This window comes from Dreissena polymorpha, chromosome 12 (genome assembly GCF_020536995.1).
Source record: "Dreissena polymorpha isolate Duluth1 chromosome 12, UMN_Dpol_1.0, whole genome shotgun sequence".
NCBI lineage: Eukaryota > Metazoa > Mollusca > Bivalvia > Myida > Dreissenidae > Dreissena > Dreissena polymorpha.
This window is the reverse complement of record NC_068366.1, coordinates 25,098,340-25,165,972: the sequence shown is the minus strand read 5'-3', so window position 1 is coordinate 25,165,972 and position 67,633 is coordinate 25,098,340. Positions and strand designations below refer to the sequence as shown.

The 67,633-nt window shown below is 35.7% G+C and overlaps 4 protein-coding genes across 4 annotated transcripts in view; all 4 read left to right on the top strand.

Moving 5' to 3' along the window:
- Positions 1-5,553, top strand: part of LOC127852459 (E-selectin-like) — a 12,484-nt gene extending 6,931 nt beyond the window's left edge. The window contains exons 4-8 of the mRNA XM_052386414.1: positions 167-334; positions 760-936; positions 2,609-2,776; positions 3,733-3,845; positions 5,515-5,553. Coding sequence (XP_052242374.1) covers positions 167-334; positions 760-936; positions 2,609-2,776; positions 3,733-3,845; positions 5,515-5,553 — 665 coding nt within the window. The remainder of the gene's footprint in view (positions 1-166; positions 335-759; positions 937-2,608; positions 2,777-3,732; positions 3,846-5,514) is intronic.
- Positions 5,554-6,930: 1,377 nt separating this feature from the next.
- On the top strand, positions 6,931-25,336 carry LOC127852458 (fibropellin-1-like). The gene is made up of 20 exons (XM_052386413.1): positions 6,931-6,967; positions 7,445-7,612; positions 8,076-8,252; positions 8,576-8,743; positions 10,151-10,327; positions 10,773-10,901; positions 13,175-13,288; positions 13,611-13,724; positions 14,374-14,487; positions 14,965-15,078; positions 15,439-15,552; positions 17,030-17,143; positions 18,394-18,504; positions 21,589-21,702; positions 22,308-22,421; positions 22,833-22,946; positions 23,460-23,591; positions 24,322-24,498; positions 24,837-25,013; positions 25,314-25,336. The coding sequence occupies exons 1-20, from the start codon at positions 6,931-6,933 to the stop codon at positions 25,334-25,336; spliced, it is 2,502 nt and encodes an 833-aa protein (XP_052242373.1).
- Positions 25,337-28,507: 3,171 nt separating this feature from the next.
- Positions 28,508-46,787, top strand: LOC127852457 (CUB and sushi domain-containing protein 1-like). Its single transcript, XM_052386412.1, has 15 exons — positions 28,508-28,544; positions 29,068-29,244; positions 30,445-30,624; positions 32,292-32,468; positions 32,882-33,064; positions 33,947-34,114; positions 34,494-34,664; positions 35,178-35,324; positions 35,799-35,981; positions 40,585-40,758; positions 41,324-41,497; positions 42,325-42,437; positions 43,380-43,475; positions 44,191-44,427; positions 46,135-46,787. The coding sequence occupies exons 1-15, from the start codon at positions 28,508-28,510 to the stop codon at positions 46,213-46,215; spliced, it is 2,298 nt and encodes a 765-aa protein (XP_052242372.1). The 3' UTR covers positions 46,216-46,787.
- A 13,449-nt stretch (positions 46,788-60,236) lies between these two features.
- Positions 60,237-63,191, top strand: LOC127852456 (protein lev-9-like). The gene is made up of 4 exons (XM_052386411.1): positions 60,237-60,381; positions 60,669-60,842; positions 61,134-61,240; positions 62,987-63,191. Exons 1-4 carry the CDS (start codon positions 60,237-60,239, stop codon positions 63,173-63,175), a joined length of 615 nt encoding a protein of 204 aa, XP_052242371.1. The 3' UTR covers positions 63,176-63,191.
- Positions 63,192-67,633: the final 4,442 nt, after the last annotated feature.

Below are 67,633 nucleotides of genomic sequence, written 5' to 3'. Positions count from 1 at the left end.
TACTTTTTTAGAGTTTATATGGATGTAATTTAAAACTAGAATGATGGCTCAAAAAGGTGTGTCCGTCTTGCTGAGCACTGTGACATCGATTGACATCTAAACATGTGTATATATCTCCAGTCTTTTCATTCTCGATATTCATGTTTTGTTCCAAATACACTTTAAGAGTGTGCCGCTCTTACGCCTCCTGAGAACGGGGCAGTTGATAAAGACTCAAGCAACACAGCTATAGGCGGGACAGCAACTTACACATGCAACAATGGATTTGTTGTGACTGGGACCGCTGTCTCTACGTGTAGTGTCACTGGTTGGGATACGGCAGCACCATCTTGCGGTAGGTATTTTTGTCCAATGTGCAGGCCATTTAAGAAAAGTAATGGCTATACAAAAACAAACACACGGATCATTATCAAAAGTCACCCACGGAATGGTCAAAGGGTACTAAAGTTTTACAACATATGTTGGAGACTATATTTGCAAACTTTTATGTATGACTACACGCCATGAATAACAATTAAATATTTAAAATTCCGCCCAGTGTAAAATAACGAACACATGAATTAAAAGTCAAGCTGTATCTTTACGTTATAGTAGCGGTGAAAACACGTGACCAAAATCATCCATTAGTGATGACTGACGAAACCGACATACACAAAAATCATATTTGTGTGAAACCGCTAAATTGAAATAACGTGCATGACTTAACTTAACATATGCGTAGTGTGCTGGATATGATTGGGAACGTGTTTCTTTCTTCAGAATGCCCCACCCTGACAAATATCATTGGTGGCACCGTAAATGAAGAGGTTCGGACCTCTAGCACCGCTCTCAACGGAGTCGCAACCTATGAGTGCACAGGGGACCTGGAGTTGGTTGGTGCCTCTCAGAGAACTTGCGTGTCGGGAACAGGATGGAGCGGAATTGCTCCAGAATGTCGTTAGTGTTTTTGTTTATTTAGAAAAGTTATCGAAGGAGTTCATGAATTGTGTTTAGTTATTGAGCATATTTACCGATGTCCTGAACAGGGAAACACAATGACGGTGTGAACCATTTTTGTAATCAAGTTTGGCTGGCAAAGGGGGGGGGAGCCAGAGACGCCTTCTTGTCATAAGCTGTCATTTGAGGGGTGGGGGGTTCAAATAAAGTATTTTATTGCAAACATATGCATTTAGATCTTATGCCAACAATGCACACTGCTTTTAAATATTAAATACGAGCAACCGTATAAGCTTCTAAAGTTGCATCATCCGTATCATCCTTGTAGGCAGACTAATTTATGTCATTACAAACACTCTTCCGGCTCCGGCACTTTACATCATTCGAAAAATGCATAGTGTGATTGAAAGTTAAATAGTAATTGATACTTTTTTCGGCGTAAGCTGTATTAAGCCAGCTTTTCACCCTGACTTGACCTTTGTAAGTGTCCAATAATACTCAAATAAAATTTCCCGCGGCTAGGTACGAATGAATACACTTCATTTATTCCATTGGCTGATTTGAGTATAACACCATAACATTGGAAACATATCCGCGTCTTTGTAACACTGTTTTACTGCATGAAACAATTTTATCTCTAATGAAAAGGCTCAATAGATAGAACAGTTTTACAATCAATTTTCGACATAAATACAGTTTGTGCGTTCACCTTTTATTTTCAGAGAATTACCAGCGCAAAAGCGTTTATACTAGTAGCTATGTTGTCATATTTAGTACTTACTTGCATTGCATTTCAACCCGCGAGGTTTCGGGTCAACTCGCGGCCATTTGTGAAAGTCAGAGTTTATATACAGTTCATCACCGGAGTTCGCAGAAGGGGTTGCGATCATTGTGTTACACCGGTCTTACTGACAATAACGTACTGACTGTAATGCATTGCATTCCAATCCGCAAGGTATCAAGGTCAGTTTGCGGTCAGTTGCAGAAATCTTTATATAAACGCCGTCTCGTAAACTTTGTGCACTTGAAGTCTGTTTTGATCAGAAAGATACTAAATAAAGATATTCGGCGATATTATTGTGGTATGTCAATCATCGATTTTTAATATGGTTTCAACATTTGCATGATAAGGACCAGTTTTGATAAAAATAATAAGAAATATTTATCCATTTAGACCAGTTTATTAAGCATGAGCACAATAATTCACTATACTATCATTATGCAATTAAATAAGATTCGAGTATTGCCGGCTGACCTATATGCAATCGTTTATTTTCATGTTTCTTGTGTTTTTCTATTCTGTAAATATAAATATCTGAGTAATAATATCACATAAAGCAAAATAAGCCACGAAATCTGGCGCAACACCCCGTAATTGATTTGCTTATGATGTAGCTAAGAACTGCGCAGAAAAAAAGGCATCCGCTACTTTTTATCTCATAGAGATAACTTTTGATCGTTCATAAACATCGACCACAATCAACGCCGTATATCTTTTTAAAAGATATTTCTTGTTAAGTGTATATGGATGTAATTTTAAACTAGAATGATGGCTTGAAAATGTGGGTCCTTCTTGTTTAGCACTGTGATATCGGTTGACATGTTAACATGTGTAGATATCTTCAGTCTTTCCGTTCTAGATATTCATGTATTTTTCCGAATACATTTAAAGATTGCGCCGTTCTAACGCCTCCTGCGGAAGGGGCAGTTGATAGAAACTCCGGCACCACAGTTATAGGCGGGACAGCAACTTACACATGCAACAATGGATTTGTTGTGACTGGGACCGCTGTCTCCACGTGTACAGTCGTTGGCTGGGATACGGCAGCACCATCTTGCGGTAGGTATTGTTGTTCTGTGCACTCCCTTAAAGAAAATAAATGGCTAGACAAAAACAAACTCATGGATCATTATTAAAAATCATCCACGGAATGTTCAAAGGGTACTACAGTTTTACAACACATGGTGGAGACTATATTTGAAAACTTTTATGTATGAATAAACGCCATGAATAACAATAAAATATTAAAAATTCTAACTGTGTTAAATAGCGCACGCATGAGTTTAAAGGGACTGTCAACCACGACGACGAAGAAAAGAATAGTCGTAAAATACCGTATTTTGTACAATTATTAGTTTATATTGATTAAAATATCATGACTGGTTTATTACATTACTTGAAAAAAGTTGTTAAGCTTTCATATTTTCAGTAAATTCGGTAATAAATTTTACTGGGTATGTCTACCAGGTTACTACCAGTTAACTATAAATAACGCAAGTAGATTGATCATCATCGTCACGTGGTAAACCCAGGAATGCAAATTGTGCATGCATAGTGAATTGTATATATTTTATATATAAAATGATCAATCTACTTGCGTTACTTATAGTGTGTATATCGTTATGTCACCTATTTTCGCGATGTACTTTCGATTTCACATCGCGAAACTTTATTACCGAATATACTGAAAATATGAACTTTTTTCAAGTAATTTTATATACCAATCGTGATATTTTAATCGATATAAACTAATAATTGCAAAAAATACGGTTTTTTATAACTTTTCTTTTTTCGTCATTCGTGGTTGACAGTCCTTTTAAAGTCAAGTTGTATCGTTACGTTATATGTAGCAGAGAAAAAACGTTACAAAAGTCATCCATTAGTGATGACTAATAAAACCAAAATGAACAAAAATCATATTTGTGTAAAACTGCTATATTGAAATGACGTGCATGACTAAACTTAACATATGCGTAGTGTGCTGGATATGATTGGGAACGTGTTTCTTTCTTCAGAATGCCCCACCCTGACAAATATCATTGGTGGCACCGTAAATGAAGAGGTTCGGACCTCTAGCACCGCTCTCAACGGAGTCGCAACCTATGAGTGCACAGGGGGCCTGGAGTTGGTTGGTGCCTCTCAGAGAACTTGCGTGTCGGGAACAGGATGGAGCGGACCTGTCCCAGAATGTCGTTAGTTTTTTTTTGTTCATATTGTTTTAAGACGGAATTCGATTCCATGTAAGAAAATATGATTGAACATCTGTTCATTCCTTTTTTTAAAGTTATTGAAGGAGTTCATGAATTGTGTTTTGTTATTGAGCATAATTACAGATGTCCTGAACAGGGACACACGATGACGGTGTGAACCATTTTTGTAATCAGTTTTCTAATTTCAACGAAACATGATGAATCATGAACAATGTTTAGTGACGAAATGTAATTATTGCTATTACGAATTTTCATTTGAATCAACAATATGGCCGACTATTGTCATTAAATGAATATGAAGCCAATTATTTTTACAAATATTATCATACACAATCAAATGCATACTTTGTTTTTCTATTTTTTTCAAAAAAGGCAGTTTATTACAGGTCGTTTGGCGACGTGCAATTCAATGAATAAGAAGTCAACTTAATTCACCAAAACATTATTATAGTCGGAAAGGTTGCAAACACGATATATAAGGAATAGCAAGCGATAATAGCATGTAGTATACAGTATTGCACCGATTCCATTATTTTTATATATGACGATGTTTCATCATATCATATTTCCAATAATATGGGTTTACCATTTAAACAGGTAATGAGAGTAAATCAAGATGAATTTTCATTTAGACAGAGAGCATCATAGTTTAATCTAAACCTAATAAATATTTTGTGAAATCGATTCCAACGCTAATTGTTTCTGAACCATTCAACTTATCCATGTTCGACATTTACAGAACATCATTAAATTGCGCATTGTATTCACTGATGGATATTTACCACTAGCAGAAACATCAAATGAATACATAAATGAATACGTAATAATGCAATTAACACGTTATTGTAAAAATGAAGAATAAAACCTCTTTTCAAAATTCTTTAATCTGTGCCCGTTGAGTTTAAGTCATCACAATGACATTTATTGTCGGCGATGCTACCTTTTTTCTTACAAGTATGGTTATAAAATATTGTTCTTGTTTAAGAATGTGAGCTCATCATGTTCATCGTGAGCTATTAGGAAACCAGGCTCTCCATCTTCCTTCCTTGAGTGCCTTGCGTGTATCAATGAATGTTATATTTAAACGTAATCTCCTCCTGAAGCGATATGAAGAATTTAAAGAAACTTCATAGGGGTTTTCTATTTAAAGTAGTTCAAATCGTTCCGATCCGTTAATTCACGTGTTCTAAATTTTGTTTTAATTTGAAACTTTCAAAACTCTTCTCACGTGAAAATACCAAGCCAAGTGGTTTGGTATTTGCCGTATACAAAGAGTGTGTGTTTGTTTCAAATTAGCTCCGGGGTTCAACTGTTTTTGTGCAGACGTGTATAAGGATACCTTTAAAAATCGTGTTGTCTTCTAACGCAATGCACAATGCTTTCATATTGGGTACGTAACACCATCTAGAGGTCCTCAACAAAGTTGGTTTAAATTATGTCCCAGTGGTCAAAATGGCCATGCTAAGCAATTTTCTACAGATCTTCTTGTACGAAACCAATAAGGCACATGCTTGCATATTGGATATGAAAAATCATCTAGAGCCAATCTACATAAAGAATATATCAGTTTGTATTACATTATCACAGGTTGTACAGCTCTGGCAAGTCCAGTTGATGGTACAGTAGACAAGTCCACGGGTACAATACCTATAGGGGAGACAGCGACATACACTTGCAACGCAAAGTTCGCAAGGAATGGGGCTGAAATCATAACATGTACAACAACTGGTTGGAGTGATGCGGCGCCAACGTGTGGTAAGAAGTAGTATTTCATACAAACTAATACAACCCAGTCATCTTTCAAACTGCAAACTGTCACTTTGTACAATATACGTTTTAATAGTTGCTTAATTTATTGACCTGTAATTATCAGTAGGAACCTAGAAACTCTTATTTACTTATATTTTAGAATGCCCCACACTCTCTGATATCCCGGGTGGAACTGTCACGGAAGCTGCTAAAACCGGAAGCACCGTGCAGGGTGGAGTAGCCCGGTATCAGTGTGCTACTGACCTCGTGATGATAGGGACTGCTGACAGAACATGCTTGACCGAATTCGGCTGGAATGGGACAGCACCCGCGTGTCGTATGTATTTCGATCCGATACAATCATTTTTATGCAACGACATATCTTTGAATCGTATGCATTTATAACTTATAATATTGTTGAAATCATTGTTCCAAGCAAATGTATTTTTTAGAAGTTTAATTTACTTTTATTTAATATTTTTATGATCGAACATCAAATTATAGTATTTCCGATGTGCCATATCAAACTATAAATGTGTGTTACGAATGTTGCTTTCATTATTAAAGGTTAATAATAAACTAGATTTCATATGTTTCATTACATAGATTGTGCTGCCCTGACAAATCCGGTTGATGGCACAGTTGACAGGACCACGGGTACAATACCTATAGGCGACACAGCGACATTCACTTGCAATATCAATTTCGCACGGAAGGGGGCTGAAACCACTACATGTACAACCACTGGTTGGAGTAATCTAGCGCCAACGTGCGGTAATAACTATGACTACAACTTCATAATTTTAACACATACTAGAAACGGAAGTTACACAGAGAACAATACTTAACAGCTACATCTAATTTTCACTACACAACATTCAATGACGCATTATTCATCAAGTGTAATGCCGTAATAAAACATGTGAAGAAAAGTGAATATAAAACTGTACAAAGCAAACGGACTATAACCGCTAAAAATCCGCAAAAAAGCTACGTGATTTAATAACGGTTATTCATTATGTTCTGAGTTTAAAGTATACATATGTAATTTCACATAATTTAGTCAATTTTAGCGTCCTATTCATCAGCTAAATGAATCCATAAACAATTGTATATATTCATCTCCATATCCTTACTGTCTTCGTCAACACCTTGTAGAATGTCCAACACTGTCCGATATCATCGGCGGAACTGTAACCGAGCAGGCTAAAACCGAAAGCACCGTCCTGGGTGGAGTGGCTGTCTACCAATGTAATGCCGGTCTGGTGCTGGCTGGAAACGCAGACAGAATGTGCGTGACCGAAACGGGGTGGAGCGGAATTGTTCCAGAATGTCGTATGTTCATGTATAACTACGTAAAACTCGTATCGAATTTTGCTTACATAGTATACGTTTAAACTGTTTAATTGTTAGCGATGATTTATTTCTCGTTTTAAAGAACGTCATTATGAAACTCGACTTATATGCCTCATTCGTTTAGAAGTACCGTATAACGCATCGTTCAAAACTGTTAAATTTTAATATCGAATACAATAAAAACATTGGTGCAATATACCGTTGAAAGACAGAGAGCTGAAGTTTTTTTAGCACTCAACCAATTATACAGTGCCAAGCAAAGTAAATGGTTTGGTTTTAAAATGCAAATCAATTCACAAAAGGAATTTATCCAATACTTTATCAATCAAGATACATGTTAAGTGTATTTTTTTTTTGTCGTTAAACTTTGACCAATAATTAAGTTCATGCGTTTGGATACACATTTTAACAGGTTGTCCGGCCCTAACACATCCAGTTGATGGTGCAGTAGACAATGACATGGGTCTAATTCCTATAGGGGAGACGGCTACATACAATTGCAGTGCACAGTTCGTGTTGAACGGAGCGAGTACAACTGAATGTACAGCCACTGGATGGAGTATTACAGCGCCGAAATGCGGTAAGAAAGGGCAAACAATATATAAAAACCAAATGAAAGTATTTAAACGAAAAAAAAAGCAGCCTTGATGTAAAATGAAGAAGTAATGTACGTTTTAATGTAACCTAGATTTATGTCGTTTGATCAGTGACGTCATATACAATAAACGTGAATAATATGTCAGTGAAAGGTGTCATCCTTTTAATACTGTAATACACTACTGGTAACTGCTTAATACAGCGCTGAAATGATGTAGAAACGGGCTAACAATATGCAGAGACCCAGACGAAATCGTTTAAAAAACTGTTTTAACAATGAACATGTACAATTAAGTTCTGATATACCTATAAATTATGCCGATGGGTCAGTTACAGTATGAACAATATACATATATAACATGATCAGGGAAACGTGTTGTAATTTCAGAAAATGCGTAACTTCTCTTGTAATTCACTGATTGAAATTAGGATCTTTTCTATTTCAGAATGCCCCGCTTTATCGGATATCCCAGGTGGTACTGTAACCGGGGGTGTTAAAACCGGAAGCACCGTGCTGGGTGGAGTAGCCAGATATCAGTGTGCCGCTAACCTGGTGATGGTGGGAACTGCAGAGAGAACGTGCGTGACCGGAATAGGGTGGAACGAGGCCGTACCCGCATGTCGTATGTGTATTGATGAGATAAACAAAACATTTGTAGCGCGTCACTTGAACAGAAAATTACGTCATGTTTTCATACAATATATTACGTCTCAAACATGAACTATTGTGTATTTGTTTTCTATATTACCATGCGTATTTGAATTAAAACCCAATTATATGATTTACATTATTATTACAAGCATTTCCGTTTCAGCAATTGAATGTCCCTAGATTGAATAAGTTAGCAGGTTATACAAAACGCCTGCACACGGGACGGGCTGTTTGGAGAGTATAACAATTACAATATAATTTATGTTTTACATCCCCTTTAACACATTGTAACAGATTGTGCAGCACTGCCCAATCCAGTGGATGGTAGAGTGGACAAGACCACGGGTACAATACCAATAGGTGATACAGCGATATACACCTGCAACCTCAATTTCGTGAGGAATGGTGAACAAACCACTGCATGCACAGCCAACGGTTGGAGTAAAGAGGCGCCAACGTGCGGTATGCATTGAATTGCAATCTTTCCCGAAAAAATGTAATTCAAGCCTTAAATAGAAATGCGAATGTAATTTATTTGTTTTGTAATTCTACGTATTATAGGAATATACAGTTTGCATACGCTATACCATCCATACGTGAAGTGGTAATTAATTTAAAAATAAAAAAATGTTCGCGTTGTCATGCCTTAACATAGAAAGTTGATATTTGAAATGAACATAGCGCAATTGCAATTTAGAATGCCCGTCGCTACCTGCGCTTGACAACGGCCAAGTGACGCAACCAGCAAATTCGTCACCTCTAGGTACAGAAGCTTCGTACACATGTGATAACAAATATAAGTTGTCAGGAACACAGAATCGCACCTGCACGTCAGTAATAGGATGGAGTGGTATCGCGCCGACATGTGTGGAAGGTACAACTGGTTGTCTGTATTTTTGATAAAGTAATAGTGTGAGTATGCCATTTTTGCTGCGTGACTAAAATGGGGCGCACATGGCGCAAATCCAAAGAGCATATTCTGAACCCAATAGCTTTCCTTGGCCTGCAGGGTATCAATAAATTGACATATTCTAATTAAATAACGATAAACTGATTTCTTTTAAAATATTATGACTATGCGTTTATTCTTAGTGTACATGATTTATGAAATGATGCTCAACTATTTTGTATAGTATCTTTTACGCTATTGTACTAAGAAAACATTTTCTACTTTTTATATAAAATAGAGTGTGGTCCGTTGAGTCCTCCAGCGAATGGCGATGTCAGTTACACGGACACCGTTGTGACCTCGACGGCCAGGTACTCATGTGACGCACACTTCAAACTCGTGGGAGACGTAACAAGAACATGTGGGCCGGGGCACACGTGGAGTGGGAACCTACCGACCTGCATTGGCGGTAGACATCGCTTAGTTAATTGATGACGTTTATCTTAAATTCTTGTTTTATACTACAAGTAATATGTTATGCTTGTCATGATAGTACTGGCAGTGATATTTGAAACGTTACGTATATATTTTGTTGCTTATAACTCGGTCAAATATTCCTTTTTCAACAATACAGATATATTTTCAACCAAGTTATAAGATTGCAAACAAATTGTATTACCGTAATAATTCTACTTTTCTATTTCGTAAGTATAAAAATATTAGCTGCTTTGTAAAACATTCTGAAATTACAAAATTTGATTGAATTATATGTATTTTGCGTTGTGAAATAACCTAATGTGGATTATCTTAAGTTTGGACTATGACAAACAAAAGTTTATTTTAATGTGACTGTTATTTAAAATTTGTTTATTTTCCTGGGCATTGCTTCCCTATGGATTTTGGTCATTCGATTAACTTTTTTGTTAAAGTATATTCAAATCTTTTTATTTAGTCTTATTTCTCATCCTCCTGTTTTCAAGACTGTGGCAGCTTGGTCAACCCCGTCAATGGTGAAGTTACATATACAGACACTGTCATTAACAACGTTGCAACCTACACATGCGCAGATGGCTACCGTCTGCAGGGCAGCGCATTACGCACGTGTGTCAGTGGTTCGCCTGCAATCTGGTCACCAACGGCACCCATATGCGAAGCTGGTATTCTATAATATATCCGTATTCTATACAGTTGACTACTTGCATCTTCAAAAACAAAGAATATCTTAATTGGTTGTGTATTTTAATAATAGTATTGTCAAATAAATTGGTTGGCAACTGGTCATTTTACGCGTCTACAAATTTAAGTGATATATTCAACTTACGGGTTTGATCTGCCAACCTCGTCGCCAAAAACAAAATTATGGTTATAATTATGAATAAGTTTACAAATTTAATAGCGATGATACTTAACAACTTAAAGACCTATAAATATGCACAAACAATAATAGTAAAATTCACTTTCAGTATTTATTTACGGAAAGAAACGCATATACTATATGCATCATGCAGCAGTGGCTATTAGTGTTGTTGTAATGTATTCATTCTTGCTAAATGCGAGGATGAGTTCAAATGTGCAATCTAACTGTTATGCAATCAACTTCAGGGAAGCTAAACGATGATTGCTCCGTACGAACTCTACTTTGCAAGGACATCCAGTTTGCTGAATGTCGAGGGGGTCTCTGTAGATGCCTACCCGGGTATAATTCAGACGGCACGGGATACAATTGTACAGGTATATACCGCTTTAAAACTGAAAATTCAACAACTGTAACGTTGTTGAGGACGAATTTCATGTTTTACCTGAATGCCCAATGTGTATTTATTTACGTAAGAAGTATAAAAATACATATTATTTGAAGAACACAAACATGATCAAGTTTATTTACTTCTTACAGACTGACAATGAAAAAATGTACAAAATATATCCATTTTTGTTGTTCAAGCGTTTAAATTGAGAGCCGACTTATAAAAGCAATAGTTTCGCTCAATGTACTTTCATGCACAGGTGGAAGTAACGTACCCTGGATAGTATTTTTTTGTTATTTATTTTTTTAAGAGCCCAATATATTCAAATTAATACATAAAATCATGTTTAATGAGAAAAAAATTGACAAAGAGCCGTGAAAAAAAATTCCCCACCCTCTGATATTGGAATCATAACAAGGTCATTAACTAGAATTTATCATAGACCTGTCTCCGCGGGCCGCAAAAATGTCAAAAGTAGCTTTAATCAAAAGCATCCATTGATCCTCCTATAAGCAATTGGACAACCTTTCAAAAAAAGTTCACTTTAAAAAAATCTGTCCAGCCGTTAACTCACAGTCGGTCGAAAACCGAGCAATATTTCGAGTCCGTTTGTCAACCCGAATAAATCTTCTACAGACTTTCAATCAATATTTTTGAGTTTTTGCCCCTTAATCGATAGCTCGCGTCCTATTCCTTTAAAACAACGAGGCGTGTCAAATAATGCATGCACATGCAACCACTTACCCCTAAACACTTATTCCAATACAATCAGAGCGATAAGTATTTTCCATTTATTTACATTTATTAAAACATCGTTGTTGTTGCTGATTGGATATTTATGTGCCTGGCTCTGTCAGTGTAATTCACTGCTAAGCCGGGTTCAAGAGCGATGGCTACTTTCGTTTTCAAGTAAATCAAATTTAGAGTTATAACAGTTGTTGCAAAGAAAATATAACATTTTGGCATAAGTTTTTAGGGCTAAGTGGTTGCATATGCATGCATTATTTGACACGCTTCGTTGTTTCAAAGGAATAGGACGCGAGCTATCGATTAAGGGGCGAAAACTCAAAAATATTGTTTGAAAGTCTGTAGAAGATTTATTCGGGTTGACAAACGGACTCGAAATATTGCTCGGTTTTCGACCGACTGTGAGTTAACGGCTGGACAGATATTTTTGAAGTTAACTTTTTTTGAAAGGTTGTCCAATGGTCCATAGGAGGATCAAGGGATGCTTTGGATTAAAGCTATTTTTGACATTTCTGCGGCCCGCGAAGACAGGTCTATAATAAAGTCTAGTTAATGACCTTGTTATGATTCCAATATCAGAGGGTGGGGATTTTTTTTTCATGGCTCTTTGTCAATTTTTTCTCATTAAACATGATTTTATATATTTATTTTAATATGTTGGGCTCCTAAAAAATATATATATGAAAAATACTATCCTGGGTACGTTACTTCCACCTGTGCTTTCATGTACTTATCTTTTTAATCTAAAAATACAAAATACGAAAGTGTATACTAATTTGTTCCATTAAGATTTTGATCTAGGTTCTGTTCAAACATATATACGCCATTTGTCATCTGTTAATATATTGTGTTGTTATATGCGTGTACTCATGGGCTTAAAGCCTAATGTATGTTGAAATAAACTCTATATGCAAGCATGAAAGTGTGGAGATAAATGCTATGAAAAACAAAAACAATTCGAGCATTGAGACGAATGAAGACATGTTTTTCACAAATGTAACTAATATATTATTAATAATTACCCATGATATGGTTCTTGCATCGCGATCTAGGTATATTTATATATTTTTCTTTACGCCTCATGACCATAATCATTGCATCGGTATCATACAACTATCGTTCTAAAAGTTTGTGATATGTATTTAGCACTTGTATTTCTGAGTATGACCCTTTTTCGGCAACAAAAGTACGGTAACTTTTCGGAATTTAAACTTACACTATATTGTTAATACTCATATGGTTTCCAAGGTTATGAGGGTATGGCATTTAATTTTTGCTTAAGATCAAACCGGTATTACACAGTCGCCAGAACGTTATCAAAACCAAATGGACACATCTACCCATGAATATTATAATGATAATATTTGATCGCGATTATTTTGTATTTATATTGCGCATGTTTCTAAGAAGAATGAAACACAATTATTGACAGTTTTTAACTATGTATGCCCTTAATTGGCATGTGCTGTAAACATATATGCCTTACAATAAGTTCAGAATATTCCTTTATAGAAATCGACGAATGCCAGTCCAGCCCATGTCTAAATGGAGGGTCGTGCAATAATGAGGTCGACAGATTCACGTGCACCTGTGATGCCGGTTGGAATGGAACACACTGTCAGCAAAGTAATTTAAAGTGTTTATTCTTTGGAGACTTGTCTGATTAGTCAAATTGATAAATGAAATGTTGTAGTCCGGTTTGAAAAAGAAAAAAATACTAGTAAAGGAATTGTGCACGGTATTATTCGTGGAGTGTCAAAACGAAATAGCGTGAATGATTGCATGATATGAATTATGACAGGATACCCAATATTGTACGTTTACGGTTTAACCGGTTACCTTAAACAGCATTTCTCTGTGTTTTTGTTTTTAAAAAAAAGCTGTACTTGTGTCAATTCCTGTACAAAAAATAAAACTCGAATTTTGTAATACTATGTTTATTTTTTAGACATTAACGATTGTCTGCCTAGCCCTTGCTTAAACGGGGCCACGTGTCAAGATGGCGTGAACACATTCACGTGCAATTGTACAGCCGGATACAAAGGTCCCCTCTGTGCCACAGGTAAATACAGTTTCGTTATTTGTGACACTCGCAAATCATGCAATGGCTCAATTGTTTTTAATAATCGAATATATTGTGTATATGATAATCACAGACTTCCCGAAAATCCTCGGTCCGACGGACAAACCGACAAATTTTTATTTAGGCCTATATTTATTTACAAACATTCCGTCCGACGAAATTCTGGATTCTGAATTATTCGTTTTATTAAATAACAAATTATATGAACGTTAATAAGTAAAACTCCGATTTATGTTTTCATGTTCTTCTATAGCTTTACCTTATAAAGGATTTTAAAAGATAACAGTTTGATTTCAACTGCGCGTATCATGTCAACAGCGTTCTTTCACCGAATTCTCTCCAATTTCACGTCCAATATTTAAGAGCTATGAGTCATTAAAACATGCTGAACGTGATGGTGTTGACAATACTAACCATAGTTACTTTGAAAGTTAAGCAAAAGAATCGTAATACAAATTACTGCAATATGTCACTTTTTGGAACTTTCGGGTTTATGTCGAAGATTTCCATTGGTATAGAACAACTTTATATGTTCGGTTATGTACAATTTATTATACATGCTTCTATATTGTCGTTTTAATGCAAGTTATTGTGTTTGTGTAATCGGGTTTTTGTTTTGTTTATACAGATATCAACGAATGCCTTTCAAGCGAATGCAAAAATGGCTCTACCTGTGTAGATTTGGTTAATGCATACAAGTGCGTGTGCCCCACTGGATACACCGGGGGTTTATGCGAAACAGGCAAGACTATATTTTAATGTATATCTTTATTTACAAGTTTTATTTTTTCATCCAATGTCATGCAACTAATCTTTATATACCTCTCTGTTCTCATTAAATACGAGTACCTATATCATCTTATTATAGTTATGTTTGATACCACTTTGTTTAATCACATATAGTGTTATCCAAATGTGCGAATGAAAGAGTCAGTGCCATCATAGTGTTACGTTACTGTTTATAAGAAACTACACTACAAACAGTTACTATGACAAATACCGTGTACATCGCCTGACAACTTTTATTTTTAACAAAATATAGTTGATTCATTACCTTTAATTAAAAGCAAATAAATAGTCCTGCAAGTAGATATTTTACAATAGTTTGAGACAAATACGAATCGAGGACATGCATAATTAATGATTAAAACGCAACATGTAAAATTATTTCATTTTATAACAATTAAAGTTTAAAATGTATTTGCTACATCGGCTTCAGATATAAACGAGTGTGCGGGAATCGTGTGTAAGAACGGGGGCACGTGCGTGGACCAAGTAGCGGCACACGTCTGCAACTGCGTATCTGGATTCACGGGAACCGCGTGCGAGACAAGTACGTTGCAGGCTGTCATATATTGTAATTGATGCGAAAATCATTGTGTATCTGCCTGTTATTAAATAGTAAATGACAATTAACTTCCTCATGTGTTGACATTACATGCATCAATTGTTAAAATGTGGTAAGACGGGATTATTGTATTTTTTTAATTATGCGTTATGTACCGTGTCGTAAATGTCATAATTATCTGTCTTCGATTCGGCCGCGTGTAAGTGATAAATAATACAAAGAGTGGTGCCCGGTATACATTGTTTTCATAAACAAATGACCGCATGATGGTATGCGGATAAGATGCTTTTTCTCCAGCTAGTAAATAGTGGCGTATGTGTGTATGTTTGTATATTTGTATTGCAGATATTGACAATTGTGAGGGAATTACTTGCAACAACACGGGCGTATGCTTGGACGGAATAAATACATTTTCATGCGCATGTGATCCCGGCTGGGAAGGGACTTTGTGTCAAATAGGCGAGTTTAACACGTAATGTTTGTAAAATGCAATTCATTATAAACTTTGTACAATAATCTTCATTGTTCATTTCGTTGTTACAATAAATGGTGTGTTTATTTGTGTCATTTTAATGCAACAAATCAATTAAGGTAAAACATGCTATTTTTGTGTTCTGAATGATCAATATAAACCATAGGAAATTAATGTCAAAATAAGACATGCCTCTACAACTGAAACCATTAAATGATGTTCGTGATTAACTAAGGGACACAACTGCCAAAGTAAGACATTATTCAAACAAAAACTGTTCAACTTTATTGTAAATTTGAGTGCTTATTAATGATAAGCCTACGGAACGCAGTCGTTAAATAAAAACATTCTTCCGCTAGTAAAATCATTTGTACAGTTGATTTAAAGTTTAAATAAACGATGACAGTGATCGAAAAGAGACACTTATATTCAAACAACACATTATTTCACAAGTAAAATGAAATGTACAAACGTTAAATAACACATACTTTAATGAGAAAAAGGATTTCAAAAATCCACTGCGAGTGTGAGAAAACGACTTTACAGAAAGTGATAGAAACAATTTATATGATGCTTAACAGTAACGCCTATGTAAAAACAAAGCATTACCTATTGTTTAAAATCAGTATAATCAAGCGAAAAAACAACAGCAAGATACAGGATATGCCATTAGTAGTTATTCCGTTCCATTTCAAAAGAGTTCAGGAATTTGGAAGAGTTTGATAAATAATGGAATGAATAATACAACATCGAGTGTACGATCTGTTTTTGCCATTTCTTTTAAATAAGCAAAAAATCATCGTTACGTACACACAATGATTATACCGGAAATATGTTTAGATGGCGTGACGCTGCAACGTCATTTTAGTAAAATAACGTACGCGATGTGTCAGTCAAACAACAAGTACCTAATGAAAACACTCAGTGAGCTATATAAAACATGTTAAAGACAAAAACAATTCGTAATGGTTGTATGCTATAGAAAACAAGGTCTAACAACTGATACTTCTGTTCCACAATATGTTCGTGTTCCAGATAAGAATGATTGTGTTGACCACAGCTGTGCTAACGGAGCTACATGCCAAGACGGTGTAAACTCCTATAGTTGCGTTTGTCCGGATGGTTATATTGGGGATTTTTGCCAATCTGGTACATTATTTATTTGAATGGTCTATTTATTATAAATAAAAAACAACACGTGCTATTTGTTTACAGATATTTGTTTAATAAAATGTTTTGTTTAATTGAGAACAATTGTCGATCAATGTGTCGAATGATATATTATACGTATTTGACTGCATGAAAAACGTGTTTTTAATATGTAATTGTCAGTAAGATGCTCGTTAAAAGTAAATATGTTGTGCATTTGCAATAAATATTGTTCTTATGACATCGTCTCTTGAAACTGCGGCCGTTACTGTTTTGTTATATATTGCAGCACAGCAGATTGCTTACATGTTTCAGAGATCAATGAATGTAACAGCAACCCTTGCAAGAATGGAGGAGCATGCACGAACCTTGTCAACAAGTACAACTGTACATGTCTAGCAGGCTACATCGGCAACAATTGTGAAACAAGTAGGTTGCAATGCTCATGTTACTTAAAGTGTTATTGTTTAAGTTGAAGCTGTTTTATCTGTCTACACCAATTGTTTCAATGGCGGAGTTCTTATTCATAGCCATTCAAAAAATCCGAAAAGCTTATTTTGCCGAAATGCGTTTTGTGTGGTGAGCTTTAACATTAATGATAAAAATATATCTCAAAGTCTTGATTGCAAGTCTCGTATTAAACATAACTTCAGCTAGTCAGTTTTATTAAAACAGATGTGTTACCTTTATTCGTGCATAGTGTGTTCATATTTCCCTTAAAGCGTTTCATATGACGGGCACTGAAACGTGGACTAGATTGCATTTACTTATCTTATTATCTACTTATAAGCTTATTATTTAGATTGCTGAACTATTTCTAATAAAACCATAATCAATCGTCTTCGTACCTGTAGTGTTTTTTCATCTAGTTTGATACAAAGTTTATAATATGTTATGTGTTTTGCATTGTTGATGAAACATCTTATTTTCAATGTGTAGTGAAGTAACGCACACAAATCTTCCCTTTTCCACTTGAGCAGCACTCTAAGACAATTTTCGTTGAAAACGATGGATGTTCCCCTTGCTTGACCTTGAGAAAATCTATTATTAGCCTCGGTTACCTTGACCTTGACCCCAGTGAACTCAAACCTCATCAAAAGGTAGATGTCCATGCAAGGTACCTTCATGCCAAATATGTAAGAGATCGGTAAAATATTGAAGGCGCTATGAGAAAATGTAACAAAAGTGTGACGGAAAATCTATTATTAGCCTCGGTTACCTTGCCCCAGTGACCTCAAACCTCATCAAAAGGCCGAGGTCCATGCAAGGTACCTTCATTCCAAGTATGTAAGAGATCGGTCGAATATTGTAGGCGCTGTGAGAAACTGTAACAAAAGTGTGACGGTAGGAAGGTTGTAAGAAAGGTAGTAAGGAAGGACCAACTGGCAACTATATGTTTCCCGAACATTTTCGGGTTTCATAAAAACCGGTCTTAATGCTTATGCATTAATGTGGCATCCCCAATAGCCTGTGCAGTCCACAAAGGCTAATCATGAACGAATCTTTCAGATTATAATGTATTTTTCGTATAACGAAGACCTTTCTTAGTCCAGATTGGGCGCAAGTAGGCGTCTGTGAAAAGCCTGTGCGAACTACACAGGCTAGTCGGTACGATTCTCCACGTACATAAACTAAGCCATTTTCAACGAGTGCTTCTAATTTATTTTATTTCCAATCAGACAAAGACGAATGTGCGCCCGATCCGTGCATCCACGGGACCTGTGAGGACAGGGTCAACGACTACCTTTGTACTTGTGAGCAGGGATATACCGGCAAGAATTGTGATAATGGTAACTCTCATCGAAAAATCTGATGTATACATAATATAACCATTAAATTAACTGAAGTGAATTATGGAGCATAAATAATGTTAATGCCTAATGTAGTAGTAAAATCACTTTAGTTTTAATGTTCAATCGGAAAATACAAAACAATCGCTATATTTTAGGTTACATGTGAATTTTATCTAAATGTGTATCGAGCTAAAACAAAACTTACTATTAAAATTTGCCAAATAGTTATTATTTCTGTTTGGTTTGTTTTTCTTTGGAAAGATATGCATTACAAACAATATTTGCAGAAGCATGCACAAATTAAGACTGGAGATTTCAAATAACTTAACTCCGCAATGTTTTTTTAAACAATAATTTATTGGTTTGTGTAAAAGACATACATGGAGTGAATGCAAATTTATATTGTTTTCTGTAGAAGACATTTGTATGCGGCAACATAAAACTATTACATAGCATTAATGTTTAGTAACTATACTCCACGCATTACGTTCAAGTTCGTAACATTTCAACCAGACATTTATAAAAACGTAAAAGCAAATTTTAGAAGATCATAAAAACAAACAATACCAGACGTAGAGTGTGCACCGTTCTGAAAGTGTAATTGCTTATTTCAAGTATATTTGTTCAGATCATATCTTTTTCAGATATCAACGAATGCTCCAGCCACCCCTGTAAGCATGGTGCAACATGTAATAATCTGGTAAAAGAGTTCACGTGTACCTGTACCCCGGGTTACACGGGACCTTTGTGTGCATCAGGTACAGTCAAATTGTTTTCATATTATTATAAGGTGGACATTTTCATGTCCCCCACCACTATAGTGGGGGACATATTGTTGTTGTCCTGTCTGTTGGTCTGTTGGTCTGTTGGCTTGGTCAAACTTTAACATTTGCTATAACTTTTGCAATATTGAAGATAGCAACTTCATATTTGGCATGCATGTGTATCCCATGGAGCTGCACATTTTGAGTGGTGGAAGGTCAAGGTCAAGGTCATCCTTCAAGGTCAAAGGTAAAAAAAAGTCAAAGCGGCGCAGAAGTGGACATAGTGTTTTTGACAAACACATTTCTTGTTGAAATAAATCCTTTTGGTACGAAATAACCTGTATTGAAGCTTTATTGAGACATTAGTTTAGTGGCGTTAGTTTTTTACCTTCGCGCCAAGAAAAAGAGGACTGATACATACGAGTAAAGTGTCATCAGGTACGACACTTTCCGCCTTCATTTGAATTTCGTTTAAAATATACTTCCTTCAAACGAACCACTGCTTAAAAGCAGAAAGTGTGGGAGCTGATTAGCTGACACTTTATCCACATGCATTTAATCATATTTTTTTCAGAACCAACGCACGGCCGTTAAACACGCGCGCCACCTCTTTTTGAGATGCATTAATACATGAGCCAATGCAACTTCCGAGGTGGCGCTCAGGCCCGGATGTTTTGAAATTTCATGGATAATTTTACATGGTGATTATGTCTTATATCTTTTCCAACATATTTTCTTTAGTTTAAAAAAAGATTAATTCATCCAAAAATGTACAAAACATACATTCTCAACCCGTTTAAAAACGTCAGAACCTTTATAGTTTGCGGCATGGGGAAGTTTAAAAAAAGCATTTCGATGAGTTTTTCCCGTGCGACGATAACATTCAAACCCAATTAAATCGCTTACGGCATGAAACGATTGCGTACAATATACTTTAGATGCTGCATGCACACAAATATTGGTTTCTTGCCGACATAGTAGATAATTTTTCATTTTTCCAAAAGAGATGGAGACAATACTTAGGAGATGGCGCTAATGCTTTGAGGTGGCGCCAATGCAGGATGTATCAATTACCAATCGCACGCAATGACATAATCACATGACGTAAATTTGATAGATAATTTTATTTGTTATATTTAATTTATTTTTCAAAGTTAATAATAAATAAGTTGTAGTTTTTTAAATATATAAGTAATCAACTCAGTTAAGAAGTCACCAACATGAATCAAACATATTGTAAGATATATTCCAAAAATGATAATACTCAATAAAGCCAATAACTTGATGTTTAGCATTATCAAAATAATTCATCGACATAATTATTTGTATACAGTATGATAATTCACGAAATAAATATAAGATAATCATTTTACTTTAAACGATGATATGTGTCCTTTAATATAAATGCTTAATTTACTAAAAGGCCAAGGTCATGGAATCTAAATTAGGCTCATATATATTGTTTTTCCCACTTTCAAAAAATGAAGTAAGCTTTGTCTTGTCCGTTAACTTTTTTGTATAATACATGTTAAATGTTCTTATCTTATAAAGACGAACGTTTAAATATATCAAGACATTTTTGGAAAACTACTTTTTCTAATTAAAAACGCACGCGACTCAAAAAAACTAAAGTAGTCAACTTACAAAAATAATGTTAGTCCTTTAAACATATTTGAACTATAACATAAAATATTTCACTTTGGAATAGCTATAAATGTGCATTGTCGCCACCTCCTAATCTGAGCGCCACCTCCTTGGCATTGCCTCCATCTCTTTTTGAAAAATGCAAATTCGTCCATAAGATCGGCTAGAAGTCGATGTTTTTGTGCACGAATTAACTTGTACAGGTTCAAAGCAATCGTTTTATTTAATGAGCGATTTCATTGGCTTTGAATTACTATATTAGCCGATTAAAAAAAATGCGAAACATGTTGAAAAAAAAACATATAAAACCTAATCATCCTGTAAAATTATCCGTTAAATTTCAAAACATCCAGGCTGAGCGCCACCTCGGAAGTAGCATTGGCTCACTTATTATTGCATCTCAAAAAAGAGGTGGCGCGCATGATTAACGGCCGTGCAGCGTCTCTTTATTTTAATAACGCAATTGAATATGTTTATGGTTAACCATTCTAACGTTTAAGATGACATTATAATATTGTGAATATGTGTGTTATTTACATTTTGTCATGGTAGTTCTCCCCTTATCAGTGCATTAATATAACCGGTATTTTACTTAGCGCATGGGGAAGCAGCAACCACTTAAACCCTCATTACTGATTTGATTTAAGAGTTATGACAAAATATTTATGCGCAGAAATCGATGAATGCCTTCCCAACATGTGCCAGAATGCTGCAACCTGTGTGGATCTGCTGAATGCTTACGAATGTCAGTGCCCTGCAGGCTACAGTGGCACCAATTGTGAATACGGTGTGTGTCTGTTGTATATGCTCGTAGCTGAGATTGCAATAAAATGCTGTGATGAATGGGTTTTGTAATCTTCGAAACAAAGTTTCCGTGTCTTTCCATCAAATTGTACGTGCATGCAACGGCCTGAAATAATAAATAACCTTTTAAAAATCGCAATTGTTTATTCATACATGTCAGCAAAGATGAACACGTTTGTTAAAATGTTTTGCTTTTTATAATAAAATCACATATTTAAATTTAATATTATTGCTTTAATTTGTCAAAACAACCATAATTTAAAAAAAAAAACGTTTGTTTATGTACCAAAACACGAACGTGTTTATATTATACATATGAGTCGCGTTCTGAGAAAACTGGGCATAATTCATGTGCGTAAAGTGTCGTCCCTGATTGGCCTGTGCAGTCCACACAGGCTTATCAGGAACGACACTTTACGCTGAATTGGATTTTGCTAAGAAGAGACTTCATTTTAACGAAAAAAGTCATAAAAGCGAAAAGTGTCGTCCCTGATTAGCCTATGCGGACTGCACAGGCTAATCTTGGAAGATACTTTACGCACATTCATTAAGCCCAGTTTTCTCAGAACGAGACTCATATTATTTCAGAAAAAAATGAGTGCCTTCCAAACCCCTGTCAGAATGGCGCCTCGTGTCAGGATGGAGTGAACAGTTACACGTGCACGTGCGTCACTGGATTTACTGGAAAGACGTGTGAGACAAGTAAGAATATTTCCCGCTGGAAAACAATGTATGACAAACATTGTCGTACATCACGCATACAAGCAAAAAATCGGGGTGTTATGTTGTCTTTATTCAATTGCGTTTGCTGTCAGCATTGTTCAATAAATCCAAGAAAAAAAATTGATTCGGTAACTTTGTTATTGCAGACGTATATTCAATTTAGAGTAAACATATATTTGCTTGCCTAAAATTAAATGAGAAGTATAATTACTCGTTTTATGTACGCTCGTGTCCATACAAACCTATTGTAAACAAATTAGGAGTTAATTTCGTATGTGCTTTGTTCATACTTCAGTATTATTATCTATATTTAAGTAGTATTACATTAAAAGATTTGCCGTCAGGGCTCTTGTTAATCTAGGTCGTTCTAGTTTTTTTAATGTATTGTAGATATCAACGAATGTGCATCGAGTCCCTGTTTAAATGGAGGAACATGTACAGACCTCGTGAACGGTTTTGAATGCGCATGTAAAGATGGTTACACTGGAGTTAACTGCAGACCAGGTGATATTTAAATATAAACCCTATTCACAATCATATCACAGTCTTAGTATATTAAAATTAAAACGCTTCGATGTACATGATTAAAATTGCCCCTCTTATATAATGTAAACAATGTTAAAATGTTTAAGACTGGGAGATGTTATGCTGTTAAATCATCATCTAACAGCAAATGCCCGGCTACAACTAAGTATTGTTGTTCCAAAAATGACTTACGATGACCAGTCATTGTTCTTGCCCAAAAATGCTAAAAAGAATGGTACTCAAAAAAGATGTCGAATATTGTTGTTAAGAATCGGTTTGAAGGTGCACCTTTACAAATTATTTTTCACTTGAATGTTAAACTTTTGGCTGTATATGTTTTCAATTGATCCTTAATCAAAAATTTATGTTACTCTAAGTGTACACGTTTTTGTTTCGCGCAATCAAGTTAATAAAATTAATCAAGTTGCAATCGAATATAATAAATATTTAAAAAAAATAATATGACGTAAATTATGAACACATTCATTACAGCTGTGCTTGGGGACGACTGTAGCATCCGGCCTGTCGTGTGTTCAAACATCCTCAACTCCCAATGCACGAGCGACACGTGTCAGTGTATGTCAGGCTTCGAGAAGACTGCAGAGGCAGCTTGCAGCAAAAAAAGTTTGTTTATTTGTTTATTGTGTTTGTGTTAATTCGTGTTTTGCCCTGTGCGTGTGTTTTTTTCATAAATAAAAAATTACATGATCGTCTTTATAGGTTTCTCCCTGGTAACCCAATTTGCGTTTCCCTGCGTTTAATGTATTGCTACATCTTATAAATGACTTTTGAGTTTACCCACTTGCATTTCCAGACATTAAAATGATGTTAACTATCGATTGATCAGTCATCACAAACGCGTAACACTCTTTGCACAAGGAGAACGTAGTACTTTATAAAACGCAGTAATAAATTAGACATCAGTATAACCAATAGGAGTGGAAATACGGATGTACTATTATAACGACAGTTCTACCACTTAAACATGATATTTGCTTCAAGAACATTTCAATTTAGCACTTTATTTTCATAAAATTATATTTATATCATATTTTCATTTTTTTATATAGGGTTATTAATTCAATTACAGATTTTGTGAAATGGATTTTTATATTAATATCGTATTGCGATCTAGTAAATCAAACGAATTTTTATTCGAGCTGTTGTTAAATTCTTTACTATCAATTGACATTCCTCTCTAGTAAAATCCAGCAAGTCACACATCGCATCGCAGAATACTAGTATTCTAATCCATAGAAGGTTATATCTGTTTTGATATGCACATGAATGTTATACTTTATTTTCTAAACCAATATGTATGCTTTAAATAACTGTTGCTGGTTACGTTGTGTAGACTGTGGCAACTTGGCATATCTCGACCACGGCAGAGTGGATTCCTCAGCCGGCACGCTCTACGCCGCGGTCGCGAGCTTCACGTGCAACACGGGGTACGTGAGGAGTGGCACCGCCTCTGTCACGTGCACCAGTGCTGGCACGTGGAGTGACGCTGTACCCACGTGCACTATCAGAAGTGAGCATTTTTTCTTTAACTGAATGGTCCTTGCTAGATAGATTGTGATTTGAAACGTACTATTGAAATAAGTAAACTTTTTAAAAAGTGTATTGTTGGAATTGAAAAAGGTAATCAAGATGAATGTGCTAATATATGTATGCATTCGTTAACGACTTAACTTGATTCGCATTATTGGACTGCAAAATGCGATTTTCTTAATTGTTCGTGAGAAGTCTTGCACAGGACCTTTTCAAATAAAGGAATTTAAGCAATCTTGCTCGTGTGGATGTAATTAAACAATATTTGTATACCATTATTTGTGAATGCCAGTTTTAAAACCCATTCTAATTGCACAGCGTGTCAAACCATCGCAAAGCCACCGAATGGTGACGTTGTATATTCTCCCAATCGAGACTACCTGAGCAGAGTAGATTTCACGTGCAGTCCAGGCTACATATTGACTGGTTCCACTTCTAGAACCTGCCAGGCCAACGGCGCATGGGACGGTACTAGTCCAACGTGTGTCATTAAAGGTACCTCTTTTTTTAAAGACCTAGTTGTATCCCCTATTTACAATCCGCACTTTAGTTGTATCTTTGTCTAAAGGCCCTGTAACTGTATAGTGTGGATACATGATTACTAATGCCGATTGCTTCTATAAACCGATGGCTTTGTACTCAGTCGAGCTAAAATAAAAAGATTTCAACTAAATAAGACTCAATCCGTTTTTTTTTAAAGTGAACTTTTCAAGTTCTGACAGATTGACAAAATTGAAAAACAAATGTTTCAGATTTGCAAATATTCGTTGTTGTTGGGTTGTGTATTTTTACAAGGAAACATCAATACAACATATTAACCGTGTTCTAAAATGTCCAATATTTTTGTTACATTACGATGATTGCTTTTATGAAGTATAACATACCAACCATGCCAAGACTTTTACTTCAAAGGTTAGTGGTTCGAGCCCAGGTGGGGACTACTTTTTTTTTTTAATTTTATTTTAGTTTTATACTGAACTGTTTAGTTCCGCTTTTTACATTTATCAATTTAAAGCATTTTATGACCAACTTCAAAACATGCCAAAATCTGTGAAACGATCACATATGTTAATAATTTACAATTTGGTTTCAGTGTGCAGTGTTTTGGATGCACCGGACGATGGCATTGTTGATCAACACTCCGGAAATGTGTACGGCAGCACGGCGACGTACGCGTGTAACACCGGATATGCGCTGATTGGTCACAACTCTACCACGTGCACTGACACATCCATTTGGAATAATCCGAAACCAGTATGCCAGATCAAAGGTACCCATGCACATCGTATAGTTTGGATAATAATAAAGCTCGAAAACGGATTCGTGATTAGTGTAATTTTCTCAGTCGTATTTGACACTTGTAATGGAGTGATCCCAATTTAATATCACATATTATAAGCATCGTGTTCACTTTAAAGGGGCCTTTTCACAGATTTTGGCATGTATTGAAGCTTGTCATTAAATCCTTTATATTGATAAATTAAAACATAGGACCTAAATATTTCCAGTAAAAAAACAAGAATACAATTTAAAAATGGAAAAAGTAACCCGAAACTGGGCTCGAACCACTGACCCCTGGAGTCCTGGAGTAAAAAGTCTGCCGCATAGACCACTCGACCAGCCGTGCTCATGTTATGAGAATATATATTTTTCGGCGTCAGCTGAATACGCCAGCTTTTCACCTTAGCCTGACCTTTGTTAGCGTCCAATAGAATTCAAATAAAACTTCCCGCGGCCAAGTACAGATGAATACACTTCATTGACTGCATTGGCTGATTTGATAATACCACTAGAACATTGGAAACATGTCCGCGTCTTTGTAACACTGTTTTACTGCGTGTTCAGCATGAAACAGTTTTATCTCTAATAAAAAGGCTTTATAGATAGAACAGTTTTACACTCAATCTCGACATCAATACAGTTTGTGCGTACATCTTTTATTTTCAGAGGATTTTCAGCGCGAGAACGTTGTGTACTTAAAGGCCATGTTCTCATATTTAGTACTGACTTCCATATTCCTGTCAACATGTTATATGTAAAAGTATAAAGAGCAGTGGAAGCGATGCCTCACTTTAATGTGTTGCATTTCAACCCGCGAGGTATAAGGGGTCAGTTCGCGGTTAGTGTGTTTGAATGTCAGAGTTTATATACAGGTCAGACCTTCTGTGCTGTTCGGAGTTCGCGGTCAGTTATATAATAGTTATATAATAAAGACGCTATAGCGTGAACTAGGTGAACCAGAATTTTCTTTACCACCAGAAAGATGTGAAATGAAGATATCCAGCGATATTATTTTATGGCAATAATAGATTCTTAATGTGTTTTCAACAATACTATGATAAATATTATTTTTAATTAATTAACAAGAATTATTCCATCATATTTACTAATGTATTATTGCAGCATATTGACTAATGTATTAAGTATGAGCGCGATGATTCTCGATACTGTTAATAATCGAATCAAATACACGTAGCAATTCCCGATAAACCACTCAAACAGGTTTGTTCGAAGAACGCGCGTATACATATTTAAAATATGTACGGAGACTTCGCGTGTGGCCGGTTGACTTTGGTTTTCTTTTTTGTATCTATAGGTTTATGACCAGCAATATGTAATAATGTAAAATAAGCCGCGAAAACTCCGCGTAACATCCCGTACTGCGTTTGATGCAGCTAAAAACTGCACAGAAAAAGATATTAGCTATCCTTGATCTCATTCATTTAAATCTTTACCTTCCATAAACTCCAACCACAATCAACGCCGTATATCTTTTTAAAAGATATTTCTTGTTTACTTTATATAAGCAATCCTCGTAGTTTCCAAAAATATAACGACAACAACAGAACTTTCCAAATTATTCAATTGTTTCGCGTTGCAACGCTTTATAATTTTCAGGTTTTCAAATCTTCAAAAGATGCATATACTGAATATTTTAGAGCATGGTAAATGCTCAGTATTACTATTTCCTCACAAATATCATAACTAAAATGAACATTTGCGAATCTGAAACAACTTTTTAAATTTTGTCAATTTACCAAAACGTGAAAATGCCCCTTTAAGATACTGTAACAAACGCACATCCTGTTTTGTGTAAGATAATTAGGTTTATAAACAAATTTTGTTCAAGTGCGTTGGATAGATGAAACGGCAGACTAATCTATTTATGATTGACAGTTGTGGAGCTCGTTTATGAATTGGACACAACACCTACAAATGACTGTTTTCATCAGCAGACGATATATTGCATAAATCAACATATTGCGGATGGTTCCGGAGATAGTCGATGTATTACGGTTGCTCTCTTGCGGATGGTTCCGGAGATAGTCGATGTGTTACGATTGCTTCTTAGGATGAACTGCAGAATTAGTCATCACGGAGACTGATATGCATACAATAGCGATTACAATTAAGGAACAAAAAAGAAATAAGTAAAAAAAAACACTTGACGCAAACTTAAAACCAAGCCTTTTTATTGTTTTTCTCACTAGTTTGCATTGAACTTATTTGATTATGCAGGCACGTGATTTTATTAACCACCACAAATATAATGACTAGTCTACTGAGACATTGATTGACTCTATTCCGTCTAGTCGATTTATTCTGTGGAAAATGACAGAATTTCAATTTAAGTCGCTGGAGTGGAATGCATTGTACTTTGGCTCAGTGCACCCGTCTTCAGCAATGGTTTATTTTTCAATTTTCTTTGTCGGTCAACACTTTCGAGCGTCTTCCGTTTACCTCATAGCCTAAAGGAGAGTCAACAAGAGCGTTTTCTGCATGTAAGCCATTTTTTCCATTTATGTACGTATCTTTTCCGTTTCCCGTTAATAGAGTTACCATGCCCTCATCTTTTTAATTTCAGATTGTGGTCAACTTTCGTCGCCATCTAACGGAGATGCTGATGTCTCCATGGGCACGAAGTACGGCGCCGTGGTTGTATTCTCTTGTAACACCGGATATGAAAGGATAGGCGTGGCCTCTGTCAAATGTCTGGATACAGGGGTGTGGAGCGCCAAGCCGCCTGTTTGTCAGATAAAAGGTATGTTTGAAACAAATTAATGATCTAAATTTATTTCAGGACTTGACACTACTGAATTCAGTTCAACTAACTAATTAATTTAACAAGCAAATTCGTTAATTCATATACCCCGCCAAATATCTTCATTTACATATGAACACTCATAAAGTTTGATGTTTATATCTTATGAAGTTTTTGAGATATAACCCTCACAAGGTTGTGACAGACGGACAGACATACGGGCTGACATACGAAAAGACTGAAGGGGCAATTCGTGCAAGCTCATCAGGGATGACACTTTTGATTGATGGTTTCGTTTATAGGAATTCTCTTCTAAACGAAAATCTTGTCGAAGCGTAAAACGTTCCCTGATTAGCCTCTGTGGACTGCACATGTTAGTCTGGGACGACCCTTTACGCGCATGCACTATTCCCGGTTTTCGCAAAGCGCGGCTTATATAGAAGTACTAAAACACATGTTCGGTACGTCATTCTTTGAAATTGGTTACTTTCATGAACTTTTCTTCAGACTGTGGCGCCCCACCTGCTCCCACAAACGGTATAGTAGACACCTCTGAAGACACCACGTACCAATCGGTGGTGTCCTACTCGTGCAAAGCGGGCTTCGTACTCAATGGTATCATAGAACGCACTTGTCTGGCGGATAGAACGTGGACGAATGAGGCGCCAACATGCGACAGAATCAGTAAGTGTTTCGGAGCTGTGTCCTTGTTGTTGAGCAACGATTTCAAAAGTGTTAATTGGCTTTTAAAATACACCAAATATTAAGCATGGTCTTGAATGCAAACTTTATTGTACTATTTCGAGCTGTTAATTAATAATGCATCATCGCGCGATTAAAATTACACAATTAACCTTTAAAGAAGTATTGTAAACTTCATCATTACGAATCTGAGTAGTGGTAGTAGTAGTAGTAGTAGTAGTAGTAGTAGTAGTAGTAGTAGTAGAAGTAGTAGTAGTAGTAGTAGTAGTAGTAGTAGTAGTAGTAGTAGTAGTAGTAGTAGTAGTAGGAGTAGTAGTAGTAGTAGTAGTAGTAGTAGAAGTAGTAGTAGTAGTAGAAGTAGTAGTAATAATAGTAGTAGTAGTAGTAGTAGAAGTAGTACATGTAGTTGTAGTAGTAGTGGTAGAAGTAGTAGTGGTATTGGTAGTGGTCGTGGAGGTGGTGGTGGTTGTTGTGGTGGCAGTAGTAGTAGTAGTAGTAGTAGTTGTTGTTGTTGTTGTTGTTGTTGTTCTTGTTGAAGTAGTAGTTGTAGAATTAGTAGTAGTAGTAGTAGAAGTGATAGTAGTAGTAGTAGAAGTAGGTCGTGGAGGTGGTGGTGGTTGTTGTGGTGGCAGTAGTAGTAGTAGTAGTAGTAGTAGTAGTAGTAGTAGTAGTAGTAGTAGTAGTAGTAGTAGTAGTAGTAGTTGTTGTTGTTGAAGTAGTAGTTGTAGAAGTAGTAGTAGTAGTAGAAATAGTAGTAATAGTAGTAGTAGTAGTTGTTGTTGTTGTTTTTAGTGTAGTAGTAGAAGTAGTATTAATAGTAGTAGTAGTAGTAGTAGTAGTAGTAGTAGTAGTAGTAGTAGTAGTAGTAGTAGTAGTAGTAGTAGTAGTAGAAGTAGTAGTAGTAGTAGTAGTGGTAGAAGTAGTAGTAGTAGTAGTAGAAGTAGTAGTAGTAGTAGTAGTAGTAGTAGTAGTAGTAGTAGTAGTAGTAGTAGTAGTAATCGTCGTCGTCGTCGTCGTCGTCGTCGTCGTCGTCGTCGTCGTAGTAGTAGTAGTAGTAGTAGTAGTAGTAGTAGTATTAGTAGTAGTAGTAGTAGTTGTTGTTGTTGTTGTAGTAGTAGCTTATATATAATTTTCATCATTATCATTATTTATAGTATAATTATTATAACGTCCACCCGACAGGCTGCGGGACATTAGTTGAACCAGCTCACGGTGGCGTGGACCTCTCAGACGGGGTCATGTTTGAAGATGTAGCCTTCTTCTCGTGCGATCCCGGATATCGGGTCACTAGTGGGGACCTCGAGCGAGTGTGCCTCGCAACTGAGCTATGGAGTGGAAACACCCCCGTCTGCACAATCAATGGTACCGTATGTGTGAACACAATTTGGCTCCCCGCCCCTTCGTAGAAGTAACATATACCTCAACAACTAACTTTTAATTGACTTGTTTGCATAGTTAAGTTTACATGTACAATCTTTGGTAAGATAATTACGCATCGTTTACAAGAACAAAAGTCCGCTCTTGTAGTCATTACCATTATCAGAGATGTGTAATGTTATTGATTATTTGTTGGCACATCAATATTATGAGAACAAGACTATTACTACCTCAAGCTAGTTCGCGGGGGCGAAGCTACATGTAAGCTTTCTACTCACGGGCTAATGCATTTTCCAAAACAATGTCCCAATGACTCAGTTCAAGGCATTGATGTTCGAATAATTCATTATTTTAAGTATATTGATTAAATAAATATCAATTAAACCGACAGTGACTTCATAATTTAAAACATTATACTTAAACTTATTGGTTTATACTTTGCCTCTCCAACAGATTAATTTATATTTCAAATACGAGAATTGTATTTATGGTTGTTTATGATATACATCTTATTGAATACCGGTCGTACAACTAGTAAATGGTCTCACTACGGCACTGGCTAGTTGAATGTCACGGCTACTTCGTATAACACAATTTCATTTTTTTATCGGAATTCGTTCTGGGTGGAATATAATGATTTCTTGTACGCCCGTCCATCTCACCGTTCGTCCGTTCATATTTTACCCGTCACTATTCCCATTTTACATTGCTCCAATCATGAGCAATCGTGTTCCACAGCTGGTTGTTTTCACTGCAGTTTATTTATCTGATTTCATCTGTTATATTCTTAATAATTCGCCTTCTAAAAGACGTTTTGCAAACGTAAGAAAAGTCCAATGATATGATACTAAGTGGAGGGTGAAAAGTAATCAATGCATCTCAAAAAGAAATCTGTGATTGAATGGTTGATGTAGGTGAATACTTACCTCTCTGATATGATAATATTAAATAATAATTTCATTGTTGTATTGACCATTACATACGGCAATTTAAAGGGGTCTTTTCACGTTTTGGTAAAATGACAAAATTGACAAATGTTGTTTCATATTTGCAAATTTTCGTGTTAGTTATGATATTTGTGAGGAAACCGTAATACTGAACATTTACCATGCTCTAAAATAGCCTTTAATTGCATCTTTTGAAGATTTTAAAACCTGAAAATTATAAATCGTTGCAACGCGAAACGATTGAATAATTTGGAGAGTTCTGTTGTTGTCGTTATATTTTGTGAAACTACGAGGATCGCTTATATGAAGTATAAAGTACATCTGTCATAGTATAAGGAAGGATGGCCGAGTGGTTTAATGCGTAGACTTTTTACTCCAGGACTCCAGGGGTCAGTGGTTCGAGTCCTGCTGAGGGTTTCTTTTTTATTTTAATCTTGATTTTTTTACTGGAGCTTTTTAGATCCAATGTTTACATTTATCAATATAAAGCATTTAATGACGAATTTCAAAACATGCCAAAATCTGTGAAAAGGCCCCTTTAATGAGGCGGTGGTATTATATGTGTTCATAAACAATCAAATCATGACTATTTGTGTTGAAGTTTCAAAAATAGATTAACATTCAGGATAAACATGTTTTTTCGGTCTTCAGCAAGCTATTTAATTGCTCCACAATATATACATGTACCTGTGTATGTATTCCCAGTATGCGCAACGCTACAGCATCCCAAACACGGTTTGGTCGCCACTCCTATGGGGAACACTTCCGGTGCGGTAGCGGAGTACTCGTGTGACGTCGGCTTCTCGATCCTCGGGGTCAACAACCGAACGTGTGACCACGACGGGGTCTGGACAGGGGTCGCTCCGACCTGTGTGATAACTGGTAACTCTCTGGAACGGCTCTTTTGAGGCGAAGAACTATGTTTGTTGCCCTGATACTTGACCAAGATTGGGAAACGTACTTTGTCGTTTATTTCCTTTCAGTATTTTTATCTTATAAATGGTCGTCTTGAATATTTTCTTATTGAAAGAATATCTGAAATAACCTTAAATATTAGTTTTAAATACACTATTAAGTCAGCAAACGCATTTAATAAGAGTTTCTTGATTGACGAAATTGTTGAAAAAAAAATCTTGGTTATATAGTTAAAGGTCGGGATACTTAAGGGTATATTGTTTAACCGGAAACAAAGATGCGCCACACAATTGAATTCCATTTAAATAACATTTAAGTGTAGCACGATAAGCATGCAAATATCATATCCTAACACCAATAGCATCATCATTCAAATCTAGACTGTGGCCCCGTGCCCCAGGTTCCGCACGGCAATGTGACGTACTCTCCCGGCACTGTTTACCGTTCAACCGTGATGTTCACTTGTGACGACGGTGCTGGGTACGAGCTTGTGGGCGTGGCTAGTAGGATTTGCCAACCGTCGGGACTCTGGAGTGACATGCAGCCGTCGTGTGAACTGAAGGGTAACATATTTTTCATTCTGAATGAAGCGTAAATCATGTAAACTTACATAATAGTAAACAATATAATTATTTTCACCAATCCCGAACCTTTTAAGAAATATATTTACCAACATATTATACAACTATACATATATTATTCATAAGATATGATAAAGATCCATCGAGATATGTCTCGAAAAACTGAATGCAAATCATATTTATGTTTTTATTTACAAAACTCATCGCATATTTAAGAAGCATTCGGTCGTTGTTTGTTATATTGAGTTCTAATAAAAACTAACGTACAATATATTTTCCGCAAACCACTATAAAAAATATTTGACACTGTGCTTCAATGGAGACCACTAATGTAGTACTCGATAAAAGGTACTCAAACACACCCACATCAAAATATGAAACGATTTGTGAATGTGACTTTAATATTATTGAAAAGTGTTAGTTGAGTGTCCAATTCCCTACATGTAACAAAGATGGCATGGCATGTAATTGCTGGGAGAATACCGTACCAAACTGTCGGGGGTTTTCTCGCGCTCTTGATCCCAATCTCGCATCAACAGGATACCTCAAGCACTGTAACAGAAGTAGATTAAGTCCAATACAGTACAACGAACATTCAAGATCAATCCTTTATACATTTTATAGAATACATGTCAATTTTTGTAAATTGCAAATGATATGGTTTGCAATAAATAAAAAGAATCAACATAACACATAATTCAAAGCATGTGCGCTTTTACAAGAAAGGTAACGTAACCGATAATTTCGTATGTCTAGACGTTCAAAACTTATTGATAAATCATGGGGTATTGTTTGAAAGCAACATATTGATTGGTTCCCATTCAATAAGATTCATAGCACTATAGCACTATGTTCTTTTTATAGATTGTGGACTCCCTAAAGCTGTCGCAAACGGTTTCTTCACTTACACATCCACCGATGTCCACTCCGTATCGACCTACGCATGTAACTATGGATACGGACTCGTGGGGTCAGCTGCTGTAACCTGTATGACATCCGGCTTCTGGGGACCGCTTCCGGTTTGTAGCTTAGGTAAGAATGTCGTAAGGATACACGTTGTATATATACACACATGAACATTTCGTACGTGTTAACATGCAAGTTGTGAGGTAGACATACGTGTTTTTCTGCATTAACACCGGTTGAATTTGCGTTTATTTTAATGCTTATTTGAACATCATCTTTGAATAATTGCAAAAGGCTGTATTTACTGGGTAGACTTTATGAACGAAAACATAATTACATAGATATTTTTAAAACAACAAACTTGTCACAAAGTATAATCTGTTTGGAAAGTTACATGTTACCAATACCAAATAATTAAACTACCAAAAGGCGACGATTTGAGAAAAAATTTCTAAGTGGCACAACGGTTAAACTTTCCCTCTTGTTTCTATTCATCGCGGCATAGATTGCGGCGACCCGCCTGTAGTCGCGCATAGTACCGTACACATACCCACGAGGACTCTGGTGGGGGATAAAGCGACCTACACGTGCAGCAACGGTTACGTTGTAAGCGGAAGTGCCTCCATTCAATGCCAGACAAGTGGTGCGTGGTCCAAAACGCCCATATGTTACATAGGTACGTATAATGTGCACCATAAAGGCTCATTAAAAAATATGTGCATATCATAACACTTTGCCACGTTGTCTTAAGCGATATTTAGAATTCTCAATTTGTAGCAATTCACCATGCTTAAATATCTTAAGATTTTTTTGTGCGAAATTTCATAAAACCTTTGTTAAACGACTTTATTTTTGGACTGCGTGTGTTTTAGGCTTTTTTCAATTAAAGGATTAAAATAAGTATTTGTTTTGTTAATGCACTGTGTTAATGTTCTTTTAAAAGTGTACAATATAAGCGTGGTATTTATTTTAATGAGGCTATGTTAAGTGACGATGTGCATGATGCGTTTCCATATTTGACCAAGCCTAGCGATGGAACTGTAATACAAATGTTGGCGATTCGTTATAGAAAGCATTTGATAAATTGGCACAATGTGAGTGTCTACTAACTTAGGACGTGTAAATAATTTCTGTCTGGAGTCATCGGTGTTTGGCAGTTTAATATTTATTGATTTCCTTTTTATTTCAGTAACTATGGGTTACGGCGAGGCATGCGTTTCCACGTCTCAGTGTGACACCGACCAGGCTACATGCCGGACAGACCGCGGTCAAAACATGTGTCTGTGCGCGGCTAGCGGGGAGCTGTACGACGTACAGACGAACGTTTGTCTCAAAAGTAAGTATACGTGCATCAGCGTTTATGCGACCAATTTACAACAAATTTAATGCACAAAAAACAAGTTCATTCAAATTTATGTCTGACACATTTTTATAATAATTATATCAAAAATCAAACCTAACACCTCTTCCTTTTGGTGAATACAGTTGAGATGCAAAGATGCTGCAATAACGATTGTACAACAAGATAGTGGATAAATCTAAATATATTCTTTTACTGCATTATCAAAACCATATATTTTAGATTATACCTGAAATATATACTTATTCACAAAAATTGTTCGGGCAATACTGCCAGTACTATGATTTTCATGAGAGAAACAAAAACAGATGTTAGAAAGGTAATTATTCTAATTAATGCACGAACTCAGTTGAAACGCATCCCTTTCACTAAATACATCAGGTCTATTTGGTAAAATTGTCATTCGTATATATTGATACTATATGATGTTGTCATTTTCTCCTTCCTTAGAATGCAATGACCTCCCGGAAGCCCAAACATTCCCGTACGGCTGGGTGGTCCTGCCGGAAGTCCCGTCGGCCGGTCAGATCGCCGTATATTCATGCGCAGCCGGATATGCTCTGCACGGGCACTCTGTGCGCATGTGCCAGTCGGATGGGCGTTGGAGCGGCGTGGAACCCAAGTGCTCATTCGGTAGTTTTTATAGCATTCGTGTGATGAAATTTTATTAAACTAACTTCCACACGCCGGGTATGCGAATACTTCTTTGACGGATGGCACTTCACTAACAGAGAACAACAAACGCCACGCGCGAGAAGTAAGTTCCTCTGTTTTATTTAAAGTTATATCCTAAAGATTAGTTTTTAAGACAAGACACATGGTCGAGTTGATAACTGGTGTATCCTTTTGTATTGGGAATACACAATTTTACGGAAGAATGGTACAGTTTTGCCCAAAAAATAGAAAATTCGATCGGAAAACAGCATAAACTGGATGAACAGTAAACATTTTAACAAAATAAAACTAAAGAAATTGTTTGCTATTCCAGCATGTAGAGTAATCACTGTGCTTCAAATACTGAAATTTTGATAGTATTCAATGAAATATAAACAAAGATATTGCATGTTGTAATAGGTGGCATACATAAAGTTGCAGGCACTTTGTTTACCGATAAAGGGCACTTCAGATCACGGAGACTTCCAACAAAGCGGGCACTCTAATAACTGAGTTTTATCTTCTACCTTAAATGCATTTATTTATATTATGGCTATTCATACGAAACATTTTGAAAATATATTTTTCAAAAATCACATTACTATTAATTTATACTATGGTTATTATAATTGCAATTTTCAAATAAGATAATATTTATTATTAAATAAATGTGTACATAACGAACTTGTTTTTTTTTATTGTTAACTTGAGATTCAGAGAAATGAAAATACAACGGATAATGTTTAATTTTACTTAAAGCAGGGCTCTAGATAACGGTAGTGAATGGGTCTTTATGAGGCAAATACACATTTGTTCTTCATAAAATCCTATGTCGGTTGTGCTTATTTGAATCGCATCATCAAGACGATACTTATGCGTAGCAACACAATTAAAAAGAGAATGGTAAAACTCCCTTAATTTTGAGTCCTGCTTATAGGGAGCACTTCCCTTTACGCAACGCTAACGTTTGCTCGAAGTGCGATTCACCTGACCCTAAATCACTGTATAGGTTGAGTTTAAAGAAACACGGGTAAAATTAAATCGTAAAAACAACTGATTCTGGAAAAAAGGAATGCGTACATAAAATGTTTAAATGTTATATAATGGAGTCAGTACTTAGTATATCCCCACAAACTAAGTTTAGGGTGCTATATAGGATAGAACTTGTCTTCCTCAGTCTTAAAGAACTGAGTGCACACTGAGCACTTTATGCATCCATCCTCATGTGTCTTCAAATGACGCTTCAAGTAGGCTTTCCTAGCATAACTGGCCTCACAAATTCCACACGAGAACCGTTCGCTTGTACACAATTCTTCTTCTAAACTAATGTCCATCAACGAACCGTCGGCGGCATTCATAAGCTCCGATTCATTCATCCTGTAATAAATAATTGTGTCACTTATATGCAACTTCATATGCAGCATGCAGTGCCCCAGATAATTATTTCGGAAATAGGGTTTTCACCCACTGATTTTGAAAAATAGGGTGATTTCATTCTTGAAATAGGGTGAAATGAGTTATAAGATGCATACAGTAAAACCATTGCTGCTTTACTTCTGTTGAAGCTGCACACACTTGTATTGATTCAATAAAACTGTAAACTAATATAATTAACTTTAATAAACTGATGTTTCATAACATCTTTAATCCTTTATAAACTTTAAACTTAAAAAAAATATGATAACATGAATGATTCGGCACTTATTGGCTCTTGCTTTCTTGGTTCGAAAAAGTTAGCGATCGACTGATATTTTGGCGCAACAATTGCGGACGTCTTTCTCTTAGACATTTTTATTACGCATCGTATTAGAAACTGAAAGCACAGACACTTAACAAATACATGCACAATGAACGACGGATTAAGTCAGATTGAAAACGCATGTATGTCGTCGTAAATAATTTGGTCAGCCGCTCTATTTAACTATGAAATCTAGTCCGCAGAGCATTAGAATAGCTTTGACTGTTTTATTGCTCCGTCATCCAGGCGCTTGCTGAATAAAAGCGTCGCCTCGTAACGAAAATAATCACAAAAATACCGAAAATGAGCAAAGTATTTTCGATCAAAGCTATTGTATCGTACGCATCAAATAAGACGAATGTGCGTAAAAGGCAAATCGGGTGCGTTTTCAATACGCATGATATTGTATTTCTTTGCGTTTTTAAACATTTTAATAGGGTGAAAGACGCAGATACGCAGCTTATCTGGGGCACTGAGCATGTGTTGTGTTTATATTAAAAACAAAGACGGATATGCATAACTTTTTACACCACTGTCGTGTGATTAAATCGACCCCGCTCGTTCTTTTATTGCTATTTTCGTTTATTGGCATTGAGCCAAAAAGTTCCAATAGAATTTCAAACCTGCATCGCTGCTGATATTAATCTCTGAGTGGCAGTTTAAGCAGAGTGATTATTCATGACATGCTATCTAATAGATAAGTAAATAACCTTAGTACCTTCATTTGGACATAAAGATAAATGCTTTAGATCAACCGTTTAGAACGTAATTTAAAATATATGGTCATATAGATTTTACTCATTAGACCAAAGACCTATAGAATACATGTTATCTATAGGTCTTTGATTAGACATATCCAATTTGTTTAACATTTATCTTTCACATTTATTACAAATCATAATCATATTTCAAAGGGATAAGAACATGCTTCGGTAATTCGTTTTTTATTTGCGTACTAAGTACATACATTTTTTATTTATTGACTGCTTACTTTAACAGTATTCCACAGCGAATTCTGTATTTTTGATTCACAGAAAAAAACGAGTGTGTTATATCTGGAAAAAAGTGTCTAGATGTCGGGAAACGAAGTGCCATTGTTTTTTAGATGATCGGTAAACGAAGTGCAGATGAAAAATGTGCATGCGACTCTTAAAACATTTGAATTTTCTCAAATACATTAGTAATATAAAATGTAACATGTTGTAACATTACTGGATATATTGATCTTTTATTTCGAATAGTAAGCACGTTCTTGATTTATTTCCAAGTATGTTTATTTTGTTAAAATATGTACTGATCATTCAATTCATGCTGATTATCGATGGAATTTTGTCGTTTTTTTTAATAACTCACCGTTTATCGCGAATTTCTTTCTTCGCAATACGAAGTGCTATACCATTAATCACCCAAACAATGTTCTGTGTCTAAAAACCAAATAAACAGAACATAAATACAAAAAAGCTGAAGAACTCACCTCTCGCGCGTGGCTTTTGTTGTTCTCTGTTAGTGAAGTGCCATCCGTCAACGAAGTATTCGCATACCCGACGTGTTCCATGCCGATTTCAAGAAAGTGACTTATTTTATGCTTTCCGATGGTTTATAGAGAAATATAAGTGAATTAAAACTGAGATTTAACTGTTTCAAACCGGGAAAAATAACAGTGAATATCAATAATTTTTATAGTTTTACCGAAACTATTTTTAGATATCTTTGGTTTCCACATTGTGACCCCCAATTATGACCAAGGGCGACTACTGTGCATTGATGTTTATAAAAACATATGGATGAGCATCCTTATAAAATACATAGGGGCGCCCAACGGGGAATTATATTGTCCGGAATGGCAAAAATACAAAAATAATCATTTGAAAGCATAAAAGAAAAAGAAAATTTGTTGGATTTGGTGGAAAATCGATTTTAATTCACTCGTGATCATAGAAAGAAATGTTATACTCGCGGCTGCGCCACTCGTGAAATTATCATTTTCTATCACGCTCGTGAATTAAAATCGATATTCCACCAAATCCAACAAATTGTGGTAAAGGTTTGCTAATGAACGAATGGTATAGTGTTATTTTTAGGTATTTTACGTGAAAACCCATGCCAGCATCTGAATATGTAATACCACAAAGAGACAAAACTAGATGAAATATGGTAGCGAACATTTAAGCCCCATGCTGGAAAAAGTGGGTTTAATGCATTTTCGTGAAGTGTCATTCCAGACTAGCCTGTGAAATTCGCAATGGTTAGTCAGGTATGCCACTTTACGCTTTTATGGAAGCTTTTGTGTCCAGGAAGTCCCTTATAAACAAAAATTCAGTTTAAGGGGGAGTATCGTTCCTGACAGGCATATGCGGACTGCACAGTCCTATCTACGACGACATTCCATTTTACGCATGTGCCTTAAGCCCAGTTTAATGTAATCGAGGCTAATTTAAACGTCTTTTTATATATGTTCATGTTGTCATATACATTTATCAATATGTTCAAAATATAAATAATTCATGCTTAAGTTTGTCGAAAGATATGTATTGATTACAGCAAAGAAATGGCGAAATAATAACAGGTGCTGAAAATATTTAATCATTCCAATCGTTAATGTCACGTTGCAATCTTAATAAAAAAAATGGCGACTATTAAAACGAGCACAGTGCATAGATATTTGCGAATTCTTATGCATTTTACGATCCGTTTACAAAGATAGATAACTCGGAGTAAAGATAGATAACTCGGAGTAAAGCGTTTGCAAAAGAAATATTAATTTATCATGAAGCGGTATTTGCTATGTGCATGTCTATTTCGTAGTAAGTCAATGACTATCATTATCCACTATAACTATCCCAGGCTGTCCGTTCCCGACGAACCCCCTGAACGGTTACGTTAACACTTCGGAAGGCCTAGTAGCCGGCAACCGTATTCAGTACTACTGCAAGCCCGGTTATGCGTTGAGAGGCGAGGAGTTCCGAGTGTGCCTTCAAGACTCCACGTGGAGCGGCTCGGAGCCGACATGCGCTATTGGTGAGATAAAATTTACCTTTTTTGATCGTTGTGTATTTTAGCTCGATATGATCAAAGTCGCAAGGCTTATTTAAAAAAAAAACTATCGACTCCGTTTCATTGACAGAACGCTTCCGAATGGTCTTGACGACACTACCTGCGAGTGGATAGCATCCTAAACCTCCTGATCATTAGGAAAAGTCCAAATCCAAGTCCCCTACACGCCACAAGCAAATGGATCTTGAAGAATAATTTAAAAGATCAATAGCAATTGTGCATATACGCGTGCATAATTAACACAATTAAATCGTATTTATATTAACACATGTCATGTCGATGGCAAGCGACAATAATTAACACAGGCTCTATTTATATAATTGTTATGCGCTACCGCTTTTCAGTAAGTTTCTTCCACTGGTCGTTTTTTAAATAATTCACTTACTTATATTAATTTACATAAAAAAGACTTCCCACTAACATTTATTCCAGGAATATTATCCCCATATTCGTTTTCTCAATGTCTAGTGTACCGTATTTATCAACTTTCGTGTTTTTACTCTAAAAATGCAAATAAATAACGTTACAGAATGTGAGACGTTACCGGAAATCAAGAACGGTTACATCGACATGTCTGACGGCCGTTGGGAGGGGGCCCACGTGATATATGTATGCCACAACAACTATGCATTGGCCGGGGACTCCATACGGAAGTGCGAATACACCGGCAGATGGAGTGGCTTAGAACCAACCTGCGGCTTTGGTAATATGAACACGTGTATACGTGTCGGTCATTTAAATCTGGTGCAACGATATTATCTTAACATGTCAACACCCATTTCCCCCGCATAAAACGTGTTAGTTGGTAAACAGTTTTTGAGTACTTACAATTTTGAGTTCTCCCGTCACATACGTGCCCTATTTTAAACATGAAGTACACTGCTGATCGGTGTACGTCCCATATGGACAAGTAAGTAGGTTAATGCTTAGCTAGAGACCGAACTTCTGCTACCATTGATGGCATCATGCGCCAGTGTGACCTCGCTTACGTTCTAATCTGCTCAAGTTGTCTGTTAGATTTAAAGGGCCGCATTCTGGAAAAACAGGGCTTAATGCATGTGTGTGCCATCCAAGATAAGCATGTACAGTCCGCATAAAGCATAATTTTCCCAGAATAACGTTTGACCTTTGAGTACATTAGCTCGACCTTATTAATCAGCAAGTTGATTATAGGTTGATAGCCTAGATGATCAAATGAAAACTCCACCGATACAGCTTATAAATGTTTACTTGATTCAGAACAAGATTGGCTCGTTCAATGGCAATTGTTCATGTGTGTTGGTCATTTGCTCGCTCGATCTGTCGCTAAATGTAGTTAGTGACCTTACATTGTTTAATCAAGACTACGATGACAATCTGCTTTTGATATTAGTGATATATAATTGCACATTTTTATATAATTCAATATATTCCCTTTAAATGTCTGTACTTACAACTTTGCACAAACATAAAAGGCGAAGCAAGGTTTATTGAGGCCACTGGCTGCTGTATGGTTTACTCAATTAACAGGCTGTTTCCTGTTTGTTTCAGCGATGTTCCCGGACATTGTCTTGGCCCTTGGCGGTGTATTGTTATTTATCATTCTCGTGGACGTTTTCGTCATCATCTTCTTCCTCATTTACAAGTTCCACAAGAAACCAGAGGTGAGGACTATACACCCAATACAAAACTTACCACGAGCTGTATATTCTCTAAAAAAAAGAGAGTTGTGTTTAGCAGTTTGTGCAATGCTATATCGCTAAATGGGCGGATCCAAATAATGCTATTTTAAAAACGTGCGTTTATATGTTATCTTTATTTCTATGTTTACTATACCTGGTCGCGTGGTCTCTTATTATTAATGCTATTGTTACGTAATTCCATGCTGCTACTAAAACGTACATATAACTTTAACATAACCCCTTCTAATAATATTTACTGAACGGCCATGTTTGTTGCACAGTCGTCATCGACATGTGATTTTTGTTTTACACACGAAGCGGTTAAGAATTTCTTTATATTATTTACCAAACCATCTTATCGACATATCGGATACCTTTTTCAACGTTCGGTAATATTTTGTTATCGCTAAATTGTTCAATGTTAAATTGGTGTGTTTGTTTACATTTTTACAATTGTGTTTGTGTCTGTAACCAAATGTTTAGGATTGTGTTGTAAAAATATTATTATTATATAATATTTCACGAATGTTTGAAAACAAAGTTATTGTTATTGCAACCAACGAGTTGTTAGCGTGCTTGAAACCCAGCGCTCTTTAGTTAAAAACCTCGTTTGAATTGAGCTCATCTTTATCTAATACTCATCGCATATCTGTGTTTTGTTCTGTCAAAATTGGGCAAAATGCATGTGCGTTAAGTGTCGTCCCAGATTAGCCTGTGCAGTCCGCACAGGCTAATCAGGGACGACACTTTCCGCTTAAACTTGATTTTCGGCAAGGAGGGACTTCCTTTAAACGAAAAATGTCATAAAAGCAGCGGAAGTGTCGTCCCTGATAAGCCTGTGCGGACTGCACAGGCTAATCTGGGACGGCACTTTACGCACATGCACTAAGCCCAGTTTTCTCAGAACACGACTCATACATTCAGGTCAAGTTCGATGATATATCTAAGGAGGACGTTAATAACACGACTGAGATTGAAGACTTTGGAGATAACCCGATGGTCAAACCACAGGCATTTTCGGTTCGTATTGTATGCTCATAATGAAAAAATACAAATAAACATGTGTATTATTTACCGTTTCATATGTTTCGAAAACGTATACAATTGTGAAAACAAAAGTCAACAATTATGAAAAAAATCCCCTAGTCAAAGTCAAAACGAATAATTCTTAGTTTTCCAGATGAACCAGTGTTTACCTAGTTTTCACTAAATATGTATAATGTGTTTTAAAATGAGATGTTTTAACGGTCACCTGTTAAGATGAATTAATATTTGAAAGGCATACAAATGGAAGGTTAAAACATCTTCTGGCCGTTACGTTATTTAAGCGGCGATTACAAAATTGTAATTCATATCTGATTTTCACAATTTTTTTCTTCGCTTTGCAATCTGGCGCCGTAATTTATCATGAATAAAAATCTTCAACAAGCACTGTCCATACCCGTGCTTTATAAGTAATTTAGTCGCGTTCTGAGAAAACTGGGCTTAATGCATGTGCTTAAAGTGTCGTCCCAGATTAGCCTGTGCAGTCCGCCTAAATTGGATTTTTTGTTAAGAAGAGACTTTATTTAATCGAAAAATGTCATAAAAGCGGACAGTGTCGTCCCTGATTAGCCTGTGCGGACTGCACAGGCTAATCTGGGACGTCACTTTACGCACATGCATTATGCCCAGTTTTCTCAGAACTCGACTCAATTGGTTTGCATAGTTCTCAAAACATCCTATCACTGAACAGATCTACGGCAAGAACTATAAAGTACCAACGATAAGTCACAACGACGATCCCGCTACACCCCACCCACCGCCGCAACCCAATCCTGCCTCGAAGATTATATCCCTCTCCTTGTTCGACAAACCAAGCGCCGCGTGGAAAAAAATATTCAGGAAGGACCGGAAGTACGAACCGGGAGTTGAGGAAAGGTCGAAAGACGATGAAGTCTACGCTTCTCGCCATGCCTTGCATGGATTTCCGGTATGTGAATATTATTGTTCAGATTACAATCAATCCTGTGAATTTAGTGTCTAAATAAGACGGAGTAAAAACCTTTTCTGTGAATGTTCTATATGAAATATTTAATATGTAAATATATAACAATAGTACGACGTTAAAAATAACATAGATGGAATGAAAACTGACAACCGTGAGTAAGAGAGAATAGCATAAGCTGTTGATATTTGTAAATATGTGTTTGACACATTTAAATAGCTCTGTATAGTATTTAAGATAGCCGTGTATATACCACAGGTGATAAGCGTGTGGCTATGATATTAATTAGTGACAACATCATTTTGAATGATAAATAATCATATTATAACGAAAAATCAACTTTTCTGAAAACAAATTTCACTATCAAATATATATATAACAAGGTATTCAACTCGAATTCACCCGAAAACAGGGTGCATCGCTTTGAACAGCCATTACTTCATCAAATTTGCAGCGATTATCACGCTCTCGGTCTTATTCAACGCATAAATGAATTTCCTTTCTGGAAATGTACATCTCTTGCAATATTTTTACAAATTCGGGGTCAACTTTTAAGAAATAACACGATACACAACTCGCGTGACCCACTTAATACCGATCAGATAGGATTTCAGACTGAAATCTTCACGGAGTAAAGGGCATTTTCCCTTCAAAGTTCACGGAATTCGATACCATAATTCAACAAGCTAATTCGTTGAATTGATATCCCCGCCAATATGCTTCTGGACACACAAGTACTATATTTGTCACTTAAAAAAGCATGTTTTCAAGATACAAAGGGCCATAACTCCATTATTAACAGATGGTGAACAATGTCATTTGGCGTGCATCATCCTCTTATCCATATATATACTGATGCCAAGTTTCAATGAAATCCGTCAAAGCACTTCCAAGATATGGCTCCGGACGGACGGACGAAAAGACGGACGGAAAGACGGACGGAAGGAAGACGGACAACGCCCAAAACAATATCCCTCCGCCTATGGCGGGGGATAATAAAACGTATGAAAAAAACATTTTTACCGTACTTGCCGTTGCATTATGCATCAAAACTAACTGTCCAGCGCCGTTTGAAACCTTTGTTTACATACATTTCAACTAACTGACATTTTAAACACACGAGTGATTTCATTGGTCCAATGCGAAGGTGTGTCTTTACAACTGGAGATTTCATTCATGAATACTGTCAGATCGTCTTCAAGTAGGTCAAGTTAATTGTGTATCGTTTTATTTCTTAAAATGTGACCCAGCATGTATAGAAATATAACAAGATATATACATTTCCAGAAAGGAAATTCATTTGAATAAGACCGGGTTCGTGAACATCGCTGCAAAATTGATGAAGTAATGGCTGTTCAAAACGATGCACCCCGTTTTCGGGTGATTTCGAGTTGAATACCTTGTTATATATATATTTGATAGTGTTATATATATATATTTGATAGTGAATTTCTTTTCGGAAAAGTTGATTTTTCTTTATAATATGATTATTTATCATTCAAAAAGATGTTTTCACTAATTAATATCATAGCCACACGCTAATCACCTGTGGTATATACCAACAACGTTGCTTTAATTTTTTTTTCTCGTTTCTGGATAAGTTTGCTACAGTAAACTTTAATATCGTATTTGCTTATTTTTCATTTTATAAGACGAATTCACTTGGAAAATAAAATTTTAATTTGTTTACAGACGGGCCCAAGTCGAGATGGTGAATACCAGAACAGCGATGAGCTCGATCTGTCCTTTGACTCTCAAGAAAGCACAGCGTGACCTTTAGCTGAAAGACTATCAGACTCCTTGTTTAATTCTTGTTGAATATTGCTGAACTCCAAACAAGACACTCAGCTATTTAATTGATGCTTATTGAAGCCTCTCAGACGAGACGTTAACATATGAGTCGCGTTCTGAGAAAACTGGGTTTAATGCATGTGCGCAAAGTGTCATCCCAGATTAGCCTGTGCAGTCCGCACAGGCTAATCAGGGACGACACTTTCCGCCTAAATTTGATTTTTGCTAAGAAGAGATTTCATTTAAACGAAATATGTCATAAAAGCGGAAAGTGTCGTCCCTGATTAGCCTCTGCGGACTGCACAGGCTTATCTGGGACGACGCTTTACGCACATACATTATGCCCAGTTCTCTCAGAACGCGACACATATTATCAACTATGCACGATGAACATATTTGTGTTTATCCGCTATCACACATGACACTCGCACATATTGCAGACACTCCCATACAAGACTCTCGGGTATTATTTATTTACATGACGGAGTTATGTAACTATTAAACAAACTGTATACGTGTACACAATTGTATTTAATAAATGTTATTTGAACTCACATCTGTGTAACAATTAACACGCAATACTATTGCACCTGTCAATCAGATTCTTACCTAAATATCGATCGACCAATCAGCGCTCGATAAATCGGGCGCGCCGGTTGCAGGCTGTCAAGTGACCTTTTTTCAAAAAGTAGGAAAAAATAGGAACTACTTTTGCAAGTAAAGTAGGAAAAAAGTAGGAAAAAGTAGGAACTTTTCCCTCAAAAGTAGGAATACATAATACTTATTTTTTAGACACAGGTCCAGGAAACATAGCTTGAAACAGAGCAGGAGTGCCATCACATGTTCTGTATGGATAACCACTTGAAGCTACCTTAAGGGCCCAGAAGATTTCAGCCTTTTGTACCTGTTCCTTGTGTGATGGATGTACTTGCATACAGATAGATTTATCCCCACAACCCTGAGAGCTGCTTTGCTTTTGGGCACTTCCAAACAAACGCTTTTGTGAATTATCATGCATGTATTTCATGTTTTCCTTGTGTTTTTATCCACCTGTATGACTTATAAGTTGATTAGCACCAGAATTACTACAAGATGGACTTCATTCAGACAGTACAATATCTTGCAAACTCATTGCCGGTATCTCTCTTGCACCATGATCCCAGTGTTTTTTCCACTGTTGTCCAACTTCTCCATCCATGAAGGGTTAAACTTTGTTTTCCCACTAGGAATTTTAGCACTTATAGTGTATCTATGATAATTAAGTTTCAAGCAAAGCTACCCTGATAAAGAAGTATACATGTTATTAGACGCTGTTCATTTTGGTGTATCATCAAATAAGTGGTTAGAGGTCTTCTGTGTATCGATATAAAAATGGTAATTATATTGTGCATGTTATATCCTTAAGCAGAAGACCAAATTTATTTAGTGATACACCAACTTGTTGTACAAGATTAATACTAGTATATAAAGCAGTGTAAATGCTCTGCTACAGCTACATTGTGAAACCTTTAAATTGACAATAGGGTGCAGTTATAATGACTTAAGTTACATTCAAAATGACTGGTCATTGCAGAGCAGATTATGCAACTGGAGATAGGACCTTATCACCTGACATCTTTTATGACAGCATTGATTGGGCAATGAAACAGTTGCACTACATTGTTTATTCCAGTTTCAAATAATGGCTTTTACATTATTGATGACTTTGCGGGAGTGTAATAATGCCGTTTAATAATTTTAATACTTCGCTTTAACACCTTAAAGTTACCTCACTAGCTATGGCATCATTAGACAAGAATTGTGTTTGTCCGAAACACAATGCCCACTATTGCGCAGCTTTGAAAGAAAATTTCAATATATCATTTGGCAGGTTTAGAAATTATCTCCCTTTTAAAGCTTATTACTTCCATTGGATTGTATTTTTTAACTTTTGACCTTGAAGGATGACCTTCACCTTTCCCCACTCAAAATGTGCAGCTTCATGAGATACACATGCATGCCAAATATCAAGTTGCTATCTTCAATATTGCAAAAGTTATGGCCCATATTAAAGTTTTCGGACGGACACACACACACAGACAGACAGACAAACGGACTGACAGTACAACTGCAATATGCCACCCTACCGGGAGCATAAAAATGTATCAGGGCATTTAGGCTCTGTGCATTTATCTTTAATTACTAAACATGATGTACCTATGATATCAATAGAACATCATATCCGTTGTCATGTTATACAGAATTTATTACATTATATTTGTAAATGATGAAAACTCGGCAAAGCATCAGTTTTATCTTTTTTCCAATAACTTGTGTAATAAATTCCATATTACATAAACACTCATACAATACATGTATCTCTATATCTCTACATTCCAAACAGCAATATCATGTAAACATGCATAAGGTTTGGTCAAATTGTTGTCAATGGAAACAAAATAAAACTGGAATAAACAATGGGTTCCCTCAGCTCTTGCATCACTGGGAACTGTGTAAGGTAGTGAAGTCTGCAGTGTACAAATGCTAAGGAAGTAAACAAGGCACTATTGTTACTTAAAAAAAAACTTGTCAATAATTTTAAAAGTTACATAAGAAATGAATATTTATGCTCCTGAAGAGGTGCTAGCAGACAGTCAGCATGGGTTGTCAGGTCTCATCTAGATGAATGCACATTAACAGGGATACAGTCATGCCATAGACTCATTCATCCTGCAAGTTTACTAAATAAACTCTTTAAAAAAAATCTCCATTGAAAATGAAAAAGTAGGAATAGTAGGAAGATTTGGTAAAAAAATAGGAAAAAGTAGGATCCTGATGAAAAAGTAGGAAATAGTAGGAAAAAGTAGGAAAAAGTATGACCGCTTGACAGCCTGCGGTTGGTAACGACCAGTCCGCCTTTTTCCAGACAAGCCGAATGCCTAGTTCTCTTCTTTCAACGAGTTTCGTTTGGGTTTTTTTAGTAAAAAATGGAATTGAAATATGGTTTAACGTGTAAATAGGGTTTATGCAACTCGAACAGTCGTTATCCAGAAAAATAAGTGAGATGAATTGAATTTATGCCTTTTCCGACGAATACATGTCGTATTGAAAAGTGCGATTGGAAGCTTCAATGTGTAGTATTACCGAAATCCCCCTTATAGAACAATCAACTATTACTTTTACTAAAAACTGACAATGTCATTTAAGCAATAATAGTAAGATGTATATCAATTGTGTAGATAAAATAAAAAGGAATATTGGTACCCACTTTGCATCACTTAACGAAATCCCCGTTATACATCGCTTTTTGTGTCAGGAACAAGTGAAAACAGTTTTATGTCACTTTTATTAAAAACGTATTAATAAATGCCATTGTATAAGAGTTATTTATCACTTATATCACCAATACACGCGGTAACTTGGGGGAAGTCGGTACCTGCGCGAGCGTCTGATACTGGTAGCTGTATTCAGTAGCCTGACCGACATCCTCTTCATGGAACACTAATTTATATCAGAAAATTACCACACTGATTTTTTTCGTTTTGCACTGTAACTTAGAATGATTTATTAATGTCCTAAAAGCAATGTTTTATATAAATAATATCATTTTTATACGGATTTCGGTACCCGATCGGCGTCAGAAAAGAATGTACCACTTAACCGAAATCACAGTTATAAAGCGCTATCTCATTTCAAATATACGTTGAAAAAATGTTTCGCTAATATTTCCGTAACTCACATGGGTAAATAGTAAATACCAGTGTAAAAGTGTTAATTTGTTACCAATAACACTATTACACGTAGGAAAAGGTTAGATTTCGGTAAGCGCGCAGGCGTGTGAGGGTGTGTTAAACGTACCGAAATACCCGTTATAGATAGCTTATGTTCTTTATAATCTAATATTTTGTACATTAATTTTGCACAATTAAACCATGGCACGACCCTCTTTTACCAATGTTTTATGGTTTGTCAAAAGAACATAAAAAATCATCCAAATATCGCGGTAATAGGCAATCTATAGGCAATGAAGCCACTTTGGTGTTATCTTGTCTATGTTTTCTAACCGCTAAGCCATGTAATTAAGTGGGCGGAGCGATCATCGTCCTGGCCATGTGTGAATTGCGTTGCACGAATAACTTATATTTGTGTGAAGTTAATCAAACAAGAAAGTGGGCATTTATTTATGATGAATGTTGACAGGATAACCACTAGCGTTTGATACACGCAGACTTTATTGACTTTAAATTACGCGTTGAATATATCTCATTTGAAACCGCTCTCAAACAATCCAATCGGACTTGATTTACAAGTTGAAACCATTTCGTTGGAAATGATATCATAAACGCCCATCAGTCTTAAAAATAAATGTGCACATATGTTTGAACTTTCTAAAATGCGTAAGCAATTTAATATTGCGGGATTTCTATACTTGTAGAATGACTTGATGTAATTTTAAATTGTATTTCATTTAACGTATGTGATCACTTTTGCCTTAGGTGCAGTATTATAATGTTATTATGTTATTACTTTCAAAACAAAAAGTCCTGTTAATCAATCAGCATGCGCATTCGTTATGAAATGTTATGTTGCATATTTTGTTTCGTCAATAGTCATCAGGCCCGTACGCAGGTCATAGGCCCGCCCCCCCCCCCCCAGCTGACCTTCAACTTAGGAATGTTATTTTAATGATGGGCCTACTGCAATTTTTCTCTAATAAAATGGTCCACTGTACACTTTTCCTCAATACAAAATAGCAGATGTGTTTTATGTGTAAATATACTTAAACGTACCCGGTCGATATTAGACTGTACCCGAGATGTATTACCGCCTAAAATCCGATGTCGTAAAGCGCGCTACCGATTACGGTCAAACGATATTGTTTATCTTAAACAAACTTCTATTGAAATAAAAACTGCATCAACATGCTTTTTGAGTATGAGTGGCCATAATATAGAGGCCATTTAACAGAAAATTGACATGAATGTGAACATAATTAATATATAAAAAAACGACAACGACCGATTTAGCGTTAAAATTCCCGGGTACGTTGAAGTATATTTACCGTACCCGGGGTACATGTAAGTATACTTAAGAGTACCCGTGGTATATGTAAGTAGTACCCGAACCGACAATGACCATTCGAGCTTTCTTTGTGCTTTCTGCATCAAGGTAGTACCACGGTGATGTGTCTGGGGCGTAACGAGGGCGTTTATGCCAACTAGAGGCACTGTGAACGCAGATGTTGTGGTTTAAAGGGGCCTTTTCACGTTTTGGTAAATTGACAAAATTTAAAAAAGTTGTTTCAGATTCGCTAATTTTGGATTTAGTTATGATATTTGTGAGGAAACAGTAACACTGTGCATTTGCCATGCTCTAGAATCTTTTGACGATTTAAAAACCTGAAAAGTATAAAGCGTTGCAACGCGAAACGATTTAATAATTTTGAGAGTTCTGTTGTTGTCGTTATATTTTGTGAAACTACGAGGATTGCTTTTATATAGTATAAAATACATCATTCATGCGGATAGTATAAAATACATCATTCATGCGGAAGGACGGTCGAGAGGTCAAATGGGGAGACTTTTTACGCCAGGACTCCAGGGGTCAGTGGTTCGAGCCTTGATGAGGGTTACTTTTTTTTATATTATTGATTTTTTTACATGAGCTTTTTAGAGCAAATGTTTACATTTATCAATAGAAAGCAATTAATGACAAACTTCAAAACATGCCAAAATATGTGAAAAGGCACCTTTAATAACTAACATGTTTTGTTAATATTGAAACGTCTTCGATGTTGGATGTGGATGGCCAACGCACAAACGTCTTCATTAAACGCTGTTCGCCGTGTACAGAAGCGGGCGGTTCCTCCTTGCCTACCACCACTCAGTTATCGGTTGAGCAATCGTCTTCATATACATGTCCGTTTTGCAAATGCATGGTAGAAGGCATATACAATGCTTGAACTCAAAATATGCTTAAATTAAAAATGGCAGTTAATAACAGTTTCAAAATAAGACAAATATTTGTTTACGAAGTTATATAAGTGAATATGTGTTACACTGATATACTTTCATGATGGGTATATAAAAATGCACGAAGAATTATACGGCGATAAATTTGTTAACATTTGTAACAGCCAACTAATCTTTAAACCTGTGAATTGAACATTGATAAAAGCGTGTTTTGAAAGATACATAATTTTATCAATGTCAATTGGCAGCAAGTTGTATGTGTTAACCATCCTTTGTTCGTTCAATTCTAAAAAATATTAAAACCAATGCTTCATAAAATAATCCATTGTTGCAATCAGCGAACACATTGTCTCGAGTTGAATACATAACACAATACAGCGGCGGGTGCCTTATTTGAAATTAATATTCAGTGTGAAAAGAGTTATCTGGATTGGCTGTCATGAAAGATTTTATGACAATACCATACTGCAAAATATCTGTATAAATTGTTTAAATTTAGTACAAACTCTTATTAAGGATGTGAGTTTACCATAATTTAAAAACTTATCATTGCCTAATATATAGTTTCTACTTACGATATAGGTAGCTCCCTGTAAAAGAGTTGTATATTTTAAAGTGATATCATGTGCATTTTGCACTGTTGAATTGAGCTGAAAAGAATTAACAGGTCAAAAGAGTTAATTAAAGTGTGGTTACTGATCAATTATCTGCTCTACTCATCTTGCTACAAGTTGTTTATAAAAATATATTTTATATTCGATATTCTTACGTGACCCACCCAGTCCTGTAAGCCGAAATGATCAGTAAAACAAAATTGTGTCTTTGTGTCGTATGCACGAATCTGCACTTAAACTAAATTTAGTATCACAACGTACATGCATGATTAGTTGTCAAACGTAAGTACGGTTGATATTCTTAACTATATGCATTATTTTGCTCTTTCCGGGATACTGTTTTAGTATGTTGATGCTGCATTAATAAATATAAGTGTATATGAAGTGAAAACACCAAAAATTAACAACGGTTGCGATAGACACCTATAAACTGTTAGATGCCCATAATATCACTTTAATTAAATAAAAAGTAAAATCATGTATTTTATTATATATTCTATATACACATTTAATATGACAATTAGTATTCACTTTACCGTTGATACTACAAAAACAGATTGTACGTGTTATCGGAAATGTTAATACAAAGGGCAGACATTAAATAAAGAAATGTTCATCGACGTTGTTTAGCTTAACATTATTAAATTGTATATTATTCAATCAATTGCCATCATTTTTACCACGCTACCGTCCAATAGTTTACCTGGCATGGACACGCAGGCGTCTTATATATATTCGGTCTGGAATATACGTAGAACGCAATATTGATATATGACTGAGCTCCTTTAAACCCGCTAGGATATCTGCATTGTACATCTAAACAATGATACATACGTAAATACCGGCCTCATTATTGAGTGTTAACACTCTACTTAAGTCTCCTATAGCTGGGAATTACATAACGATGGACAATCTAACAGTGTTTGCATTCGTTTTGATAATTGGATTTCTTAGTCCACAAGTGTATTCTCAGGTAGACCTAACAGGTAACGGACACCCATGTGTTCTTATATTAACATAGCTTTTTGCTTCCAATTTATGTTTTGTATCGTAAAATAACGCTGTAGAGACTATAATAACGCATTAACTTGATTAAACGTAAATACCTCATAACCATTGAGTTGTGTTAAAATTACATTTTTCAGAGAAAACTGTGTGCAACAGTTTGAAAATGCACATACAAAAACGTGAATACAATGCTGATCTTGTACGCGTTGTTGTATATATTCATACAAGACTTTAACGAACTGTTTTAAACAACCAATATCAGTCTTATCCTACCAGGCTTATCTTTCAAAACATTTTCATATTAAGTTGTTCTGACAACGATTATTTTTTCCACAAGCATCGGACTAAGATATTTTAAAATAGTCGAATCTACAATTAATGCATATAGTTATGAACAATTTAAGGAAAATGTACCGCTTGATTGAACAAAGTCAACAAACCGCGTCATCTTCACTACATAGAGATCGAAATAACGCACAACAAACGTTGACACCCATATTTAAACAAATATATATTATAAATGACTAAATAATAAAGCTACTATGAGACATAAATACAATATTTGCTATTTTCGGTGTAAGTCTTTAAGCACTAAACCAAAAGTACAGCCACAAACGACGCATGTCTAAATAAATATTTAGTTTTTAAGGTTTACGGATATTTCAGTCTGCACGGCCGGTGGAACAGAATGTACAACACTACCGAACTCAATCTGTGACCAGTTCAACACACTGACATGTGTGTGCTCTTCCGCCCAAAAGTACCAGGCAAAACCCGATAATAGCGGATGTGATTACAGTAAGTAAACGTAAAATATTCGTCGTGTTTCCGTAATATTGACTTGTATTGATTATGCTGTACGGCACATGCACAGCGACAATTAAGTAATACGTTGACAATATTATAAGTAAGATATAAGCCTCAAACTGCCCTTTATGTAAAATATTTAACTATCTTCGGTTTTTGCGCGACTCATATTGCCACAATCGGTCCATATCTATTACATAGTATTAAATTTCTTGGCTTTCGTAGATAGCATTATCTAAGTGCGAAACATACGTATAATTTGTAAAACACACACTATATGCTTTTAATGTATTATTGAAATACCATTTATTTCCGAAAATAAAATTGTTCCATTCAACAAGTATTGAACTTGTACTTATAGCAAACTCGAAAAGGAATGAAAATGTATACCACACATGTGTATCACTTGGTTGTAGACTGTGGTACTCTCACTAACCCCACCAATGGAGCAGTTTCTACTACTGGTACTCTGCAGACCTCAGTTGCTACATACACATGCAGTGCAGGGTTCAGGTTGACTGGAGTGAGCACCAGAACGTGTCCTTGGATCAGGATGGTCAGACGTAGCTCCGACATGTGTTTCAGGTAATTTAGGCACAACATTATTGTAAGCTGTAAATATTATTCAATTTACATTGGAGCCATAATCGTTCATAAATATATTAAATAATATTCGATAATTGAACACACGTCATGTTTAGCTATAATTTATTTCATCAAATTGCCGTGTTTTTCATATTTGACAAATCAAAGTGGATTTGTAATGCCGTTTAATGGCAGTGACTCCAGCTTTGAACAAACATTTTACGGACAGTGATATGCTGTACGAGTTGTCTTGTATGTTAACGGTAAATGTTCCCTTGCCTTCAATAAACGACTGGCGAAGAATGAGACAATATTGCCTCCTGGTAATGTTTCTGAACTGTAATTTTCCCCTCCTTTACTCAATTTAAATATTGAACATACAAACATGATTGTCTTCGAAAAATACAAAGTGGAAATGTTTGTATCTGTTTTCTAGGCAAGGTAGGAGATTCTTGTGCCACAGTTACCAACCTATGTGAGAACCTGATCAACGCACCTTGTACCGGAGGCACCTGCACCTGTCTCACTGGATACACACAGAGCACTGACTCTGAATGCGTGGGTGAGTTCGGCCTTATATTTCTTACTTTGATTTATTATTTTTCATTTGTGTTTCAAAAAGCAAAATGTATGTATATAGATTGAGAACATTCGTTTTACTCTTCAGAAATAAACGAATGTGGTTCTTCTCCCTGCAAGAACGGAGCGACATGCATCAACGGGATAGCAAAATTTACGTGCACGTGTGCTACTGGATATAATGGAACTCAATGTGAAATAAGTAAGATCACTCACATGTTTGGATTGTTTTCAGATAGCCCTTAACATATCTTAATCTGACGACCGTCTATTCTGAAACACACATGTGTTTGCAGACAACGCAGCTCCTAGTCAAATTAATTACTTTGAATACAATGCATGTACACGTCATCGTAATTCAGTGAATGCATTTCATTTCGTTTAAATAATATTTTGTGAATTCGTTAAAACGGGCATATTCGGACAGGCTCGTTGGGTTTTAAATTTGTTGATTCTTCTGCAATGTGTTTTAAAATACTTTGGCGAACTCATTCGTTGAACAGTTGATTATGTATGTGAGCTTACACACAAAAATCAATGAAAATTAGCTCCAACTAATAATATTGTTTCCTTGATATAGCTCGTGTACGTTTGTAGACAACGAATCGTGTTGTTGCATGTTCATGAAACTGTGAAATTCGTAAAGGTAATAGCTGATTTGAAATGATGGTTTTTGAACGCGAAATAGCGACACTACAATTAAGAAAACGCGACAATAAGTTTCCCAGACCGATGATAATAATGCAATTCATTTATATGTCTGGTATTATATTCATCGTTCGATGATACCCATATTAATCTTATACAGATAAAATAAATATAAGACTCAAGAGGCAAAAACCTCTAAACCAGTTCACAAATTCCTGGAAAGAACTCGAATACGAACAACAAAATGCGTACACTGCGTCGAAACATATTATTCGACTACTTAACTGTGGTTACACTGATTTTATAACTGGCTTGTTTAACAACTACTTTTCTGATTGTACCATTCTATTAACTATCAAATTGCAAGCCAAATTTAACCCAAGTATGGTTCAAAAATAGAATTGCTTCACATATTTACTGATTTTCATAAAACATTATTTAATTTTAAAACATTGTTCATATTAGAATTCGCCTCCTTAGTGCCTCACGAATGAGTGTTTTACTAAACCTATCAACGTTCAGATTATTTTGGGCACTTATGACTATTAGTTTCAATCTTAAGCAGACTAAAACACAATTATATGGGAAAACTATGAAGAAACTACCCAAACATAAGTTCATGTTTACGAACTATCAACATTACACTAGTTGTGTATTGTTGACATAACTATACCAAGCATGAATTAACTGTTCATTTCGTTCAATTTTAGTTGATGTTGAAAATATTTAAGCTATGGACACTCTGTGAATCAATAATAAAACGACGCGGTCATTCAATTTATTTCAAACAAAAGTAATCCAAGCGAATTTAATAAACATCTAGAATTTTGAACAAATTTAAACTGATTGTTCTACACTACATTCATTAAATTCCAGTATTTATGAAGTCCACAATTGGCCTGTTATTTCCCATAATTTATGCAGAATGAAGTTGTACCTGTTTGCAATGGCTCAAACGGAATTCATCTTATATACTGAGCTTGATACATTAGTTGAATACATTAAATGTGATTGAACATGCAATTATTAAGTTAGCGAAACTTTTCAAAACCAATGACATAGTATTTCGAGCATGTTTTAAAAAAACTGTTCCTTGTTTTGGCAAGTGTACGATTTGTACACTGAGATATTCCCAAACAGCATACACAAGTATGTTTGGTATATGCAGAATCGTATTCGTTCCATATTTATACATATTTAAAATTTATTATAGACCCAAACGACTGTCAATCTGCGCCGTGTCAGAATGGAGGCGCGTGCACTGACGGACTTGCCACCTTCACGTGCAGCTGTGCGGCCGGTTACACGGGAGCTACCTGCGCTACAAGTGAGCAAACTTTGTAATTTTTCAACAGCTAAAACACACAACTACCACAAGTTTATGTCATTTATAAATTTACTTAAAACATTAAGGAGTGGCGATTCTTTTAGTTCGAGCGGCGAATTTTTGGTATTATGAAATTGAGTAATATTTGTGTTGTGGCTCATTTATCTGGATCACACTTAACGTTGGAATTTTTTTTACAAATGCCAAACATTCTTTAAAAGTCATGCGCTTGCAGACATCTACGAGTGTTCTTCCAATCCGTGTAAGAATATGGCCTCTTGTAACGATGGTGTCAACGGATACACGTGTTCGTGTGTTGCTGGGTATACTGGTATCCACTGTGAGACAAGTAAGCATTTGTATTGCTGGATATTATATAGGGCGTGCCATAGCAGTACTAGGAAATGAACCAAATACCACAGGTTCCGATCTTACCAAACCATTCGTGTTTATATTATGACTTTTAGTAAAGCTATTGCACACTGTTTATTGCATTTGAATTGACATGAAATCATTGTTAAAGCGCTGTATTAAAAAAAAACAACAATTATTAATGGCATATATTGTACTTGAATCACTGTTGTCTATTAAGTCGAAGTAAACTATTACGTAACGAATGTGTAAAAAATTGCGAACTGTTGTATCAGCACACCGCTGGTATCTTCTATAATTATTTATAGAAACTCTATATTTAAACTCTTTTGCAATGTAAATAAACGGTTAAAAAGCATAAAACTAAAAGAAAACGTGTTGGATTCGGTGGAATATCGATTTTGTTTCACTCGTGATCATAGAAAAAATATAAACAAGGACATAAACAAAGGAAGTACATCTTGATATGATAATCTAAAAATAGAAAAAGGAATTCCGAAAATTTGTTCTTTTCATCGGTGAAAAGCGCTCCAAAACCGGTTTAAACACCCAATGCTTTGCATTGACCGTTCCAAGGCGGTGACCCCAGCTTTATTCTTATTTGTGTTTATGTTGTTTTGTATTGTGCTGTATTGTGCTGTTTTGTACTGTTTGGGCAATCGATCACTTGCTTTAAATAAAGGACATACTAATTATTTATAATAATAATTCAATACTACTCCAGCAGCTGGAGTTTCACTTCTTTATATTGACATATGTCTTGTGTTTGTATATTTATGTAGCCTAGCGTTTTTCTACTTCATTATGATTACTTATAAACTATTTCCGTAACTTTAACCTTCATGTTAAATAATTGCAATTATATCAAAGTGAATACTTATTATATACTTAATTTATATTTTGTGATATAGAGCATTGTTAATGTATTTAAGGATGGTGAACGTGTAGATATTGGGGAAGACTGATGCATTCGTTAGGTCAACTATAATATTAATTGTATTTCATTGTATGGTTCTCTGAATCAACTGGACTTCTACTAACGTATGCTAGTCATTTTTTACTTTTCAAGATAGCATCGAATACAGTTACAAGAAAACTTTCCCAAGTAAACTAAGCTGTGTAAAGTGAACAGAACTTGTCTACCTTTTTATTTCCTATATGGGTTAACCACTTAATGTTCTGGTACAAAGCTAAATATAATCTTAGCGTTTAAAACTGCAATCCGGTGTCAACAATGCATGGGGTTGTATCATCATTTGACCGCAATACAATTGTTCAATTCTATCCAATAAAGGATATGCGAATCATTTATCTTAAATAAAACATTCACTTTCAAGCTATGTAACTTGGCCTCTTACTAATTACTTTAACCCGGATTAACAGGTATTTAAAGTCAGCAAAATAGTAAGCCTGTTCCACGGGAGAACAACACGAGATATTTAAACTTGTCAATAATGTCTTATTAGTTTTATATGTATTTCGCTGATTTGAGAAAACCTTATTATAATTTGTACTCGGGACCTTCAGGTCTAAATTCCTGTGTTTAAAACAATGCGCTATTGAGGCTTTCGGAATATTAACAAAAAGATTCACATTCGTAGTATAATGGTCCTATAAAGGACGAAAATCTAAAGATAAAGCCTAAGTTTAATTATAAAAAAAACACGCGTCAAATCAGCGTTTTAGTGACAATTCTATAAAATTGAAAAATAAAATGTTTTATGCTAGATTATTGCTTACATATTTTATGTATTCCTTAAAATGGATTGTTGTTTGGCATTTTGCAAAGCTTACTTAAGATAGCATCACGTGTTTGCCTTTTTATTTGAGTTATATATATCTTAGTTTTTAAATGAACGCAATGTTAATGCCGTAGTAAAAGTCATTTGGGTATCTGATTTATACATAACATTTGATTTCTTCAGAAATATTAAACACAGTTCACATACCTTATTATATAGTGTTTTCAGAGGTAAGGTATGCGTGGGTCAGTCCTTAAAAGTAATCAAACATTGTTGTACAGACTGAATAATATAATGATGCGCTTGCGTCCGATCTTGCATAATGGGCGTAAAAACCATTGAACATAAACTATTTATTTTTCCAGTAAGGATGGCCTACGACCAGGAGTGTTCGGTGACGGCCGAGTGCGGCACTACGGGGGCCACGTGTCGCAACGACGGACTTGGATCATTTAGATGCCTGTGTACACCGAGTGGGGAAATATACGTTCCCTCCAGCGAGACATGTTTAAAAGGTATATAGTGATATGTTTGTGAACTGACCAGGTTAATCCATGATGCAAACTACCAGGGAAATGTATACTCCAGTAGTAGATTTATGTCCTATTGGTAGGATAGTTTAGATTAAACTGACTTCACAAATATACGGGACAAGTTATGCTTGTGTAAATATACCTTGCAAATCAATGACCCGAGTGTCAACAGATTTTGTAAATATAAGATCTCTTAGATGACTGAATTAACTGTACACATACTTAGTTAGCTGTTATCACAAAACATAAACGAGTATAAACTCCTTCAGAATGCGGTGACCTAAAGAACCCCACAAACGGCGAGGTGACACTTCCGACGAACACCACAGAGGGCCAGATGGCTTCCTATTGGTGTATGGTGGGATATGTACTCTCCGGGCCTAAGTTACGTACGCGTCAGTCAAACGGGAAGTGGAGCGACGCCGAACCAGCATGCATCTTTGGTAAATAACATAATTATTCATTACTAGTATATAGCATATACATTCCAGTATACTTCCAATTATAATGTTATACATAAGTAATCTTGTTATCTATCGGGCTGATTTGCAATAAACCAGTGAACACAGTTTTAAAGGATATTATTAATTTTACAATAATAAACTAAAGCTGTTTAAATTATTGATTTAAAAAGATTAACAGCAAATGAATTCAAAATTAATATGTTTCGAATAAAAAGTTTATAAGAACGTATAATAGTGTTATATCAATATTCTAAGCCTTCTTATTTTCAGATAGCCGCCCAGATACCACCGTACCGTTCGGTGTTATGATAGCAATTCTAGGTCTGTTTGACCTTGTTGTGGTTGCAGTTTACATCAAACACAGATGCCGAGGACAGGTATAACTTTTTTAAATAGCTTAAATTGTATATTCGAATTTGTAATGATTTTCTTTTGCAATCTTGTTAAATGTTTGAAGGCCTTACCATTGACTGTGGTATATTTCAAGAATCAATTCATTTTAATGAATCGTCGTAATCGATAGTCTTAGACCTTTACAAAAACTGTCCTTTGCATTTGTTTTGCATTTTGGAAAGATCAAAACGCTTCAAGAGTGGGGATTTAAGCTGTACAATCTGTAATAACTGGATTTTTTACGTTAAATAACTATGTTACAACAATGTATTCAAAACCGTGAGTACCCTAATAGGCATGCAACAGTGTCTGTATGAGAATGACATCAAATAATCAATATACTAAAGACTCTTGTTTGAGGTGTACCAAACAATTATGTCAATTGCTTTCAATCTCTGAGTACAGCTACCGGATTGATGTCCATTTAATACAGACGCTTGTGCTCAAAGTTGTGTTTATGTAACAGATAATTGTTAATAAAAACAATCACAAAAATGTATGGTAGCACAGATGTGGCAACAGTGTAAATTTATCTACGTCGTTCCAACATTAAAAAAACTACATGACTAACTCTTGGAAACTTCGTTGGTTCTGTTAAGGACTTAGAAACGCATGGAAAACAAGTAGCTAACTCTCAAGGACGACTCAGCATGACGAGGGAACGTTTTTGTTTCACTTGGAAACGATATAAGTATCTCGTGGCAACGACATTTTAAACTCTTGGGTACGACAAACTAAGTTGTGTCGCCGACAAATTGTGTTACTCGAAAGACGTTTTGTTTAACAGTGTTTATAAATCAATGTTACGATAAATTAATCTTTTATTTTCAAATGCGAAAGTTTTTCAAAATACACGCATTTAACGGTTTATTCTGTTGCTACATGATTTATCAATTGCGTTCCCAGGAGTCACTAAGTCGTTTCCATGACATGCGAAGTCGTAACCACGTGTTCAGAAGTCGTTTGTCCTAAGATTTTCACAGTCGTTGACATATATTTCTTGATTAAGACGTAATAAGGATTTAACTGAACATTTAAAATATGGCATTTCACACATATGACCTCAATGAAATTATCTGCTGCCTTTACAGTAACTGAAAATTACTGAGGAAAATGCATTGAGTCAGTGCAGTTCACTCACAGGTTCGGACGGGTTTGGACATACATGTGGCTTAAATAATTATTTACGTGCAAATATTAATTAAAACTAAAACCACAGAAGTACAAGTAAAAGTGGTTGATTTTGAATCGACTTGTGATTTTTTCTTATCAGGAATGAGCCCGGAAGATCTGCTCGTAACCAGTCGAAAGCTCGGATCGGCTGATTATGTGACTCGAATGCAATTTCCTTTGTTGGTATCTTTTATTTAGAGCTGGATTGTTGGTTTTTTTTCCTTAAATATCTTCAGTCAATACACTGTCGTTTGCTTTATGTAATTGTACTAAGAAGATGGTTAAATATGATGTAATGCTTACAAAAGTAAAAGAGTTTGAGGTCGCAGCATCCGTGGTGTTCCGAATTCGATCCCCACTATGTTAGCGTTTTATTCTTTTATTTTGACAATGGTACTGGATTAACCTCAAAAACAAACTCGATTTTATCGCAAGAACACTTAGTCGTGCTAATCTGAAAAGGTAAACTGAATAGGTTTTAGCGAAACTAATAAATACATTACTAATAAGCTACATATGATTCTTGTTCTTACAATTTAACATCTGTGTTTTTTCAGTGTATGCATCGGATTTATACAAATAGACCTACACAGCATTCCAATTTCGACTCTGAATTGTCCGTAACCAATTCAATGCAATACTCTGCGAAACATCGAGAAGCCGAGAAAGCTAAACGGGGCTCTGTGCGAAGTCCTCGAACGGGCTCTGCAAAATCCATCCATTTATCAAATTATATTGGAAATTGATTACTGCCACTTGTTATTTGAAGTGGATATGCTCATAATTGTGTTAGCTAAATGTAGTGTGTACTTCTAAAATGCATACCGGTAAAAATGTTCTATTAATTTGGGTGAACTACTTTGTTCGCTAACATTATGCATTTATTTTATATCCAAACTGTGTCATTTTATAGCAACAGTTAGTTAACAAGTATGATTGTTCATGTGTTTGTCGCATTCTCATTGTAGATGTTCATTGTAAGCACTTTCGGTATGAGGTTTTTCATACTCAACTATAAACATAGCTTTGAAATCGACTTTTCACACTTGCAATTTCGGAAATAGGGTTATGCTATTAAGGTGTAAACACATTATTGAAATTGTACTTTTGTGACTACCACGTCTGGAAAGGGAATCGCTAGGTGGCATTAAATATATCCTTTAAAAGCTATACCTCTTAGAACATGCTAAGACCTTGTACACGTATATAAAGTACCAAAACACTAACAAATACCGTCGCGAGTCTACATTGCCCCGGAAATCATAATTATGTCAATACTGCAACATCTTAGAGGGCTAATCAATACTAAACTTCAAGTATTTTGTTTTTTACGTTGCTGTCTAAGATGAGGTTTGACCAGATTGTGATTATCATATGCATATTTATCTTACTTGATTTTGTAATCAGATTGCAATATTTTCATAACTATTTTACTTAATGCAAACGAAACCAACACACTGTTAACGTGGCATTGCACTGGTTGTCAAGTTGCTTATCTCTGCGCAGTTTCCTTGGTTAATAAGATAATGTTTTAATATAAATTGGTTGAGAATAATATATTATTATAACCTGTGATGTAACCATGATCGAATACAATTAATCGTTGTTGGATGAAAAAGACAGCGATGAAACTCATCAGATAATGTACTTAACATTGTATACTGAACCAACTTTAGCCAGGAATTCTGGTGATGTAGTGCTGTGTCCTTTAGAATAGAAAGAAGACGATTGATTGCCCATGCCCTGTTGCTATCCTTATACAGTCCGCTATGCATGGTGCTTGCTAAAAGCATGATATGTACAGTGTATACTTCTTCATATGACATGAACAGTAATACTTTAAATACATCAATATGGATGTACAATTACCGGGTATTATTTCATAGTTCTGTATACATGTAATAATCAAGATATGCAATTTCTTTATATGCAACTGTACTTGTTGCCTCGCACATGTTTTGTTTAGTATACAACCTAATGTGAGAGAAAATGCAGACAAAGTCTAACATATGCTCACAGAGAAAAAGAAAGAAGTAAGCAGTGACTATTACACTAGTTACACACCACGATGCATGCGTCCGGCGCCAATGCTGGGAGGCGTGGCTTCACTGAACTGGTATAACTACTATTGGTGAATTAAGAAACATAATGCTAATATCATGTTGTATATTTACAAATGAAATAATATCTATAAAACATTGTCACTATTACCAAACAAGTATTTAATTCAACGGATTCAACTAAACAAGTTCTTTCATCAAGCAATATCTATTAAATTGTTCAGTTGGCACGCCATGTATAAGTGAACAGACTACTAGATGTAACACAGATGGCATAATACAAAATATGCAAGAACAATCACAATATGTAAATACACAAGCAAAAAAGTGAAAAAAGTTACATGCGACTGTGAAAATAATTTTGATATGAGCCCCCACCATCTGATCCACTTTTGTAAATAGACTGTAAACACAACTGGCCTCTAAGTGTGACATTAACCAGACAGATTTAGAACGCGAAATACCCGTAAGTCATATAATGACCAAGGCAAATACATCTGGCAATGTATCATTCGTAATGGTCAAATGAGTTACTCATGCAAAGTTTGCGAGAAAAATGTATCAGCAAAAAATCAGACCGATCAATCCGCACACGAGTTATCAATCGAACATGATTTTCACATTCAATGTCACAGTGATTTTGATCATTGACCTAACGTTCAATAGGGAGTATGTACTGTTCAAGGTCAATGCATCTGCAGTTTAACACTTAATGTCACAGTGACCCTATCTTTGACCTAGTGACTCCAATTTCAATAGCAGTCATCTACTGTCCAAGGCCAAAGCCTATGTGAAGTATCACGCCAATCGGTCAATTCGTTGACGAGTTATTTATTGGAATCGATTTTAACACTTGTTGTGACAGTGGCATTTACCTTTGACCTATTGTCCAAGACAAATGCGCATGGGAAGAATCAAGGCAATCGGTGAATCGGTTGACGAGTTATCGATCGGAAACGAGTTCACATTTTGTGTAACAGTGACCTTGATATTTGACCTTGTGACCACGATTTCAATAGGGGCCATCGACTGCCCAACACACGTGGAAAGTATCTAGCCAATTGGTCCCATCGTTCACAAGTTATTGATCGGAAACAATGTTCACTCTTAGTGTCACAGTTACTTTGACCTAGTGACCAAAATGTCAATAGAAGTCATCTTCTGACAAAGGCCAATGAACATAGTAAGTAGCAAGCCAATAGGTAAACCCGTTCACACGTTATTGATCGGAAAGGAACTGGTCTACCTACAAATCGATAGACCGACCGACCGAAAGACCGACATACAGCAAAACAATACACCCCTGTTCTTCGAAAGAGGGCATAATTATTATTCTACACTTCATTCCGTTAAACGATGTTTAAATTTGTCCATTTTTTTAAATTCGAAATACACATTTAATACTGAAGGAGACTACAAAACACATTGCGACCGTTTATATTGCAATTCCACCAACAATATGCAAACATTCGTCAGTATAAGAATATAATATCACAATAATTTAAGCATTGAATTGAATTTTCGCCATTTCATTGATGTATGACACCCCAGGAAACCCGATACCTTGTCATCAGCGTGATACCAATCGAGCAGCTTTGTCAACTTTAGCGTGAACTGACATAGGGTAAGTAAATTGGAAAAAATATATAATTTCAAAGTCCAATTTCAAAAAAACTGTGTATTAACATTGATGACAAAGGTATTGGCCTACATGTAGAAAAAATCCTGACAAATTTTCTTTAAAAAATGAGCGAAATGTGGCTCCCTGAAGTAGAAGATCGGATAAAATGGGCCATTTTCAGGCATTTAGGGGAGAAAAACTGCTTTAATTTGCAAGCCACTACAATAATTCAAGGATTTATACAAACTAACACATGTCTGCCATAATCTCTCAGCAGGGTTTCTCCAGAAAACTATTTCTTGTGGAGAAATTTGCGTTTTTAATGACCATGTTGGGAAAAAATGGATACCATATGGAAAAGAATAGGAAACCTTGTGTGAGCAGCAACTTTTGTGTTGACAAAGTTGCTCGATTGGTATCACGCTAATCACAAGGTATCGGGTTTCCTGGGGTGTATGAACTATTCGGAAAATGTCGACCCATTTGAATAAATGCAGACGGCGTTTAGGCATTATTAGGCATAGTTTTATCGACGGTTCATACACCGATGAAATGCAGAAAATATATTTTTCAAATCCTTAAACAGAATTAATAGGAACATAAACTATTTATGTTAACCCAAAAAGCCACAGCGCATTTCTTTCTATATTCTAACGTATGGGTGAAGTTTCGATGCATAGCACACCTCAAGAGGTTTAAGCAATTTGTAATTGTTGAAAAAAGAACATATCGTTCGACACAACATCGACTTATATCGTTCTGATACAAGATTGTAAATAAATAGCGCGATAAATATGTATCTGACGCCTCTGTTCATATTAACTCTATTATTCAAGTCATCGCAAGGGAATAAGAACTCCGAAACGTGTCACATAATTGGTATCTGGTATTTTATAATTTATTTGTTTTATACCTAACCTGTCCATTGCAATAAGCAAAGGGGCAGAAGTTGAAAAATTGCAAGAGTAATATTCCAATAATACGCTGAATCCGATATAAAACTTTTCGATGGAAGCTTAAATGTGTGTTGACAAATGCAGCATTATAAATAATTACCGTTCACATGACGGAAGGTAACAACTGTGAGGTATTAAGTTGCCTCGCCAAATGAATGTTTATCGGACAAAGTGACTAGAATACATCTGTGGTCGGAAAAACTGGACCGGTATTACTAAATGAATAAATAAAAGCTTACATAAACGCATCAACAGAAGAAAACTGCATTTATTTTTAACATAAATAAATATATAAATTAGTCTAAAAAATAAACAAGGCACACAAACATACACATGCATTGTTATAAAAGTAAAATAGATCATGAATACAGTGCCTATGTCAAAATTAATGTGCCGCTTTGATAACCGCACATTTTGTTATAAAAACAACAATAATATTTTCAATGCTAACGCAAATCAAAACATCGTTTATCATCAAAGTAAAATATACAAGCGAACAACCGCTTGGTTGTCTCCTTTTATACAAACAATTACACTGTTTTACGTGCTCCACCCGTATCTCAAAAA

What these genes read in the sequence shown, in the direction of transcription:
- LOC127852458 (XM_052386413.1), top strand. Translation starts at nt 6,931, where the DNA reads ATGCCGGTCTGGTGCTGGCTGGAAACGCAGACAGAAT. An exon ending in AGGTCCCCTCTGTGCCACAG is followed by an intron (nt 13,725 to 14,373) that starts GTAAATACAGTT and finishes TTGTTTATACAG; the next exon opens with ATATCAACGAATGCCTTTCA. An exon ending in TGGAAAGACGTGTGAGACAA is followed by an intron (nt 22,422 to 22,832) that starts GTAAGAATATTT and finishes AATGTATTGTAG; the next exon opens with ATATCAACGAATGTGCATCG.
- LOC127852456 (XM_052386411.1), top strand. Translation starts at nt 60,237, where the DNA reads ATGGCCTACGACCAGGAGTGTTCGGTGACGGCCGAGTGCGGCACTACG. An exon ending in CAGCGAGACATGTTTAAAAG is followed by an intron (nt 60,382 to 60,668) that starts GTATATAGTGAT and finishes AAACTCCTTCAG; the next exon opens with AATGCGGTGACCTAAAGAAC. An exon ending in CGAACCAGCATGCATCTTTG is followed by an intron (nt 60,843 to 61,133) that starts GTAAATAACATA and finishes TCTTATTTTCAG; the next exon opens with ATAGCCGCCCAGATACCACC.
- LOC127852457 (XM_052386412.1), top strand. Translation starts at nt 28,508, where the DNA reads ATGTCTGGATACAGGGGTGTGGAGCGCCAAGCCGCCT. An exon ending in GACGAACGTTTGTCTCAAAA is followed by an intron (nt 35,325 to 35,798) that starts GTAAGTATACGT and finishes CTCCTTCCTTAG; the next exon opens with AATGCAATGACCTCCCGGAA. An exon ending in GGAGCCGACATGCGCTATTG is followed by an intron (nt 40,759 to 41,323) that starts GTGAGATAAAAT and finishes ATAACGTTACAG; the next exon opens with AATGTGAGACGTTACCGGAA.